Source organism: Protomyctophum parallelum (genome assembly GCF_964188405.1).
Source record: "Protomyctophum parallelum genome assembly, chromosome: 3".
Lineage (NCBI taxonomy): Eukaryota > Metazoa > Chordata > Actinopteri > Myctophiformes > Myctophidae > Protomyctophum > Protomyctophum parallelum.
In genome coordinates this window covers 2,984,475-3,056,563 of record NC_139698.1, presented here as the reverse complement: position 1 = coordinate 3,056,563, position 72,089 = coordinate 2,984,475, and the positions used below count along the sequence as shown (strand labels likewise).

Here is a 72,089-nt window from a genome sequence, read left to right as displayed (position 1 = left end):
CCCTGCAGGACGGTGACATCATGCTCATCAGACTGTCCAGCCCGGCCACGCTGACCAGCGCTGTGCGTCCGGCCGTCCTGCCCGCCCACTGCCCCCCCGACGGCGGCGTGATGTGTCAGATCTCTGGCTGGGGCAGCCTGAGACCCAGCAACGAGGGATGTGAGTATATCTCTAATGCAAAAGGCGGGGGTTGGCGAAAGGGCCTTTCTGTGTGGAGTTTGCATGTTCTCCCCGTGTCCCCTAGGGTAGGTACCCTGACATGTTCTCCCCGTGTCCCCTATAGGGTAGGTACCCTCACATGTTCTCCCCGTGTCCCCTAGGGTAGGTACCCTCACATGTTCTCCCCGTGTCCCCTAGGGTAGGTACCCTCACATGTTCTCCCCGTGTCCCCTAGGGTAGATACCCTCACATGTTCTCCCCGTGTCCCCTATAGGGTAGGTACCCTCACATGTTCTCCCCGTGTCCCCTATAGGGTAGGTACCCTCACATGTTCTCCCTGTGTCCCCTATAGGGTAGGTACCCTCACATGTTCTCCCCGTGTCCCCTATAGGGTAGGTACCCTCACATGTTCTCCCCGTGTCCCCTAGGGTAGGTACCCTCACATGTTCTCCCCGTGTCCCCTATAGGGTAGGTACCCTCACATGTTCTCCCTGTGTCCCCTAGGGTAGGTACCCTCACATGTTCTCCCCGTGTCCCCTAGGGTAGGTACCCTCACATGTTCTCCCCGTGTCCCCTAGGGTAGGTACCCTCACATGTTCTCCCCATGACGCTCACAAAAAACATGCAGTAATCCTGGTCTCTAAACTGCCTCCCCCTGGCCAGCCGGGGCGCCTGATGGAGGGGAAAGGAACTGGTTGGAATAACGTGCTCCTTCCACGCGCTACGTCCAACCAGGGAAACTCCCCCCTGTCAGGTGTAAAGGAGCAACTTGGACACTCAGGCATGAAGGAAGCATGAGTTCAAGTCCGTTGCTCTCCCCTTGTCCCCCATATATGGGGACTAGGTTGGTCTCCCCTTGTCCCCCATATATGGGGACTAGGTTGCTCTCCCCTTGTCCCCCATATATGGGGACTAGGTTGGTCTCCCCTTGTCCCCCATATATGGGGACTAGGTTGGTCTCCCCTTGTCCCCCATATATGGGGACTAGGTTGGTGGAGGGTGTGTAGAGCCCAGGATCACATTAGATGATTGACACAGGGGTGGGTTACAAAATCGTGGGATAAAAAATATATTAGAAACAAATTAATAAAATAAGAGTCTTTGTTTAATAGTGATAGTGCTCCGCAGTCTGTCAGTCGTACCGGACAGACAAAACGTGTTTCAGCGCGCAGGCCTTCGTCAGTGTCAACATTGGCAGTATAGCAACGAAAATTACATGGTTATATAATATAGACATTTTTGTTCAATTAGTCCCTTTTAATTGAACAAAAAAAGTCTATATATCCATGTCATTTCCGTTGCTATACTGCCAATGTTGACACTGACGAAGGCCTGCGCGCCGAAACGCGTTTTGTCTGTCTGGTATACGACTGCACTATCAGCACTATCACTATTATCAAGTGAAAAGGAAATGTCGGGGAATCACCATTAACGTCACCATTATCAAGCAGCGCAAACAAAAGGGGGAGAAAGGGGGACGGCGGTCGATTGAGCCGATTATCCCATTCTGACCGGGCACCCATTTTGGTGTTGGCATCATGTCGTGCTTTAGCTATTGAAAAATAGCAGACCTACAAGCTCGTAGCGCGCCACCGAGTGGCGCGATACGAGCTTGTAGGCCTGCTATTTTTGAAAAATCGAAGAACGACTGACATTTTTAGAATCTGATCTCAGGTCAGAATGGGTTTAATCAGACCAGTGTGTGTCCAGCGGAAACCTCGTATGAATCTGATCTCAGGTCAGAATGGGTTATAGTCAGACTGAGTAAGAGATATATGCCTAAAATCATATTTACAAAACGTTTCAAATGGAGAGAAAAAACAGAGATGATTTCAATCGAATATTTAGACAAAGTCATGCAAGGGGAACTTTCTCTGGACTCCATGGGCTGAGAAAATAAACGTTGAAATCTCAAATTCGGTCAGAACGGCTGCTCAGACTTCCTAGTGTTAACCCATTTTGGACTGAGGTAATTTTTCTGAATACCCCATGTTTCTATATCAGTTGGTGCTCAACCTTTTTCATGTCAAGGACCCCCAGAATTATCACTATTGGGCCACGGACCCCCATCTCAAAATATGTAGTTCCAGGGACCCCCCCTGAAGCCAATATTTTAGTTAAAATATTGAAATATATCTGAAATATATTTTCAAAGATTTGCACCACATTTTCACGATTTTTCAAAAATAGCAGACCTACAAGCTTGTAGATCTGCATAGTTTAAGTCCGTTTTGTTTTTGGCAGCACATTTTTATTTTAGTTTTAATCACATTTTAGTCACCTGGAATGTTCTAGTGTTTAGTCTCGTTTTAGTCGACTAAATATCGACTTAAATCTAGGTCTACAGTTGATTTAGTCAACTAAAATGTGTTTTGACATGGCCTTGATGTCGTTGTAATGGCAGATTTTACACTTTGGTTGCATGCTGAAAATAGCATAAAACTGGATCTCTTGTCCACTAGTCCCTCCCTAACATTTTAGACTATAGTGTTTATTTGTTGACGGAATTGTCAGTATATTTAGTCTTATAGTTTTAGTCATCATAGATTCATTTTATTTAGTGTTCGTCAGTGAAAAAGGGTAAAGTCGACTAACATGTTTCGTCCTGGTTTTAGTCGACTAAATCAACCCTGCTCTGTACCTGTTGTGTGGTGACACGTCTTCATTCTCTGAGTGCACACACACACACACACACACACACACACACACACACACACACACACACACACACACACACACACACACACACACACACACACACACACACACACACACACACACACACACACACACACACACACGATAAAATAGAATTAGAATAGAATAGAATTCAATCAAATCAAATCAAATCAAATCAAATTAAATCAAATCAAATCAAATCAAATCAAATCAAATCAAGCTGATTGAGCCCTGGGGCAACCGGCCTGACAGGTGTTTATGTGACATAATAAAGTTAACCCATTCTGAACCGGGAACCCCTTTTGGTGTTTCAAAGCATTATGTCATACTTTAGCTATTGAAAAACAGCAGATCTACAAGCTCATAGCGCGCCACCGAGTGGCGCGCTATGAGCTTGTAGGTCTGCTGTTTTTGAAAAATCGTGAAAATGTGGCTCAAATCTTTGAATATATATTATTCTTTCAGAGCGAACAAAAAAACTAAAAAAAGTGCTTCTGGGAGGTTCCCTAGAACAACATATCTTCAGATGGGGGTCCGCAGACAAATACATTATAAGTCTGGGGTTTCAGAATTCATAGGTATTTCAGAAAACTGTCATGATTTAGAAGACATTTTATACTTATTTGGGTCTAAATGAGTTAATATGCAGATGTGTGTTCCTGTCTGCGTATCGGCTCCGTCGGGTGGAATCCTCACGTGATTCTGTTTGATACGAAAGACTATAACTGTTCAGGAGAGGAGAAACCTGCTTTTTATATGTTTTACTTTTATCCAAAAATGAATTAACCCATTCTGAACGGGAACCCATTTTGGTGTTGGCATCATGTTATGCTTTAGCTATTGAAAAATAGCAGATCTACAAGCTCGTAGCGCGCCACCGAGTGGCGCGATACGAGCTTGGAGGTCTGCTATTTTTTTTTAAATCGAAGAACGACTGCCACAGAAACATAGCTTTTTCAGAAAACTGTCAGGATGTAGAAGACATTTTTAGAATCTGATCTCAGGTCAGAACAGACAGACTCTTCACATACTCTTCACACACAATCTCGGTGCCGCGCTATACGAGCTTGTAGAACTTGTTGAAAATCGTGAAAATGTGGCCCAAATCTTTGAATTAAGAAATATTACACGAGAGGGTGTTGTTTAACGTGATTATTGCCACGACAGTGACGCGGTAAGGGAACGAGACGAAGTCGCGTTCCGCAAGCATCACTGAAGTAGAACATTAATTAGTTTTACGGACAAACGTTATAATAATATGGAGATCAGAGGTTTTCTGCCTCAACAACAATGACATAACATAATATTATGTTCCTGCCTGTATATTACAGTATAATCATAATTGTATTTTCTTCCTTACACTGTTGATCTATATCTGTTTAATTTAATTTCCTTCCTATAATACTTACTTCCATCATGTGTAATTGTATTGTGTGTGTGTGTGTGTGTGTGTGTGTGCGTGTGTGAGCGTGCCTGCGTGCGTTGCGTGCGTTGTGTGTGTGCGTGCGTGCGTGCGTTGCGTGCGTGCGTTGCGTGCGTGCGTTGCGTGCGTTGTGTGTGTGTGCGTGCGTGTGTGTGCGTGCGTGCGTTGTGTGTGTGCGTGCGTGCGTGCGTGCGTTGCGTGCGTTGTGTGTGTGCGTGCCTGCGTGCGTTGCGTGCGTGCGTTGCGTGCGTGCGTTGCGTGCGTTGTGTGTGTGTGCGTGCGTGTGCGTGCGTGCGTTGCGTGCGTTGTGTGTGTGCGTGCGTGCGTGCGTTGCGTGCGTTGCGTGTGTGTGTGCGTTGCGTGCGTTGTGTGTGTGCGTGCGTGTGTGCGTGCGTTGCGTGCGTTGTGTGCGTGCGTGTGTGCGTTGCGTGCGTTGTGTGCGTGCGTTGTGTGTGTGCGTGCGTGCGTTGCGTGCGTGCGTGCGTGCGTGCGTGCGTCTAAACATGCAGCTCGGTACCCTGACGAGCTGCAGTGTCTGGAGGCTCCCCTGCTGAGCGACGACACCTGCTTCAACGCCTATCCCTGGCAGATCACTGAGAACATGCTCTGTGCCGGCTTCATGGAGGGGGGGAAGGACTCCTGTCAGGTATCCTGTCCTATCCTATCCTATCTATCCTCTCCTCTCCTCTCCTCTCCTCTCCTCTCCTCTCCTCTCCTCTCCTCTCCTCTCCTATCCTATCCTATCCTATTTACAATTTAGGCATTTAGCAGACGCTCTTAATCCAGAGCGATTTACATTAAGCAAGAACAAAAAAGCATGGGAATACATCACATAAGAACATTTATCAAGAAACATGCGTAAGCTAAGAAAGTAACAGTGGAATATCTATATAATGAAACTATACAAACTATACATCTATACTATACTATGCTATACATATGTACTATGACGTGCTATGACTACATACAATGCAATTATAGTGCCGTCTACATAACATGCTATAAGTCTGTATCAGATGCTATCTAAGTCTACAGAAATGCTATCTAAGGGGGTGGGGTAAGTGCTATGGGCCATGATGGAGTCTGAAGAGGTGGGTTTTCAGACTATGGCGGAATATTGGGAGTGATGCTGCAGTTCTGACTGCAATGGGAAGTCCACAGTTTAGGAGCCGTAAAGGGCGCCGCCATGTTGGCTCCATGGTGCTCCATGGAAGGAAAGAAACAGTTGAGACCAAGGAAGCTAAAGGAGGAAGTGTTGGCTGCATGTAGCCCGTTGCGCATCTTTCTGTCCTTTCATGGAGCCAACATGGAGCCAACATGGCGTCGCCCGTACAACGCCATGTTGTCTCCGCGTCCCGTCCTCTTTAGACAGTCCTTGCTATAACTATCATGCACCACGTCTCTGCGTGCGTGCGTGCATGTGTGCGTACGTGCATGTCTGCGTGTGTGTACGGTTGTAATGCACGTAACTCGAGAACCGTTCGCCCCACAGACTTCATATGTTCGACTCACACGCGTCCCCCCCCCCCCCCCCCCCCACAGGGAGTGCAGTGCCCGGTATCGCGTCGGTCGGACCCACGGTTCTCCAGGACCACCACAAAAGGCTCTGCTCAGGCTCTGCCAGTGCAGGGCCTAAATCAGCCTAAATCCCCTCACCCTGCCTCTGCCTCAGCCAATTGATTGCCACGGCAACCCCACAACCTGCACATTGATTAGCCTACTTAACCCCAGTCAGTCTGCCCTCTTCACACACAGTGAACGGGTATTATTAGGTTCCCAAGTTGCATCGTTCCAAGTAGGCCGATGGCTGACGGGCACGTTTACAGGTCTATATACTATAACTATAGGCTTGTACTTCGTTACAAGTAAAAGTACAGAATTGAAGTACAAAAGTATCGTCATCAAAATGTATTAAACGTACTATTAAAAAGTAAAAGTATTCATATTGCAGAATGTCTCATTTCACAAGTTCAAAATGTGTAGAAAATCTATTGAAAATAGCCGATCACACTCTCAATGCGTCGAGTTGTGATTGCGACGCATTGAGAGCATGTAGATCAGCTACTTTCAAATGGCCCGAAATGTATATATAGGGTTAATGTATGTTTTCTAATCAAAATCTAAATCGCCAAAGTAACTACTAGTAACTACAGTTTTCAAATAATTGTAGTGGAGTAAAAGTACAATTTTTCCCCTCCCCTCCCCTCCCCTCCCCTCCCCTCCCCTCCCCTCCCCTCCTCTCCTCTCCTCTCCTCTCCTCTCCTCTCCTCTCCCCCTCTCCTCTCCCCCCCTCCTCTCCCCTCCCCTCCCCTCCCCTCCTCCCCTCCCCTCCCCTCCCCTCCCCTCCCCTCCCCTCCCCTCCCCTCCCCTCCCCTCCCCTCCCCTCTCCTCTCCTCTCCTCTCCTCTCCTCTCCTCTCCTCTCCTCTCCAGGGGGACTCCGGTGGTCCCATGGTGTGTGAGGGGCAGCTCCAGGGGGTGGTCTCGTGGGGACACGGCTGTGCCCTGAGAAAGAAGCCTGGCGTCTACACCAAAGTCTGCAACTACGTGTCCTGGATCAGGAGCACCATGGAATCCTCCACACGCTAAAACAACTCAGGAGCACCATGGAATCCTCCACACGCTAAAACAACTCAGGAGCACCATGGAATCCTCCACACGCTAAAAACACACATGTAGTTCACCCACAAAAACAATACACACGCCCCTCAAGGTTCCACGCATCTGTAAAAAGGTTCCATTTTGTGTGTCCCTCTGAGTTTAATCCGGTGTCGTCTGGACAGCACATGTATGTGCAAAGCTAAACACACGTGTTGAAAATAAATGCACAGCGCTGATAAAGTTCAAGTGGATATTAAAGTCTGCCGAGCTTTGGCCTCAAAACGCTGACTACGTCTCCACGCTTTGTTTATTCTTAGACTCTTGGCGGACATTTTTACCGTAAACGCACAATTTTCCTTTTCCACTCTTTTTTTTCCTTCTTAAATTATACTTTTGAAGTGAAATTAGTCATAAAAGTTGCTGCTGTAGGGATTCAGTGTCCAGGGATTGGATAACAAGGATCCTGTGTGTTTTCACATACTGTAGATTTGATCCATGCTGGAACTATAAGTACATTTACTGTACTTTATAGTTCCATTCAGGATGGGAACCCCTTTTGGTGTTTTGACCCATTTTGGTGTTAGCATTATGTTATGCTTTAGCTGTTGAAAAATAGCAGATCTACAAGCTCGTAGCGCGCCACCGACAATTTACAATTTACAAAGTAAGCATTTAGCAGACGCTCTTAATCCAGAGCGACTAAGCAAGAACAAAAAGCATGGGAATACATCACAAAAAAAGCATTTATCATGAGACATGCGTAAGCTAAGAAAGTAACAGTGGAATATCTATATAATGAGACTATACATATAAACTATACATCTATACTACTATGCTATACATATGTACTATGGCGTGCTATGACTATATACAATGCAATTATAGTGCTGTCTACATAACATGCTATAAGTCTGTATCAGATGCTATCTAAGTCTACAGAAATGCTATCTAAGGGGGTAGGGTAAGTGCTATGGGCCATGATGGAGTCTGAAAAGGTGGGTTTTCAGACTACGGCGGAAGATTGGGAGTGATGCTGCAGTTCTGACTGCAATGGGAAGTGCATTCCACAGTTTTGGAGCCAGAAGGGAGAAGAGTTTGGGACGTGTGGAGCGTTGTTGTCCCGGCGTTTTTAGTGAGGGTACTTCCAGCTTCCCGAGTGGCGCGCTACGAGCTTGTAGGTCATGCTATTTTTGAAATATCGTAAAAATGTGGCGCAAATATTTGAATATACTGTATATTCTTTCACAGCGAACGTTTTTTAGCTCAAATATCTTGCTTCTTGGGGAGTAGGCCTAACCCTGGAACAATTATAACATGCCAAGTGGAGGATATACATATAATTCTGGGGATTCTCACGGCTGAGTCACGGATATAGAGAAACATGCGGTTTTTTCAGAAAACGGTCGTGATTTAGAAGACTTTTGTATAATCTGCTGTCAGGTCTATAAATTGTGCAATTTTGAGGTATTTGTACTTGAGTATTTCCAATTTCCAGTAGGACTATAGGCCTACTTTTACTCCACTACATTTAGACCTCGGATCCAAATATTATATATATTATATTATATTATATATATATATATATATATATATATATATATAATATAATATATATTTATTATATTATAATATATATATATATTACTCTATACATTTATTTGAAAACGTTAGTTACTTTGTAGATTTTTGATTATTGTTATCACAAAACATAACCACTTATTATTGTTATCACAAAACATAACCACTTATTATTGTTATCACAAAACATAAACACTTATTATTGTTATCACAAAACATAACCACTTATTATTGTTATCACAAAACATAACCACTTATTATTGTTATCACAAAACATAAACACTTATTATTGTTATCACAAAACATAACCACTTATTATTGTTATCACAAAACATAAAACCACTTATTATTGTTATCACAAAACATAACCACTTATTATTGTTATCACAAAACATAAACACTTATTATTGTTATCACAAAACATAACCACTTATTATTGTTATCACAAAACATAACCACTTATTATTGTTATCACAAAACATAAACACTTATTATTGTTATCACAAAACATAAACACTTATTATTGTTATCACAAAACATAAAACCACTTATTATTGTTATCACAAAACATAAACACTTATTATTGTTATCACAAAACATAACCACTTATTATTGTTATCACAAAACATAACCACTTATTATTGTTATCACAAAACATAACCACTTATTATTGTTATCACAAAACATAAACACTTATTATTGTTATCACAAAACATAAACACTTATTATTGTTATCACAAAACATAACCACTTATTATTGTTATCACAGAACATAACCACTTATTATTGTTATCACAAAACATAACCACTTATTATTGTTATCACAAAACATAAACACTTATTATTGTTATCACAAAACATAAACACTTATTATTGTTATCACAAAACATAACCACTTATTATTGTTATCACAAAACATAACCACTTATTATTGTTATCACAAAACATAACCACTTATAATTGTTATCACAAAACATAACCACTTATTATTGTTATCACAAAACATAACCACTTATTATTGTTATCACAAAACATAAACACTTATTATTGTTATCACAAAACATAAACACTTATTATTGTTATCACAAAACATAACCACTTATTATTGTTATCACAAAACATAAACACTTATTATTGTTATCACAAAACATAAACACTTATTATTGTTATCACAAAACATAAACACTTATTATTGTTATCACAAAACATAACCACTTATTATTGTTATCACAGAACATAAACACTTATTATTGTTATCACAAAACATAACCACTTATTATTGTTATCACAAAACATAAACACTTATTATTGTTATCACAAAACATAAACACTTATTATTGTTATCACAAAACATAACCACTTATTATTGTTATCACAAAACATAACCACTTATTATTGTTATCACAGAACATAAACACTTATTATTGTTATCACAAAACATAACCACTTATTATTGTTATCACAAAACATAAACACTTATTATTGTTATCACAAAACATAAACACTTATTATTGTTATCACAAAACATAACCACTTATTATTGTTATCACAAAACATAACCACTTATTATTGTTATCACAAAACATAACCACTTATTATTGTTATCACAAAACATAAACACTTATTATTGTTATCACAAAACATAACCACTTATTATTGTTATCACAAAACATAACCACTTATTATTGTTATCACAAAACATAACCACTTATTATTGTTATCACAAAACATAAACACTTATTATTGTTATCACAAAACATAAACACTTATTATTGTTATCACAAAACATAACCACTTATTATTGTTATCACAAAACATAAACACTTATTATTGTTATCACAAAACATAACCACTTATTATTGTTATCACAAAACATAACCACTTATTATTGTTATCACAAAACATAAACACTTATTATTGTTATCACAAAACATAAACACTTATTATTGTTATCACAAAACATAAACACTTATTATTGTTATCACAAAACATAAACACTTATTATTGTTATCACAAAACATAACCACTTATTATTGTTATCACAAAACATAACCACTTATTATTGTTATCACAAAACATAAACACTTATTATTGTTATCACAAAACATAAACACTTATTATTGTTATCACAAAACATAAACACTTATTATTGTTATCACAAAACATAACCACTTATTATTGTTATCACAAAACATAACCACTTATTATTGTTATCACAAAACATAAACACTTATTATTGTTATCACAAAACATAAACACTTATTATTGTTATCACAAAACATAAACACTTATTATTGTTATCACAAAACATAAACACTTATTATTGTTATCACAAAACATAACCACTTATTATTGTTATCACAAAACATAACCACTTATTATTGTTATCACAAAACATAAACACTTATTATTGTTATCACAAAACATAAACACTTATTATTGTTATCACAAAACATAACCACTTATTATTGTTATCACAAAACATAACCACTTATTATTGTTATCACAAAACATAAACACTTATTATTGTTATCACAAAACATAAACACTTATTATTGTTATCACAAAACATAAACACTTATTATTGTTATCACAAAACATAAACACTTATTATTGTTATCACAAAACATAACCACTTATTATTGTTATCACAAAACATAACCACTTATTATTGTTATCACAAAACATAACCACTTATTATTGTTATCACAAAACATAACCACTTATTATTGTTATCACAAAACATAACCACTTATTATTGTTATCACAAAACATAACCACTTATTATTGTTATCACAAAACATAAACACTTATTATTGTTATCACAAAACATAACCACTTATTATTGTTATCACAAAACATAAAACCACTTATTATTGTTATCACAAAACATAACCACTTATTATTGTTATCACAAAACATAAACACTTATTATTGTTATCACAAAACATAAACACTTATTATTGTTATCACAAAACATAAACACTTATTATTGTTATCACAAAACATAAACACTTATTATTGTTATCACAAAACATAAACACTTATTATTGTTATCACAAAACATAAAACCACTTATTATTGTTATCACAAAACATAAACACTTATTATTGTTATCACAAAACATAACCACTTATTATTGTTATCACAAAACATAACCACTTATTATTGTTATCACAAAACATAACCACTTATTATTGTTATCACAAAACATAAACACTTATTATTGTTATCACAAAACATAAACACTTATTATTGTTATCACAAAACATAAAACCACTTATTATTGTTATCACAAAACATAAACACTTATTATTGTTATCACAAAACATAAACACTTATTATTGTTATCACAAAACATAACCACTTATTATTGTTATCACAAAACATAAACACTTATTATTGTTATCACAAAACATAAACACTTATTATTGTTATCACAAAACATAAACACTTATTATTGTTATCACAAAACATAAACACTTATTATTGTTATCACAAAACATAAACACTTATTATTGTTATCACAAAACATAAACACTTATTATTGTTATCACAAAACATAAACACTTCAGGCCCTTTCGGCCATTAGAAAATAACAATAAATATACAAATGAAAAACTGCTCACAAAATATCATGATGTGACGGATTGTGAGCTTGTAGATCTGGTATTTTCTAAACATTATTATACATTTGAAAACTTGAAATGAGACATCCTGCACAACGAGCACTCTTACTTTTAGCAGCCTACTTTAACCCAGTCTGACCTGAGATCAGATTCATACGGGGTTTCCGCCGGACACACACTGGTCTGATGAACCCATTCTGACCTGAGATCAGATTCATACGGGGTTTCCGCCGGACACACACTAGTCTGATGAACACATTCTTACCTGAGATCAGATTCTAAAAATGTCAGTCGTTCTTCGATTTTTCAAAAAATAGCAGACCTACAAGCTCGTATCGCGCCACTCGGTGGCGCGATATGAGCTTGTAGATCTGCTATTTTTAAATAGCTAAAGCATAACATGATGCTGACACCAAAATGGGTGCCCGGTCAGAATGGGTTAAGTGCATTTCGATGCCAGTATACTTTTGTACGAAAGTATAAGTAAACGTTTGAATTCAGGACTTTGAATTGTCACATTTGCAGTAATTGATACTTTGACTTAAGTAAACACATTTATTTTATCTTGTTTCCACCATACTTGCTACTTTCCACCAATATATATATATATATATATATATATATATATATATATATATATATATATATATACACACACACACACACACACACACACACACACACACACACACACACACACACACACACACACACACACACACACACACACACACACACACTGAGGGAAACTTTCTCTAGTAATTCATGGATGGGATTATAATGGCTGCTATTATGTTACACTGTCAAAACGATGGAAACAGTGCCATCTCCTGATCAACCTGAGTAATTGCTTTATAGCAGGCGAGCAGACAAGTCAAGAGTTCATTCGATTTAACTCATACCTTATTATTACTCGATTACAATTTACAATTCAGGCATTTATCAGACGCTCTTAATCCAGAGCGATTTACATTAAAGGAGAATTCCATGCTAGAAGGCTTTCTTACCTTTCTTTGTAGTTGTTACGTCCCCACCAAAGAGGTCCAGGTGTTTTTTTGTGCAAAAACTCCTTATTGGCTATTTTCCCTACCATAAGCCCTCAATGAATTGCATTGCATTGAATGGGAATTGAATGGGGCTATGGGGTGTTGTGCTAGTTCGCTTATTTCCATCGAAAGAAGTAGTAAAGTGTGCCGCTTGGGATATTATTTACATTATGAAGAGAGGATATATACAAAGAAATTATCATGTTGAGCGATGGAAATAAGCGAATTAGCACAACACCCCATAGCCCCATTCAATTCCCATTCAATTCAATGCAATTCATTGAGGGCTTATGGTAAGGGGAAACAGCCAATAAGGAGCTTTTGCACAAAATAACACCTGGACCTCTTTGGCGGGGACGTAACAACTACAAAGAAAGGTAAGAAAGCCTTTTAGTATGGAATTCTCCTTTAAGTAAGAACAACAAAGCATGCCAATACATCACATACAAGTAGTTATCATGAAACATGCGTAAGCTAAGAACGTAACAGTGGAATATCTATATAACGAAACTATATGTATAAACTATAAATAATATACTATACTATACCATATACATACTGTACTATGACTACATACAATGCAATTATAGTGCTGTCTACATAACATGCTATAAGTCTGTATCAGATGCTATCTAAGTCTACAGAAATGCTATCTAAGGGGGTATAGGGTAAGTGCTACGGGCCATGATGGAGTCTGAAAAGGTGGGTTTTCAGACTACGAGATCAGGAGAGTAAAATGTCACTTGAGTTGTTACTGTACGTTACTCCTTAAAAAAGTAGTAATTAATAATTACATTACTTAATAATATAATAATATAACTTGATGCATTATGAAGCAGGATACATATTTATATGAATCTGATCTCAGGTCAGAATGGGTTAACAGCAGTGTCAAATGTACAAGATTCACAAGTGAAGGCGCACACACGTGCACACGCACGCACACACTATGGACTTTTTCAATTATCCATTATCCAACCGCATTCATTTCATTATATCATCCTAATAATCTGCATTTATCAGACGCTCTTAATCCAGAGCGATTTACATTAAAGGACCACTTCACCACTTTTCAACCTATCTTCATATAATAGGTCCTCACTAATAATCATGAAAAAAATGGCGCAATTTCTTTTCTACTCGGTCTGTGTCTCATAGGACTGCTGTGGGCAGTTTAGAAACCGTCTTCCAGTGACATCATCGATGGGGAATACAAGCTAATAGAAACTGGAGGCTTTCTAGTCCTGAAAAGTTGCAATGAGAAAATGGAAGCCATCGTTCTCACGATAATGAAAATCTAAACATTTTTGTAAAAGAATATTGTTTAAAAATAAATCTGCCTAATGATGATGATGCGGCCTGATGGAAAATGACATAATATTAAACTAATAGCCTATACTAATGCACGCACGCCGAGATTCTGTGCTTTTTAACCCATTCTGACCGGGCACCCATTTTGGTGTCAGCATCATGTTATGATTTAGCTATTTAAAAATAGCAGATCTACAAGCTCATATCGCGCCACCGAGTGGCGCGATATGAGCTTGTAGGTCTGCTATTTTTGAAAAATCGAAGAGCGACTGACATTTTTAGAATCTGATCTCAGGTCAGAATGGGTTCATCAGACCAGTGTGTGTCCGGCGGAAACCTCGTATGAATCTGATCTCAGGTCAGAATGGGTTAAAAGCTATCATAAGCCCATATCCTCACAATGAGAAGCCCATGATTCAAAGGGCAGATCCAGAATATAATGATGAATACAGTAACAGAGTCCGTCTCTAATGTGACCTCATGCTGCTCCGTGGTGACCAGAGCTGGGATCTGGGTCACTGCTCGGCCCGGCCCGGCATGGAGCTCCTTGTGGCTTGCAGGGCCTGGGTGTGGTGGGGGTGGACCCTGCATGGCCAGGGCCTGGGCGTGGTGCTGGCGGACCCTGGCCTGAACACATGAACACAGCGCTGCGGTCAGCCTGATTCCCTCCCTCAGAAGGTCCTCTGGAGGAGATGTCATGAGACTAAAACCAGACCAGTGACATCACATTTAATAAAACCACCAGTGGCAGCGCAGCCGCCGAGTGCTTCCAGAGAGCCTCGTCCAACCCAGACGTAACTGTAGTGTAGTGGGACGTACCCATAGAGTATATATGAATAGAGAAGACATCCGAGTTCTCCTCCCATCCACTTGCATTAAGTTGCTCAAAAGCGCATGAGGCGATTTCACTCCTCCTTCCTGGTAGGAACAGAGTGCATCCTGGGATGGATTGGCCTCAAACACATGAACGCGCTGGCCGTTGACTATCATTGTGCCGTTTGTGCACGTTCACGTATGAAACATTCGTTCACGTGTCATGGCCTCAAACACATGAACGTGCTTCAATGATAGTCAACGGACCAGCGCTGGCTCGAGCTGCAATACCTTCATTCGGCCACTATGTCCATTTGGCCTCAGGGTTTCCTCTGGGTGCCGTCTCTATCCATATATACTCTACGGATGTACCGTACCGCGAGAGTTGAGGTGTGAGACTATAGGAAGCAGGAAGTAGAAAGAAGGAGACCGGAGCTGTCAGATGGACTGAAACTAACCTTGTGATTAATATAAAGTAAACAACTGCATGAGAACTGTATCTTCATTGACCGACACTATACAGTAACAACTACTGTACAAATAACACCTGGACCTCTTTGGTATATGTTCACCTGAGGTGGCATCAGGCTAAAGGCAATGACAGAGTTACTATGGGGGGGGGGGGGGGGGGGTTATCAGGAAGCCGACCCGATACAGAGACCCTTAACCCATTCTGACCTGAGATCAGATTCTAAAAAATGTCTTCTACATCCTGACAGTTTTCCATTCTGACCCGAGATCAGATTCTAAAAATGTCTTCTACATCCTGACAGTTTTCCATTCTGACCCGAGATCAGATTCTAAAAAATGTCTTCTACGTCAGTCGCTCTTCGATTTTTCAAAAAATAGCAGACCTACAAGCTCGTAGCGTGCCACTCGGTGGCGCGCTATGAGCTTGTAGGTCTGCTATTTTTCAATAGCTAAAGCATAACGTGATGCGTGAACACCATAACAGGTTCCCGTTCACAATGGGTTAAGATAAGGGAACAAAGACACTGAATGCATATCGAGAACTTGACCTGGTTATTTGGTTTCCATTGATTACAGGTGTTGACAATTTAGAAATGGGGACTTGTCGACTGTTCAGATTTTGCAATGTTTAATGTGTTTGAAATGGTATTTTGGTTGGGTTCCCACAAGGACACTGAGCTGAGGACCTGAGAGTAAGTAGCCTTGCCGAGCCATGAGGCCCATAGGGCAGGAGCGGAGGAGCCTATCTCCTGTTTCTGTAGCCATGAGGCCCATAGGGCAGGAGCGGAGGAGCCTATCTCCTGTTTCTGTAGCCATGAGGCCCATAGGGCAGGAGCCTATCTCCTGTTTCTGTAGCCATGAGGCCCATAGGGCAGGAGCCTATCTCCTGTTTCTGTAGCCATGAGGCCCATAGGGGCAGGAGCCTATCTCCTGTTTCTGTAGCCATGAGGCCCATAGGGCAGGAGCCTATCTCCTGTTTCTGTAGCCACATGAGGCCCATAGGGCAGGAGCCTATCTCCTGTTTCTGTAGCCATGAGGCCCATAGGGCAGGAGCCTATCTCCTGTTTCTGTAGCCATGAGGCCCATAGGGGGCAGGAGCCTATCTCCTGTTTCTGTAGCCATGAGGCCCATAGGGGCAGGAGCCTATCTCCTGTTTCTGTAGCCATGAGGCCCATAGGGGCAGGAGCCTATCTCCTGTTTCTGTAGCCATGAGGCCCATAGGGCAGGAGCCTATCTCCTGTTTCTGTAGCCATGAGGCCCATAGGGCAGGAGCCTATCTCCTGTTTCTGTAGCCATGAGGCCCATAGGGCAGGAGCCTATCTCCTGTTTCTGTAGCCATGAGGCCCATAGGGGCAGGAGCCTAAAGTTCTCAACGGGCCCAAAAATTATGGCCCGGCCCGACCCTACCCTAACTGGGTGGGCCCGAGGCTCGGCCCTACCCTAAAAATTGCCATAATGTTAAGCCCGAAGCCCGACAAAAGCCCGACAGAAAAAAAAGAGAGAGAAAAAAAAGCAGCACTAAATGGCAGCGCAGCGGCGCCGTGTTTCAGTGTGAAAGTGAGAACGGAGATAAACGGATTTATCGAAATAAAGGATGTATGTAACTCACGTTAGAATAGGCTATTAATGTTCCATAACTTCCATTTCCAATCATTCTAATGGATTCCATACAGTGGTGGTGGTGACTGGTGAGTAAACACGAATAGCTGCTGCAGCTCCCTCCCTTAGTTTCCTCTGAAGTGAAGTTGCTTTACGTGTAGCTATAAGTTATATATCACTGGATCGTTTGGTGACGTTGATTAATAATTAGGTGAAACTCTCAGTGCAACATGACGAAAACCTGATGCTTCTTCAGCTGTGATAATCCGATTGATTTTATAAAATATTTAAGCATATGGCAACTTGGCAAGTTAACTGGTGGTTAGTAGCCTAGCTCGTTTGGTGCGCAAACCAAAGGGAAACCAGCGGTAGCAAGGCACACACGTCTCTCACCGTTCACTGTTCTCTAGTCTACTGCCTGCGCGCGGGGCAGGCTACAATGCTGCTCTGGCCTCGTACACACATGCTGGACTGACATGATCTGTTCTGTCTGTGTTTCATGGCCGACTCATTCTCAATGCTTTTCCAATGGAAGTCACGTGGTTTGACATGTGTGTACGAGGCCTCCGAGTCTGAAATGCCAGTGCGATGCGACCCCGTCTCCAGTCCTCCTCCTGTCACAAGTGAATCGCCTAGCGCAGCCCTCTTCATAATAAATACATACACGTATACACAATCACATTACACAAAAAACAGAATTGCTATTTTTATTATAATAACACTTAAAAAATAAAAAATAAAAAAATAACAAAATTGCGGAAAATCACAGAGCCCGAGGCTCGGCCCGGCCCGACTAATTAGCATATATTTTGGGCCCGGCCCGGCCCTAAAACGTCGGGTCGGGCTTGGTCGGGCCTGGTCGGGTTCGGGCAGAGTTTGAGAACTTTACAGGAGCCTATCTCCTGTTTCTGTAGCGTGAGGCAGCTTGATGTACAAGTACACCCCCTGGACATGACGCTAGTATGTCGCAGGATTTACCCCCAATCCAACCCTTGATGCTGAGTGTCAAGCAGGGAGGCACTGGGTCCCATTGTTACAGTCTTTGGTATGACCCGGCCGGGGATCGAACCCCGACCTCCCAGTCTCAGAGCGGACACTCTAACCACAAGGCCACTGAGCTGAGGACCTGAGTGTTTAAAAATGTGTAAACTGCCAGACTGGACTACTAGCCAGGGCACAGGCCATTCTTATTTTATTATAATAAATCTATTGATCTATTGAACACCCTTTACGTCTGTGTGTTGTTTCGAAAATATTGAACCAATGGAAAGTAGTAAAAAAGTGCTTTGGACAAAACCTCTTAACTCAATTGGACCGTCAAAATGTTTGATAAAGCAACTAGCTCTCCCCCTCTCATGGAAGTAATTGACAAATATATCAACTCACAACACCAACTTTGATGAGGCAGTAATTGCTTTGTTTAAAAAATATAAAAGGTTTTCTTAATTTCCTGAAAAAAAAAAACATATTTTTCATTTCCTGAAAAATGATCATTTTGGAGTTATGAGGTTTCCTCCCGACTTCATGGGTCTTTTCCAGGGGTGGGCAACTTTGACCATGGAGAGGGCCACTATATTTCCACACTCACTCCCTAGGGCCATATATTACTGTCGTAGCAAAAATAGCCGATCTACAAGCTCAAAACGCATCGCGCTGCGATGCGTTTTGAGCTTGTAGATCGGCTATTATTTTTGCTATCTTCAAATTGGAATCCTGAACATTTACATTTTCATGTAATTTCAAATGCCTTTAATTATATGTGTGTTGAAGCATTGAGCTACTCATTCAGACTGAAGTAATTAAAGCGGGTCATGTTTTGCATGTTGTGGAATTGTAAACAGCTGAAACCAATATTATAATCAGTATTCTGATATTAACCTGAGGGCCACATTAAGTGAATGTGGGGGCCTCATGTGGCCCCCGGGCCGCCAGTTGCCCACCCCTGGTCTATTCATATCTCTGGCCATACATTATAATTTGTACATAAACACGAGTCTGTTAATGGTTTCAGTTTTTACATTTCACTGGTGTTTACATTACGGGGTGGTCCGACGGTGACATTCCTCACAGCCCAGCCCGCGTCGTACACAATGTACTGAAACACAAAGAATCACTCCACCAAATAAACATTAAAACACAGTGATGACGCAGCCCCCCAACACAAAGAACCACTCCAGGAAATAAACATTAATACACACTGATGGAGGGGAAAGGAACTGGTTGGAATAACGTGTTCCTTCCACGCGCTACGTCCAACCAGGGAAACTCCCCCCTGTCAGGTGTAAAGGAGCAACTTGGACACTCAGGCATGAAGGAAGCATGAGTTCAAGTCCGTTGCTCTCCCCTTGTCCCCCATATATGGGGACTAGGTTGGTCTCCACTCTCCCCTTGTCCCCCATATATGGGGGACTAGGTTGGTCTCCCCTTGTCCCCCATATATGGGGACTAGGTTGGTCTCCCCTTGTCCCCCATATATGGGGACTAGGTTGGTCTCCCCTTGTCCCCCATATATGGGGACTAGGTTGGTCTCCCCTTGTCCCCCATATATGGGGACTATAGGTTGCTCTCCCCTTGTCCCCCATATATGGGGACTAGGTTGCTCTCCCCTTGTCCCCCATATATGGGGACTAGGTTGGTCTCCCCTTGTCCCCCATATATGGGGACTAGGTTGCTCTCCCCTTGTCCCCCATATATGGGGACGGGGTTGGTGGAGGGTGTGTAGAGCCCAGGATCACATTAGATGATTGACACAGGGGTGAAAAATGGGTTACAAAATCGTGGGATAAAAAATATATGTAAAAAATAAACTAAAAATGTTTTCACTGACGAAAACTACATGGAAACTAAATTAAAACTAAGCTAACGACGACCAAGAGTAAATATAATGACAATTCCGTCAACATTAAAAACTAGACTAAAATGTTAGGAAGGGACTAGTGGACAAGAGATCCAGTACAAGTCATTTTACACTTGTGAATATAGTAGATCTACAAGCTCACAACGCGTCGCGCTGCGACACGTTGTGAGCTTGTAGATCTACTATATTCAGCAAGTATAAAATCAGGCCTTTCGACGTCATCAAGGCCCGCCGACTAAATCGACTAAATCAACTGTAGATTTAGTCGACTAAAATCATATGATATTTAGTCGACTAAAACTAGACCAACACAAAAACCATTCCAGGTGACTAAAATGTGACTAAAACTAATTGAAAACTATGCCTAAAACAACTGCCAAAAACAACACTGCTCACAGCCTATAATATGACTGACCTAGGCCTATACACCTTCAAATGGATGTTGTACAACATAATATTACTGTATATAAGTCACATTTCTCGCACAATCACTACATCCAAAAGACCATTCAAGTATGAATGGACGCTTGGTGACAAATCGCTATGAGCCTGTACCGTCAACAGACCCCAAAAATAAAGTTCAGAGTATACAAACAATAATAATAATAATTATCCTACCCACACTGTGCTAATATATCAAGAGGTTCAAGTATTACAGTATTGCTCTCTCCCATCATAAGGTCTTCCCCGTTGCCGCCGGTAATTAATTAGCTATCTGTAGTTATCTTTTTTTACTAACTTCTGAAGTTACTATTATATTATCTTCAGAGTAAGAGCAACCGCTTCAAACTTTCTTTTCTTCCCACTTCAATTGTTCTACTAACTAAACAACCGCCACATAGTTCATAGTTCTTATAGCGGGGAAGGGACTTCTTCAGTGGTGTGCACAGATAGACACTAGGGGGTGCTAGAGCACCCCCTGCCCTTTTGGCAATGTGCTCTAAAAAAAGAAAAAAAGAAAAAACTTTTTTTCCCTAATTTGTAGTGTGTGGACCATGCGGTGACATTGATCAAATATTGATAAAAAACGCTTCTACTATATTATTTAGGCCCCCCCACAATCTAAAGCTATGTTTCTATGTCAGTGGTTCTTCGATTAAAAAATAAATAGCAGACCTACAAGCTCGTAGCGCGCCACTCGGTGGCGCGCTATGAGCTTGTAGATCTGCTATTTTTCAATAGCTAAAGCACCAAAATGCGCTGCACAAGGTGCCCTGTTTTACTTGAGCACCTGCCCCTCTAAATGTCTGTGCACGCCACTGGACTTCTTGACCTTCATCAGTTATTTATTGCACTTTACTGTGATTGTGATACTATAGCCTAAACTGTGAATACTCTAGCACTTTTTTATATTATATACCTTCTCTTATTGCAATTTGCACTTCTCTTGTGATACTCTTGTGACTTGTACTTTGCTGCTATACTGTGTATTGTCTTTTGTGTGTTGTCTGTCTGTTTTAAAAAGCGTTGATGTACTAATGCACTTTTGCCCAAGACAAATTTCCCCTCGTGGGACAATAAAGTATATCTCATCTCATCATCTCACTAAGTTGCAACTGTGAGGGGCACATACTGCACACGCTCAGGGGCTGCTGTAAAGAGAGTTAAGTGCATTTCTGTCTGGAGCTCTCTGCTCCGGAGCTGTTGCCCCCGCGACCCCACCACGGATAAGCGGTTGAAGATGGATGGATGGATGGATGGATGGAAACTGCCATGGCAAATTTTGCAAGAACAACAAGCCAGCTGACCAGAACAACAAGCCAGCTGACCAGAACAACAAGCCAGCTGACCAGAACAACAAGCCAGCTGACCAGAACAACAAGCCAGCTGACCAGAACAACAAGCCAGCTGACCAGAACAACAAGCCATCTGACCAGAACAACAAGCCAGCTGACCAGAACAACAAGCCAGCTGACCAGAACAACAAGCCAGCTGACCAGAACAACAAGCCAGCTGACCAGAACAACAAGCCATCTGACCAGAACAACAAGCCATCTGACCAGAACAACAAGCCAGCTGACCAGAACAACAAGCCATCTGACCAGAACAACAAGCCATCTGACCAGAACAACAAGCCATCTGACCAGAACAACAAGCCAGCTGACCAGAACAACAAGCCATCTGACCAGAACAACAAGCCAGCTGACCAGAACAACATGCCAGCTGACCAGAACAACAAGCCAGCTGACCAGAACAACAAGCCAGCTGACCAGAACAACAAGCCATCTGACCAGAACAACAAGCCAGCTGACCAGAACAACAAGCCAGCTGACCAGAACAACAGGCCAGCTGACCAGAACAACAAGCCAGCTGACCAGAACAACAAGCCAGCTGACCAGAACAACAGGCCAGCTGACCAGAACAACAAGCCAGCTGACCAGAACAGTGATGAAAGATGACCAGAGCAGTGATGAAAGATGTATAGAGATATATTTGTGTGTTTATTCATATCTGTATTTGTTTACAAAAGCATACTTTCTTTTTAGCACCTTATTTTTTTATTTTTTTTATTGTGTGTTGATATATTTTTATATATAGTGATATTATCATAGAGCCATATTCAGTTTATTTATTTTTCAGGTGGCGATATTATAGCCCCCTAAAAGACACACTTTTGCCCTAAACACAAACATCAGATTCTAAAAACGTCTTCTACATCCTGACAGTTTTCTGATAAAGCTATGTTTCTATGTCAGTCGTTCTTCGATTTTTCAAAAATAGTAGACCTACAAGCTCGTAGCGCGCCACTCGGTGGCGCGCTATGAGCTTGTAGATCTGCTATTTTTCAATAGCTAAAGCATAACATGATGCTGACACCAAAATGGGTTCCCGTTCAGAATGGGTTAAATTAATGGACAATTTAGAGTCTTCGTGTAAACACAAACATTGAAGACAAAGGTAAGGACGAAAAGTCAACAAATTAGACTAAAATGTTAAGAAGGGACTATAGTGGACAAGAGATCCAGGAGATCTGCGCTGGGAGAGCTTGTAGATCAGCTATTTCCAGCATGTGTATAAAATCAGTCCTTACAACGGCATCAAGGCCCGCCAAAACACATTTTTAGTCGACTAAATCAACTGTAGATCTAGTCGACTCGACATTTAGTCGACCAAAACTAGACTAACACTAAGACATGATTCCAGGTGACTAAAATGTATCTAAAACTAAATGAAAACTATCGAAGAGACTTCTTTGACTAAAACTACAATCAATTGCTGCCAAAAACAACACTGCACAATATTATGGCCAAACAGTTCCAAACAGTATACAAGCACTAAGAAGTGAACTTCAATTTAATAACATCATCACATTATTGCAGGCAGTGACAGAACAGTACTGTAGCCTACTGTACTGTACTGTACTGTACTGTAGCCTACCTGCAAGTTGTTTTGGGCAGCTGTAGATGAAGATGATGAAGATGATGATGATTTTACCGCAGTGAGCCAGCATGAGACTATACTGTACCTACTATGCCACGCAGGTCCATGTTTAACGTACTTCCATCAAAGTGTATACGTTGTTTAAGTGACAGATGAATGGTTTTCATGTTGTGAATATGTGTCTGAAAGCTAATTGTGTTGAATCCACCTGGGTTCTTGTTTAGGCCTTGTGCCGGGCACCACAACAACTCTGTCATGGCAGCTCGGCTACAACTGAAACGGACTTCCTCTTCCGCCTTCACAATAAGAGCTGAACATGTAATGATTATTCAACACTGAGAGAGAACATTATATTACTCCAGTTTTGGCTTCACTGCACTGGCTTCCGGTTGTTTTTGGGATTGATTTTAAAATAGGGCCGGGACTAATTGCGATTAATTTAGATTAATTAACTACAGAAAAATTAATCGCGATTAACTACAGATAAATTAATCGCACCTTTTTTTCCACCGCGGAACGTTTCTCACTGGGCGCTTTTCTATAGTACTGAAAACTGGAAATAATAAAAAGTCACCCCATTTTGTGTTGCCTAGAACTGGAGGTCTGACAAAAAACAGTAACAATATGAAGTAAGTACAGCTTTGTGATGTCACTGAGATGTACTTACTTACTGTTTTTTTCAGACCTCCAGTTCTAGGCAACACAGAACGGGGTGACTTTTTATTATTATTTCCACAACAGGTATATTAATGACAGTAAAATGTTGAAAATGAGTGGTATCCTGTAGTCACTATTTGTTGATTCACTGGGATACCAAAAAAACATAAAAAAAAAGGTTTCTCGCTGTTCTCGGGTTGAATATTGATATGCGATTAAAATGCGATTAATCTAGATTAATTAATCGCAAAGCCTCTGATTAATTAGATAAAAAAAATTAATCGAGTCCCAGCTCTATTTTAAAATGATTTTACTTGTCTATAAAGCTCTCAATGGTCTCGCACCTTCCTACCTACATGACTGCCTGCCTAAATATGTCCCAAACCGCCCCCTAAGGTCTTCCACTGCTGGCCTGCTCGCTTTGCCTAAAAAAAGTGGCAACTAAAAAATACGGGGAAGCAGCTTTTTGCTTCTACGGGCCGTCGGCATGGAACAAACTCCCTCTGTACCTTCGTCAGGCAGCCTCTGTAGACATTTTTAAAGCTCAGCTCAAGACCCACTTCTACACCCTTGCTTTTAATTGATCTTTAATTGTTTTGTTATTCATGTCCTCACTGTATTGCATTACTGCTATTATTTTTAATGTTTTATGCCTTGGTAAAATAAAATGGTAAATGGTGCATTTATATAGCGCCTTTATCCAAGGCATTTTACATAGATTGTGCATTACATTCACCCATTCACACACACATTCATACACCGATGGCGGAGGAAACCATGCAAGGCACCAACCTGGCAACCTGCACATCAGGAGCAATTAGAATACTCAAGCAAAGTACAAATACCTCAAAACTATACTTACAGTACAGTACTTAAGTAAAAGTAGGCCTACTCAGTTACTTTCCACCACTACAGTACAGTACAGGCGTACAGCTGGCCGGGGCTTTATAGGGGGAAAAGAAAGAAAATAAAAAAATAATGCATCATATTGATTGATTGATTGAAATATGTATTAACAGTTTGCAGAATTACAGTACATGTCAAGCACAAACTCAATACAAAGACTGTTAACTGTGAGTGGACGACCCAATTAAGCATTACACTTGTTTACAACAGGGTCCACATTGTTCAATTCATCAAAACATTTAGAGACGGACAAATAGACACTTCTATATATAGACAAAGAACAGATATTGTGTGATCATTGCTACAGATCTCTCTAGGGGACTCTCAGTGTTGGGGGCATGGTGGCACAGTTGGTAGTGCTGTCGCCTCACAGCTAGAAGGTCCTGGGTTCCATTCCCGCTCGGGGCGCTGTGGGTGCTGGCGGCGTGTTTTCCTCCCCTGCGTCATCAGTGTTCATACCCGAAGGCGGGGTTGGCGAAAGGGTCTTTCTGTGTGGAGTTTGCATGTTCTCCCCGTGTCCCCTAGGGTAGGTACCCTCACATGTTCTCCCTGTGTCCCCTAGGGTAGGTACCCTCAAGTCAACGCTATAGCTGTCACCACGGCTGTAGTTCACGCGCAGCGCCAGCAGAGGGCACTGCTCAACCTCTCTACACACGTACAGCTGGGATGTGATGGCGATGATTGATGACGCTTCTCTGATTCCTCACCATTCATCCATTCATTCATTCATTCATTCATCCATCCATCCATCCATCCATTCATCCATTCATGGATGGATGGATGGATGGATTCACCAGGGTTTACACTACATAAAATACAATCCTGATTTCCCTTCGCTTGGCGATGTCACTCCTATAACCCATTCTGACCTGAGATCAGATTCATACGAGGTTTCCACTGGACACACACTGGGTCTGATTAACCCATTCTGACCTGAGATCAGATTCATACGAGGTTTCCACTGGACACACACACACTGGTCTGATTAAATCAGACTATAGCCTACTGACAGTCACTCATACATATAGATAGTTAGTTTCAAAAGACAATTTTACTTGTAAAAAAATCACACCCATGTGAGGAGAGGGGCGCTCTCATCATCATCATACATCATTTCAATCTGGGCCAATCACAATTTGCGTCTTCACGTTTCTGCGCACATGCATTTTGCTCAACCAATCAATACATCGCTATGGGGTGATCAGCCAATCAATTCATCGCTATCGGGTGCTCAGCCAATCAATTCATCGCTATTATTCACACAGACAGACAAAGCTGGGCATAGAAGGATCGAGCGCCCCTCAAATTTGCAAATTTGCCAAAAACGAATGTATAGCCTATATTTAACGATGAATTAACATATTGTACGCTGTAAATCCCTGGAACATGTGACGCGTTTAAACCTAAACACCATGTGTGTAATAATAAAATGCCAAATGTTTATTAATGGTCATAAAATACAGTAGAACACGAGTTCACTCAAACACCTCACGAGAACAACTAGTGTTTGAATTCAATTCAAGTTCAAACACCTATATGACTGACTTTGATTGTAAAAACTAAACACGTTTATGTGTTTAAAAAGTGTTACAGGGATTAAACATGTTCTTCTGTTTATAATCTAAACACGGTGACACGTTTAAAAAGTGTTACAAATAAGTGTTTAAAACTGTTTATAACCTAAACGCTTGGGTTTAGTGTGTAGGCGAATGATTGATTGAAGTCTACTACTTTATATCATAATGGTAGTATAGTGTAACAGATCCACTATGTTCTATATCTCTGTTGTCCAAAATGTTCATTTTCAGGAAATGAAAAATATAACATTTTCAGGGAATTAAGAAAACCTTATATTTTTAAAAATAAAGCAATACAGCCTCATCAAAGTTGGTGTTTATATTGTCTTTATATTACTTCCATGAGAGAGGGGGAGAGGTGGTGGAGTTAGCTGCTTTATAGCAGACAGTTTGAGAGGGGGAGAGGTGGTGGAGTTAGCTGTTTTAGCAGACAGTTTGAGGGTCCAATGGAGTTTTACTACTTTCCATTGGTTCAATATTTTCTAAATAGACGTAAAGGGTGTTCAATAGCACTGATTTAGGGGGCAGCGGTGGCCGAACGGTTTGCGGAGCGGTCTTGATATCGGAAGGTCGCTATAGTTCTTATCCCCGGACCGGCACGTTAAAATTACCACCGCTGAAGTGCCCTAATTGGACAAGGCATTGAACCTCTACAATGAAATGTTCTATGAGCAGGGCCTGGCTGTAAACAAGTTCTTGAGCTTAGTCCAGTTACCCTGGGTAAACATAGTACCTTTCCTTTCCTTAGTCCAGTTACCCTGGGTAAACATAGTACCTTTCCTTTCCTTAGTCCAGTTACCCTGGGTAAACATAGTACCTTTCCTTTCCTTAGTCCAGTTACCCTGGGTAAACATAGTACCTTTCCTTTCCTTAGTCCAGTTACCCTGGGTAAACATAGTACCTTTCCTTAGTCCAGTTACCCTGGGTAAACATAGTACCTTTCCTTTCCTTAGTGCAGTTACCCTGGGTAAACATAGTACCTTTCCTTTCCTTAGTCCAGTTACCCTGGGTAAACATAGTACCTTTCCTTTCCTTAGTCCAGTTACCCTGGGTAAACATAGTACCTTTCCTTTCCTTAGTCCAGTTACCCTGGGTAAACATGGTACCTTTCCTTTCCTTAGTCCAGTTACCCTGGGTAAACATAGTACCTTTCCTTTCCTTAGTCCAGTTACCCTTGGTAAACATAGTACCTTTCCTTTCCTTAGTCCAGTTACCCTGGGTAAACATAGTACCTTTCCTTTCCTTTCATTTGATTTATGCCAAAATAAAAAATAAAAAACCTCAAACATTGAGTTATGAGGATCCCTCCCAATGTTATGTTTATTCTTTTGACACAATGGACGTCATCACAATCACATTGCACAATTATTGTACAGTTTGTAGATGCGTTGCTTATCCCATTTTAGGCCGGGAACCCCTTTTGGCGTTAGCATTACGCTATGCTTTAGCTATTGAAAAACAGCAGATCTACAAGCTCGTAGCGCGCCACCGAGTGGCGCGCTACGAGCTTGTAGGTCTGCTGTTTTTTGAAGAATCGAAAGAACCACTGACATATAGAAACGTATAGCTTTTTCAGAAAACTGTCATTTTCAAACAGACATTTTTAGAATCTGATCTCAGGTCAGAATGGGTTATACTACAGTGTATAAATAAGGAAGGACCAAGTTCCCCTTCTTGCCATCATTGAAGGCTGAATAATGGGGGCTTAAACAATTACCATGGTAATTATTACAAGCAAAACAAACATGGCTCTACTGTTACGTCGAGGACTGAGTGCGTCTGAGTTGAATCAATCAGTGAGTTTTGAGTCTGAGGAGAGACCAACGCCTATAGCAGGGGGCCTGACGCACTGCTGAGTCAACCCCCCTACACACACACACACACACACACACACACACACACACACACACACACACACACACACTTAGGAGCGTGTGTAAGTGATGTAGCAAGAGGCTGGTCCCAGACAGTATACCCCCACACACACACACACACACACACACACACACACACACACACACACACACACACACACGGACACCCACACACACACATACACACAGACACGTGTGATCCAACTTCGACCCAACCTCCATATAAAAGGCGATAGGTTGATGTCTGCTCCATTAAACACTGAGCATTAAGACACTACTAGACAGACACAAGGACTGCTCCGTATACCACACAGGCAACAGGCAGACAGGCAGGCAGGCAGGCAGGCAGGCAGGCAGGCAGGCAGGCAGGCAGGCAGGCAGGCAGGCAGGCAGGCAGGCAGGCAGGCAGGCAGGCAGGCAGGCAGGCAACAGGCAGGCAGGCAGGCAACAGGCAGACAGGCAACTGGCAGACAGGCAGGCAGGCAGGCAGGCAGGCAGGCAGGCAGGCAGGCAGGCAGGCAGGCAGGCAGGCAGGCAGGCAGAAGGACAGACAGACAGACAGAGGGACAGACATAAGGACATAAGGACATATTAAGGACTTAAGGATACTGGATGTTACACTAGTTGATGTCTCCACACTTCAGCATCACTTTCGGCAGCTTGACGTTATAGAGGTAGGAGAATCACACCTTCATTCTGGCATACTGTACTGCAGTTTACACCTGTGTTTATGTACATGTTTATGTTTATTTAGTTATGGCATACTACTGCAGTTTACACATGTGTTTATGTATGTTTATATGGTACATGTGTGTTTATTTAGTTATGGCATACTATACTGCAGTTTACACGTGTGTTTATATACATGTGTGTTTATTTAGTTATGGCATACTACTGCAGTTTACGCCTGTGTTTACGTATACATGTTTAATTGTTTATATGGTAACATGTGTGTGCCCGCACGTGTGCATGCAATTATATATATATATATAGATATGTATATGCATATAGGCTACTGTACAATACATGTTAAATACAAATATATACAGTCACATACTTCATAATTACACAGCATTCGTGTTAAAGTTTATTCTTAAAACCGTGACGTTTTAGATTTATTTGGCTATTCAGAGAATATCGTGCCGCTGTATGAGCTTGTAGATCTGCCATTTTTGATACATATATGTAGCAGAGTGATAAATATATATATATCTATATATATATATATATATATATATATATAGATATATACTGTAGATAGATATATGTAGCAGAGTGGCTCAGAGCCACTCTGCTACACATACTGTATATTTCTAAAGCAGACATTTTTGACACAAACTTTCTTCTGGAAGTCCAATATTTTGAGACGGGGGTCTCTGGAGCAAATATTTTGAGGTGGGGGTCCCTGGAACAACATATTTTGAGATGGGGGTCCCTGGAACAAAACATTTTGAGATGGGGGGTCCCTGGAACAAAACATTTTGAGATGGGGGGTCCCTGGAACAAAATATTTTGACAGTAACAGACAGTGACAAAATTTGACTGAGGGACTGCCATGTCAAATCATGTCATGTGAAAGCAGGGAATCATAGCTGCAAATTGACATATTGGTTGTTCAGTTTGACCCACCAGTTTTGGAGATATGGCTTATAGAGTATAATGTCTTGCAGAGAAACAGCGAGTTGAGAAAACAGGCTTGAAAGGTTCACTTCTGTGGTCTCTAACATTACACCTATAGCTACATGTTTAAGCATTTATTTCATATTTACATGTCTTCTGTGGTCTCTAACATTACACCTATAGCTACATGTTTAAGCATTTATGTCATATTTACATGTCTTCTGTGGTCTCTAACATTACACCTATAGCTACATGTTTAAGCATTTATTTCATATTTACATGTCTTCTGTGGTCTCTAACATTACACCTATAGCTACATGTTTAAGCATTTATTTCATATTTACATGTCTTCTGTGGTCTCTAACATTACACCTAGCTACATGTTTAAGCATTTATTTCATATTTACATGTCTTCTGTGGTCTCTAACATTACACCTATAGCTACATGTTTAAGCATTTATTTCATATTTACAGCTCTGATACTTATTTCAGACATGATCTAGTATGTGAAGAGTCTGCCTGTGCTATAAACTCATTTTGGAAGTTTTTCTCCTCTGGTGAAAATCTGGAATTTGCGCGATGGCAGTCTCTCAGTCAAATCTGGTCACTACTGTTGGTGTTAAATACACTTAAAGCTTTCACGACATAATTTTTAATTTAATTAAATTTTTCGTTTTTTTCTATTAAGTTGTATGACCTCAATTGCACCCAGAAAACCTGAACTTTGAACATCCAGTGGGTTTTCTGCTGTCTGGGGGGTTTTCTCTGTGTGTTCTGAAGTCTTTTGAGCTGCAATGAAAACAGGCAAAATCCCTCAAAACAGCTGGCAAATTATTATGTCATATAATATGGGATTAGTGGACTATATATCAGAGAGCCAGAAAGCCCCAGACCACAGAAAATCTACTGAATGTTAAAAGTTCAGGGTTTTTTTGGGGTGAGCAATTGAGCAGTAGAGCAGGTCGTCCAATGATCCGTGGGTCGGCGGTTCGAATCCCGGCTCCTCCTCCTCCTGTCCACATGTGGAAGTGTCCTTGGGCAAAGACACTGAACCCCACGTTGCCTCCAATGAGTCGGTGGTGTTTTTGGCAGCCAGTTTCTATTTTAGTTTTAGTCATAGTCTTTGGAATAGTGTTAATTTAGTTTTTGTCACATTTTAGTCACCCGGAATGTTTTAGTGTTTAGTCTAGTTTTAGTCGACTAAATGTCATAAGATTTTAGTCGACTAAATCTACAACGCGTCGCGCTGCGTCAGCTTGTAGATCTGTTATTTTCAGCATGCAAACAAGTGTGAAATGACTTATACTGGATCTCTTGTCCACTAGTCCCTTCCTAACATTTTAGCATAGTTTTTATTTGTCGACAAAATTGTCAGTATATTTAGTCTCAGTTTTAGTCATCGTAGCTTAGTTTTCATTTAGTTTCCATTTAGTTTTCGTCAGTGGAAAAAGGTAGTTGACGAACATTTTTCGTCTTAGTTTTAGTCGACGAAAACAACACTGCAGTGAGTCGGTCGGTGTGAGCATCACCACCGTTGGTGTGTGAATGTAGGGAAGTGAGGACGCTGGCGTCGACTGTTCGCCGCTTCACCTCCCAACGTATGAATGAATGAACCTTCACCTCCCAATGTATGAATGAATGGACCTTCACCTCCCAATGTATGAATGAATGAACCTTCACCTCCCAACGTATGAATGAATGAACCTTCACCTCCCAATGTATGAATGAATGGACCTTCACCTCCCAATGTATGAATGAATGAACCTTCACCTCCCAATGTATGAATGAATGGACCTTCACCTCCCAATGTATGAATGAATGGACCTTCACCTCCCAATGTATGAATGAATGAACCTTCACCTCCCAATGTATGAATGAATGAACCTTCACCTCCCAATGTATGAATGAATGAACCTTCACCTCCCAATGTATGAATGAATGAACCTTCACCTCCCAATGTATGAATGAATGAACCTTCACCTCCCAATGTATGAATGAATGAACCTTCACCTCCCAATGAATGAATGAATGAACCTTCACCTCCCAATGAATGAATGAATGAACCTTCACCTCCCAATGTATGAATAAATGAACCTTCACCTCCCAATGTATGAATGAATGGACCGTTTTGTGAAGCGCTTTGAGAGCACTTGGAACTTGGAACTTAAAACAGCAGCTAAAATCATCGGCACTACAGAATTACCCAGTCTCCATAACATCTACACCACTCGCTGTATGAAAAAAGCCCACAACATCATGGAAGACACCAGCCACCCCGCAAATACCCTGTTCAAACCACTCCCTTACAAAAAACGCTACCAGAGCATCAAATCTCGCACCACCCGTCTCAGTAACAGTTTCTACCCCCAGGCAGTCAGGCTGCTGAACAGCTGACCTTGAACTGTATTGCACTGTTTTGTCACTTCACTTGCACTTTTCTTTTCTTGTTTTTTGTCTTTTTCTTGCACTATAGATGTTTGTTTATGTCCTGTGTATGTAAGACTGAGAGTGAACACTATAGATGTTTGTTTATGTCCTGTGTATGTAAGACTGAGAGTGAACACTATAGATGTTGTTTATGTCCTGTGTATGTAAGACTGAGAGTGAACACTATAGATGTTTGTTTATGTCCTGTGTATGTAAGACTGAGAGTGAACACTATAGATGTTTGTTTATGTCCTGTGTATGTAAGACTGAGAGTGAACACTATAGATGTCTGTTTATGTCCTGTGTATGTAAGACTGAGAGTGAACACTATAGATGTTTGTTTATGTCCTGTGTATGTAAGACTGAGAGTGAACACTATAGATGTTTGTTTATGTCCTGTGTATGTAAGACTGAGAGTGTCTAACATCACTATAGATGTTGTTTATGTCCTGTGTATGTAAGACTGAGAGTGCTCTGAGCAAAATAATTGTCATTGTATGTATACTCTGTATCTATACACATGACAAATAAACCTGAACCTGAACCTGAACCTGAAAAGCGCTATAATAAAAATGTAATTCATTAAATGTAATTCATGATGTCTCCATGCAGACAGACAGCAGAGACACCTCCACAGTCAGTCAGTCAGACATCATGGAGCTGAAACCTCTCCTTTAAATGTAATTCATTGTGTCTCCATACATACAGACAGCAGAGACACCTCCACAGTCAGTCAGTCAGACATCATGGAGCTGAAACCTCTCCTGCGGAAGCTGGGCTCGGTGGTCCGGGCCTTCTTCACCTTCCTCTTCGCCCTGGTGGTCCTGGGGGTGATGGTGTGGGCCTACGTCATAGGTACGTAGGGGGTCTTTATTTATAACCCATTCTGACCTGAGATCAGATTCATAACGAGGTTTCCACATGGACACACACTGGTCTGATTATAACCCATTCTGACCTGAGATCAGATTTAAAAAAAATGTCAGTCATTCTTTCGATTTTTCAAAAATAGCAGACCTACAAGCTCGTAGCGCGCGCTATGAGCTTGTAGATCTGCTATTTTTCAATAGCTAAAGCATAACATGATGTTAACACGACAATCTCATGCAATCTCATGCTTTATATTGTTATATTATATTATTGTGACCAGGCGTTTCTCTTCACAGATGATGAGTATAAGGCTGTGAGCGATGCTAACTATATAAGCTATGATCACTACAACGTATTAAGACTAAATATATTGACAATTTTGTCAACAAATACAAACTAACTATAGTCTAAAATGTTAGGAGCGACCATAGTGGAGAAGAGATCCAGTAGAACTAAAAGCCAAGTGGTTTTATGTTTGGTTGCGTTCGCGTGCTCTGAAAATAGCCGATCTACAAGCTCACAACGTGTCGACACGTTGTTGAAAACTGTAGATTGAAAATTGTAGATCGGCTATTTTCAGCATGCAACCCAAGTGCCAACTCCCGTTGGACGGTATATTACGGCACAATCAAGGCCGGCCCCTTTTTAGTCGACAAAATCAACTGTCCATTTAGTCGACAAAGATCTGATGATATTTAGCCCATTCTGCGCGGGAACCCCTTTTGGTGTTAGCATCATGTCATGCTTTAGGTATTGAAAAATAGCAGATCTACAAGCTCGTAGCGCGCCACCGAGTGGCGCGCTACGAGCTTGTAGGTCTGCTATTTTTGAAAAATCTAAGAGCGACTGACATAGAAACGTAGCTTTTTCAGAAAGCTGTCAGGATGTAGAAGACATTTATATAATCTGATCTCAGGTCAGAATGGGTTATTAATACGCTTACGTCTTCTAGAGTCATTAGTCATATTATTATCATTATTATATTGCAGGCTTCCAGCTGGCCACCTCTCCGTACGGCATCGTGTCCTTCGGGGTGTACGGTCTCCTCCTGGGCCTCCACGTCCTCTTCCAGAGCATCTTCGCCTTCATCGAGCACCGTCGCATGAAGACCGTGAAGGAGCCCTGCACCTTCTCCAAGACCGTGGGCTTCACCATCTCAGCGTACCAGGAGGACCCCGCTTACCTCAGGTAAGACCTGTACCGACTCGGCCCCCAGCCTGGTACTGTAGTCAAAATAAGGCCCTTGAGGAAAATTAATTGGGGAATCCTGCCGTAAGGGATGGGTCTTAATGGGTCATTCATCCATTCATCCATTCCTCCACAGGGAGTGCCTGAACTCCATCCGGGCGCTGAAGTACCCTCCGGAGCTGCTGCGGGTGATCATGGTGGTGGACGGGAACACGGAGGAGGACCGCTACATGATGGAGATGTTCCGGGAGGTGTTCCAGGACCAGGACCCGGGATGCTACGTCTGGAGGAACAACTACCACGCCTGGGACCCGCTCAGCGCCGCCCAGGAGGCCGGCCTCAAAGGTCAGCATGCCGGTTATATATAGCCTCACTAGCCTGGGCAGCGGTGGCCGAACGGTTTGCGGAGCGGTCTTGATATCGGAAGGTCGCTATAGTTCGTATCCCCGGACCGGCACGTTAAAATTACCACCGCTGAAGTGCCCTTTGAGCAAGGCATTGAACCCCTACCATGAAATGTGCTATGAGCAGGGCCTGGCTGTAAACAAGTTCTTGAGCTTAGTCCAGTTACCCTGGGTAAACATAGTACCTTTCCTTTTGCCCATGCAGCCTGTGTGGGGACATAGCCTGGTCCATTCGTAGTTCCTTTCCCCTCAGTGCCAGCTCCCGGTGGCCAGGAGGACGGTGCTGGTATGGGCTATGTGCATGGGGACAGATGTACTCATTTGTAGTTCCTTTCCCCTCGGTGCCAGCTCCCGGGGGTCAGGAGGACGGTGCTGCTCGGTATAGTGCTTGGGGACAGATGTACTCATTTGTAGTTCCTTTCCCCTCTGTGCCAGCTCCCGGTGGTCAGGAGGACGGTGATGCTCGGTATGTGCTTGGGGACAGATGTACTCATTTGTAGTTCCTTTCCCCTCGGTGCCAGCTCCCGGGGGCCAGGAGGACGGTGATGCTCGGTATGTGCTTGGGGACAGATGTACTCATTTGTAGTTCCTTTCCCCTCAGTGCCAGCTCCCGGTGGCCAGGAGGACGGTGATGCTCGGTATGTGCTTGGGGACAGATGTACTCATTTGTAGTTCCTTTCCCCTCAGTGCCAGCTCCCGGGGGCCAGGAGGACGGTGATGCTCGGTATGTGCTTGGGGACAGATGTACTCATTTGTAGTTCCTTTCCCCTCAGTGCCAGCTCCCGGGGGCCAGGAGGACGGTGATGCTCGGTATGTGCTTGGGGACAGATGTACTCATTTGTAGTTCCTTTCCCCTCAGTGCCAGCTCCCGGGGGCCAGGAGGACGGTGATGCTCGGTATGTGCTTGGGGACAGATGTACTCATTTGTAGTTCCTTTCCCCTCAGTGCCAGCTCCCGGGGGCCAGGAGGACGGTGATGCTCGGTATGTGCTTGGGGAGGACCCCCAGCGTCGTGAGGTGGAGCAGCTGATTGGCTCCAGACAGTGTGTCTGCATCATGCAGAAGTGGGGCGGTAAGCGGGAGGTTATGTACACCGCCTTCAAAGCCCTGGGCGCCTCCGTCGACTACATCCAGGTACGGGGACAGACTTTACTTTTTCTAAACTATAAATGCATGTTTTCTGACCTTCTCTACGGATACCGGAGACCCCTGAACAAACACTCTATATAGCAATATATATATATATATAGAGCTATTTAACACGGTTACTGAACACACACTCTATATAGCAAATTATATATAATACTGTCACAATATAGAGCTATTTAACACTGTTACTGAACACACACTCTATGTAGCAAATTATATATAATACTGTCACAATATAGAGCTATTTAACACTGTTACTGAACACACACAGTTACTGAAGAAACACTATTGCAACGATGAGAATACAGAGAATACCTTTTAATCAAATAAACAGTACAGTACCTTTAAGAAAACATTTAAGGGAACGTTCACCACATGCTGTCCAGAGTCAGATCAAAGTGTTTTCCAAACAGAACAACTTGTGAATGAGTTTTATTCGTGAGGAGGAATGTTGTTTTCACTCCAACATCCTCATCATGGAGTCTTTATCTGCACACCATGTTTAATAACAGTGTCGGGACTCCCTTATTCTCTGTTCCTGGAGGACTTTTGGGGCGGGAATCCCTTTTGGTGTTTTAGCTATTGAAAAATAGCAGATCTACAAGCTCATATAGCTTGTAGGTCTGCGCCTATTTTTGAAAAATCGTGAAAATGTGCCTCAAATTTGGAATATATATTTTCAGAACAAACGGTTTTAACTCAAATCTTTGCTTCTGGGGAAGTCCCTGGAACAACATATCTTCAGATGAGGGTCTCGGAGACCAATTACAGATCATTTTTGGGGTCCTTGAGAGGAAATATTGAGTGATATAGGCCTAGAAACATAGGTATTTCAGAAAACTGTCAGGATTTTTAGAAGACATTTCTTTCAGGCTTAAATGGGTTAAAACAAACTATTTCAAAGAGCACGTCACCCATTCTGAAGCTAATATGGTTTCTGCCTCGGGTTTGAGTAAATGGTGCGCTGTGACTGGCCAGTCGCTGTGATTGACAACCTACACCTAAACCTAACCCTAACCTTAACCTCAGTAAAACTATACCTAAACCTAACCCTAACCCTTACCTTAACCTCAGTAAAACTATACCTAAACCTAACCCTAACCCTAACCCTTAACCTCAGTAAAACTATACCTAAACCTAACCCTAACCCTAACCCTTAACCTCAGTAAAACTATACCTAAACCTAACCCTTACCTTAACCTCAGTAAAACTATACCTAAACCTAACCCTAACCCTAACCTCAGTAAAACTATACCTAAACCAAACCCTAACCCTAACCTTAACCTCAGTAAAACTATACCTAAACCTAACACTAACCTTAACCTCAGTAAAACTATACCTAAACCTAACCCTAACTAAAGTTCTCAACGGGCCCAAAAATTATGGCCCGGCCCGACCCTACCCTAACTGGGTGGGCCCGAGGCTCGGCCCTACCCTAAAAATTGCCATAATGTTAAGCCCGAAGCCCAACAAAAGCCCGAAAGAAAAAAAAGAGAGAAAAAAAAGCAGCACTAAATGGCAGCGCAGCGGCGCCGTGTTTCAGTGTGAAAGTGAGAACGGAGATCAGCGGATTTATCGAAATAAAGGATGTATGTAACTCACGTTAGAATAGGCTATTAATGTTCCATAACTTCCATTTCCAATCATTCTAATGGATTCCATACAGTGGTGGTGGTGACTGGTGAGTAAACATGAATAGCTGCTGCAGCTCCCTCCCTTAGTTTCCTCTGAAGTGAAGTTGCTTTACGTGTAGCTATAAGTTATATATCACCATCATGGATCGTTTGGTGACGTTGATTAATAATTAGGTTTTATTCATCGCAGCCAGCTGGGTTAACGAGACTCTCAGTGCAACATGACGAAAACCTGACGCTTCTTCAGCTGTGATAATCCGATTGATTTGATAAAATATTTAAGCATATGGCAACTTGGCAAGTTAACTGGTGGTTAGTAGCTCGTTTGGTGCGCAAACCAGAGGGAAACCAGCGGTAGCAAGGCACGCAAGTCTCTCACCGTTCACTGTTCTCTAGTCTACTGCCTGCGCGCGGGGCAGGCTGCAATGCTGCTCTGGCCTCGTACACACATGCTGGACTGACATGATCTGTTCTGTCTGTGTTTCATGGCCGCCTTATTCTCAATGCTTTTCTAATGGAAGTCACGTGGTTTGACATGTGTGTACGAGGCCTCCGAGTCTGAAATGCCAGTGCGATGCGACCCCGTCTCCAGTCCTCCTCCTGTCACAAGTGAATCGCCTAGCGCAGCCCTCTTCATAATAAATGCATACACGTATACACAATCACATTACACAAATAACAGAATTGCTATTTTTATTATAATAACACTTAAAAAAGAAAAAAAAAAAAAAAGAACAAAATTGCGGAAAATCACAGAGCCCGAGGCTCGGCCCGGCCCGACTAATTAGCATATTATTTGGGCCCGGCCCGGCCCTAAAACGTCGGGTCGGGTCGGGCTTGGTCGGGCCTGGTCGGGTTCGGGCAGAGTTTGAGAACTTTAACCCTAACCTCAGTAAAACTATACCTAAACCTAACACTAACCTTAACCTCAGTAAAACTATACCTAAACCTAACCCTAACCTCAGTAAAACTATACCTAAACCTAAACCTCAGTAAAACTACACCTAAACCTAACCCTAACCTCAGTAAAACTATACCTAAACCTAAACCTCAGTAAAACTATACCTAAACCTAACCTCAGTAAACTATACCTAAACCTAACCTCAGTAAAACTAACGCAGTGGCTGGGGGGGCGTTTCCAAGAACCCGAATCCGCGGAAGAAACCCTTTTAGCCATTCTGAACCATGTTCTTCATATAATTGGTCCTCTCTCTCTCTCCCACCCCCCCCCCCCCCCACCCCCCAGGTGTGTGACTCGGACACCAAGCTGGACCCCATGGCCACCATGGAGCTGGTGAAGGTCCTGGAGAGCGACGCTGCGTTCGGGGCGGTGGGCGGAGACGTGATGATCCTGAACCTGAAGGAGAGCTACGTGAGCTTCATGAGCAGCCTGAGGTACTGGATGGCCTTCAACGTGGAGCGCTCCTGCCAGTCCTTCTTCAACTGTGTGTCCTGCATCAGCGGACCGCTGGGTGAGTGCCTGAGGAGCAGTGTTGTTTTCCTCGACTAAAAACTAAGACGAAAAATGTTCGTCGACTACCTTTTTCCACTGACGAAAACTAAATGGAAACTAAATGAAAACTAAGCTACGATGACTAAAACTAAGACTATATATACTGACAATTTCGTCAACAAATAAAAACTAGACTAAAATGTTAGGAAGGGACTAGTGGACAAGAGATCCAGTATAAGTCATTTTACACTTGGTTGTGAGCTTGTAGATCGGCTATTTTCAGCAAGTGTAAAAACAATAATTACGACGGCATCAAGGCCTGTCAAAACACATTTTAGTCGACTAAATCAACTGTAGATTTAGTCGACTAAAATCTCATGACATTTAGTCGACTAAAACTAGACTAACAATAAAACATTCCGGGTGACTAAAATGTGACTAAAACTAAATTTAAACTAAAGACAAATGACTAAAACTAAAATAGAAATTTGATGCCAAAACAACACTGGTTGAGGAGCACTTCCATGGTTGTGTTATCAGGTTCAGGGTCAGGTTCAGGTTTATTAGTATAAATGCAATGAAAATTATTTTGCTCAGAGCACTCTCAGTCTTACATACACAGGACATAAACAAACATCTATAGTGCAAGAAAAAGACAAAAAAAAACAGAAAAAAAGTGCAAGTGAAGTGACAAAACAGTGCAATACAGTTCAAGGTCAGCTGTTCAGCAGCCTGACTGCCTGGGGGTAGAAACTGTTACTGAGACGGGTGGTACGAGATTTGATGCTCTGGTAGCGTTTTTTGGAGGGGAGTAGTTTGAACAGGGTATTTGCGGGGTGGCTGGTGTCTTCCATGATGTTGTGGGCTTTTTTCATACAGCGAGTGGTGTAGATGCTATGCAGATTTTAGCTGCTTTATCTTATCTGGGTGAGTGAGGAGCACTTCCATGAGTCTGTTATCTTATCAGCGGACCCCTGGGTGCACGGATAATACCCCTAACCTCATATCAGTCTTATAACTGGCCACGTAAGTCCCCTAACCTCATATCAGTCTTAACCCATTCTGACCTGAGATCAGATTCTAAAAATGTCTATTACATCCTGACAGTTTCATTATTAACCCATTCTGACCTGAGATCAGATTTAAAAAATGTCTATTACATCCTGACAGTTTCATTATTAACTGGCCACGTAAGACCCCTAACCTCATATCAGTCTTAACCGGCCACGCAAGTCCCCTAACCTAATATCAGTCTTAACCGGCCACGTAAGTCCCCTAACCTCATATCAGTCTTATAACCAGCCACGTAAGTCCCCTAACCTCATATCAGTCTTATAACTGGCCACGTAAGTACCCTAACCTCATATCAGTCTTATAACCGGCCACGTAAGTCCCCTAACCTCATATCAGTCTTATAACCGGCCACGTAAGTCCCCTAACCTCATATCAGTCTTATAACCGGCCACGTAAGTCCCCTAACCTCCTATCAGTCTTAACCAGCCACGTAAGTCCCCTAACCTCAACCCTACAGAGTCTTTTTTTCTCTCTCTTTCAAATAAACATAGTGAAGTAAAAGTACAATATTTGGATCCGAGATGAGGAGAAGTAAAAGTACTGTAAATTATCATGTCGAGCACGAACACCTCAAAAAGTACAATGTACTTAAGTAGGCTACTGTACTTAAGTACACGTCCTTAAGTTACTGTACAAAACTGGCTTCAATGCGGATGGACTACTCTATAACTAATGTATGGACTACTGTATGGACTACTGTATGGACTACTGTATAACGCGGCGTCTCAACCTGCAGGGCTGTACAGAAACGACCTGCTGCAGCAGTTCCTGGAGTCCTGGTACAACCAGATGTTCCTGGGCACTCACTGCACCTTCGGCGACGACAGACACCTCACCAACCGCATGCTGAGCATGGGCTACGCCACCAAGTAGGTAGCATGGCTAGCATGGGGGCTACGCCACCAAGTAGGTAGCATGGCTAGCATGGGGGCTACGCCACCAAGTAGGTAGCATGGCTAGCATGGGGGCTACGCCACCAAGTAGGTAGCATAGCTAGCATGGGGGCTACGCTACCAAGTAGGTAGCATGGGGGCTACGCCACCAAGTAGGTAGCATGGGGGCTACACCACCAAGTAGCTAGCATGGGGGCTATGCTACCAAGTAGGTAGCATGGGGGCTACGCCACCAAGTAGGTAGCATGGGGGCTACACCACCAAGTAGCTAGCATGGGGGCTATGCTACCAAGTAGGTAGCATGGGGGCTATGCTACCAAGTAGGCAGCATGGGGGATACGCCACCAAGTAGGTAGCATGGGGGCTACGCCACCAAGTAGATATCATGGGGGCTACGCCACCAAGTAGCTAGCATGGGGGCTACGCTACCAAGTAGGTAGCATGGGGGCTACGCCACCAAGTAGGTAGCATGGGGGCTACGCCACCAAGTAGGTAGCATGGGGGCTAACTTGAGGTTTCAACTCTCCTCACACTGAGCTTAACTTAAGGTCTCGTCTCTCCTCTCAGACACAGAGCTTAACTTAAGGTCTCGTCTCTCCTCTCAGACACAGAGCTTAACTTAAGGTCTCATCTCTCCTCTCAGACACAGAGCTTAACTTAAGGTCTCATCTCTCCCCTCAGACACTGAGCTTAACTTAAGGTCTCATCTCTCCTCTCAGATACAGAGCTTAACTTAAGGTCTCATCTCTCCTCTCAGACACAGAGCTTAACTTAAGGTCTCATCTCTCCCCTCAGATACAGAGCTTAACTTAAGGTCTCGTCTCTCCTCTCAGACACAGAGCTTAACTTAAGGTCTCGTCTCTCCTCTCAGACACAGAGCTTAACTTAAGGTCTCGTCTCTCCTCTCAGACACAGAGCTTAACTTAAGGTCTCATCTCTCCCCTCAGACACAGAGCTTAACTTAAGGTCTCGTCTCTCCTCTCAGACACAGAGCTTAACTTAAGGTCTCGTCTCTCCTCTCAGACACAGAGCTTAACTTAAGGTCTCGTCTCTCCCCTCAGACACAGAGCTTAACTTAAGGTCTCATCTCTCCCCTCAGATACAGAGCTTAACTTAAGGTCTCGTCTCTCCTCTCAGATACAGAGCTTAACTTAAGGTCTCATCTCTCCCCTCAGATACAGAGCTTAACTTAAGGTCTCATCTCTCCCCTCAGATACAGAGCTTAACTTAAGGTCTCGTCTCTCCCCTCAGATACAGAGCTTAACTTAAGGTCTCGTCTCTCCCCTCAGATACAGAGCTTAACTTAAGGTCTCATCTCTCCTCTCAGATACAGAGCTTAACTTAAGGTCTCCCCTCTCTCCTCTCAGATACAGAGCTTAACTTAAGGTCTACCCTCTCCCCTCAGATACACGGCCCACGCCAAGTGCTACACAGAGACCCCGGGTGGCTTCCTGCGCTGGCTGAGCCAGCAGACGCGCTGGACCAAGTCCTACTTCCGCGAGTGGCTGTACAACGCCATGTGGTGGCACAAGCACCACCTGTGGATGACCTACGAGTCCATCGTCTCCGGGGTGTTCCCCTTCTTCGTCACCGCTACCATGGTACGTATAGGGGTTATAGCGTGAGGTCAGTCCGGCGCTCTCCCCAGGTCGGCAGGGGGAGTGTATACTGCGATTTCAAGCGCGGGAAAGGAAGCGAGATAGTGCGATTTTTCAAGCGTGGGGAAGTGAGATAGTGCGATTTCAAGCGCCCAGGATTAGATTAGATTGTTGACGATTGAATCAACGTCTTGTAAAAGACAAATCAATACCTCAACTTGTCCGGAATTCAATATTTCCTTGAGTTAAAGTACCGGCATTAAAATGTACTTATGAAGTACCAAGAGTAAAAGTACTAGTTATACTATAGTGTAAAATGTGTAAAGGTCTTTTGAAGGCATCGCATCGTGAGCTTATACATCGGCTATTTTCAAAATAGTTTAAATAGGACTGACGCTGGAGTGGTTGTATGTATATGTTTTGTAATAATAATTCTACAGTACAGTAACAAGTTGGACTAAAGTTGTCCAATAATTGAGTAGAAGTAATAGTATTGGAAATTAAAGTAAATTAAAATAACGTTAAAGTACCTTAAAACAGTCCTCGAGTAAATGTAATTAGCTACTTTCCACCACTGCTCATTATCACCAGTATGAGACATACTGGTGAGAAACGAGCTCCTCTAACAGGCATTCTGTGCGACATCCTATGGGTCCTTTAGCTCCTCTAACAGGCATTCTGTGGGACATCCTATGGGTCCTTTAGCCGTGCTGCATTCAGCTCCGTTGACGTCACGGGAGATTCATAAATCCCTTTAATTTTACAGCGTTTTTTTTGTAATAGTACAACATAAACATTACAGAGACTTTAGTCTCCTAAAGACTGTTCACAACCGCATTCCCACGCTGATGTGTTTTAAAACTTGTCATATGCACTGTTGTATTAGTTTAAATCTTTTAATTGTTATCTTTCTAATAAAGTTGTCCTTTTTCTTGTCCCCCCCTGGCCCTACACAAGTAAAGCGTCTTTGAGTGTTAAGAAAAGCGCTATATAAATCCTAGATATTATTATTATTATTATTATTATTATTATTATTATTTAGTTGTCACTGTAAAATGCCATTGGTCATGATATTTGCATATAAATACCCCCCACAGAGGCTGAAATTCACACAAATTAAAAATGTCTGGACTCTGTGCAATTTTGAACAATTTTGAACCTATGACTTTTGACCTTTAACCCTAATAAAAGTAAGTAAAATAACTGTAATATATGTTTTTATGCGATCATTAGAATGTCTAGAACATGTTTTATTCATTATTGTGAAAGATATCCCCCAAATGTAAATTATGAATTTATTATATTATTAAATAATTATGATATAATGTGCATAAAATCAAATCAAATTTTTTACATATTTTTTTAACCCAATTCCTAGTAGTACAAAGTAGTAGTAAGGTTGAAAATGAAAATTTTTGCAAGTAGAAATTAATCCGGGGTCTTAGAGGGTTAAAACAGTTCTCATATTCATCATCATTTCCAAACAGGTGCAGTTGTTCTGGACGGGCACGCTGTGGGACATCCTCTGGGTCCTTTAGTAGTAGAACAACATAAACATTAAACATCATTATTTCCAAACAGGTGCAGTTGTTCTGGACAGGCACGCTGTGGGACATCCTCTGGGTCCTGTGCTGCATCCAGCTCATCGGCCTGGTCAAGGCGGCCTACGCCTGCCTGCTGCGGCGCGACCTCCTCATGGTGTTCATGTCGCTCTACAGCGCCCTCTACATGACCTCGCTGCTGCCCGCCAAGTACTTCGCCATCCTCACCATGAACGTGAGCACCTGGGGCACGTCGGGCCGCCGCAAGATGGTGGGCAACTACATGCCGCTGCTGCCGCTGTCCGTGTGGGCGGGCGTGCTGCTGGGCGGCCTGGGCTACACGGCGTGGCGCGAGAGCCGCCAGGACTGGCACACGGACGCCAAGCGCGAGGAGACCAAGTTCCTGGTGTGCGGCTGCGTGGCCTACGTGCTCTACTGGACCGTGATGGTGGCGCTGTACTGCCTGTGGTTCCGACGCACCTGCCGGAGACGCCGCAGGACCTATAAGATCAACGTGTGAGAGGCGGGGCGGGCGGGCAGCGGGCGGCGGGCGGCGGGGGGGCGGAAAGCGAGCCTCGCCTCGCCACACCGCGCCGGAGCGGAGACAACAACAACAAAACAAAAAAGCACGAACACACTCGGTATACATTTTAATACAATTTTGCCGACGCCGGAGTGGTGCGCTGTACAGTGTACAGAATCTGGGGGTGTGTGTGTGGGTGTGTCTAACATAGGTACCCACCAGTACTGATGGGTGTAATTTTGAGATCAAGGAACAAACGTGTAGGATCCCACTGTACGGCTCAGGAAGACTCACGTGTTTATGACGAGAAGAGCCAGAGATCCTTTTTTACTGTATACGCGCTGAGGAAAGGCTTGTTCCTTCCGGTACCTTCTAAGAAACGACATCCAGAGTGGACCGCAGCAGAGCATGCTCCCTCATTCATACTCCAGTTTGAGGTGATTAGCTTAGCACTCACCACCGCGGTGATGCAGCTATCACCGCTATCACCGCTATCACCTCCGACACCACCACACCATCTCTCTGTTTGTTACTGTCTGACAATGCAGGGCTCTGACTGGGGCTCATTCACCACCCCGTTCACTGATTGGCCTAGAAGTTTGGGTGGGGGGTCTGGTGGAGGTCTGGTTGCGTGTGCACGGAACGAGCACGCGCACAACACATTCATGGGACCACCGCGCTCACGTAAATACGCTTTGCGTTGTTGTCGCGTTGCCGCGACTTCTCAGAGCAAAAACACTCACAGGTCTCGTTGAAAATGAACTATAGGCGCGTTTTAGCGCCCCCTAAAGGCCCTTTAGACCTGCCTGATGTTGTTATGTACTGATTCACCTGTAGTGTACTCATGTTATTAGATTATAATAACATCAGATTAATGTCAGAAAACTGTTCATCTGGAATCACTCTTTAAAAAGTACCAGAAGGACTTTCGGAGGGCTGGAATATTCCCGGTCCTGTCCACTAGGACTGCGTACCGGTCCGCTATACTGTACCGCGTACCGGTCCGCTATACTGTACCGCGTACCGGTCCGCTATACTGTACCGCGTACCGGTCCGCTATACTGTACCGCGTACCGGTCCGCTATACTGTACCGCGTACCGGTCCGCTATACTGTACCGCGTACCGGTCCGCTATACTGTACCGCGTACCGGTCCGCTATACTGTACGGTCGGCCACTCCTCTCGCGACATCGGCGTTCCACGACGTGCGTAGGAGACGCACTGTTTTCACACGGACACTATTTATCTTAGTTTACGTAATAAAAACTATGTATTTATTTCGCGATTCAGTTAACAACTTGCAAGAGGCTTTCTTGTACAGCTGCTAAACCGACGACAGTATGTTCTGCGATTAAGATCCATCGACGTCGATAACGTCGCCAAAACGGCGATATGGTGAACGGCGCCGTATGCCTGATTCTGCTTTGTTGAAATAAGCTCCGTATTCCCCTTCGTGATCGTTGAGATAGAGGCGGGGTTTGTTCGGCAAACAGTCACTCGACAAACTCTCGAGCAACGATCGGAAATACAGAGCTTTAACTTTGAAACAATACAGTCTCTGTTTTTAACAAAGTAAAAATACGCATCATCACCGACGGCACATTTAATGTCGTTATTGTAACTATAGGAAAATACAGTGACTATAGTAACTGCTCCTGAAAGCAGTTCATTCAACAGAGAGATTATTTTGCGATATGATTTTTTGTTTTTGAAAAACTTGACTTTCAGATGTCGTTACACTTTATAAAGAGGTCACCTTAGTACTGTACTGTACTGTACTGTACTGTACTGTACTGTACTGTACTGTACTGTACTGTACTGTACTGTACTGTACTGTACTGTACTGTACTGTACTGTACTGTACTGTTTCGTTATCATTGCACTGGAAAACGAACTGTTTGTGGCAGCACTGACGACACAGACCGCTCTCAGAGGAATGTTCCTGTTCAAACTTCATACAGTTTCTGTATGAACTTATACTGTTGATTGATGATGGAACAGTGGTGGGATATACAGTATCAACACACACACACACACACACGCACACGCAGTCACCCACACACACACACACACACACACACACACACACACACACACACACACACACACACACACACACACACACACACACACACACACACACACACACACACACGCACACGTGCACAAGTGCAATACTTTAGGGCCAGTATAGTGGCTCTCAGAGCAGTTTCATGTCGAGGACCCCAAAGATTTGGCCAGTACCGGGGACCCCCAGTCTGTGCAGGCTTTGTACCCGGGGACCCCCCGGGGACCCCCAGTCTGTGCAGGTTTGGTACCCGGGGACCCCCCGGGGACCCCCAGTCTGTGCAGGTTTGGTACCCGGGGACCCCCCGGGGACCCCCAGTCTGTGCAGGTTTGGTACCCGGGGGAGTCGGACCCCCAGTCTGTGCAGGTTTGGTACCCGGGGGAGTCGGACCCCCAGTCTGTGCAGGTTTGGTACCCGGGGAGTCGGACCCCCAGTCTGTGCAGGTTTGGTACCCGGGGAGTCGGACCCCCAGTCTGTGCAGGTTTGGTACCCGGGGAGTCGGACCCCCAGTCTGTGCAGGTTTGGTACCCGGGGGAGTCGGACCCCCAGTCTGTGCAGGTTTGGTACCCGGGGGAGTCGGACCCCCAGTCTGTGCAGGTTTGGTACCCGGGGAGTCGGACCCCCAGTCTGTGCAGGTTTGGTACCCGGGGGAGTCGGACCCCCAGTCTGTGCAGGTTTGGTACCCGGGGAGTCGGACCACCAGTCTGTGCAGGTTTTGTACCCGGGGAGTCGGACCCCCAGTCTGTGCAGGTTTGGTACCCGGGGGAGTCGGACCCCCAGTCTGTGCAGGTTTGGTACCCGGGGACCCCCCGGGGACCCCCATGAGAGAATATGTGTCAAAAAGAAGACGTTCTATGAGCTTATTTTATGCGACATCATGACTCGTTGAGCTTGTGTTTTTTCATTGATTGATTGAAATATTTATTATTTTTGCAGAATTACAGTACATTTCAAGCACAAACTCAATACAAAGACTGTTAACTGTGAGTGGACGACCCAATTAAAGGTTTTATGACATTCATTTTCATTTATTTTTCTTTTTCTTTTTTCTTTTAGGTTTTATGACCTCAATTAGGTGATGTGTATATTGTGTGTGCATAAAGTATGGCTCATAGGAAAATTAGCAATCTTTGCTGTCAGGTGGGAACCTTAATTGTATGTCAAATAACCACTTATTGTTGTTAATGAAATACAACTGTGTTTTCTGATGAACATTATTATTTATGTTATAGCGACTATCTCTGTTGTTTTTATTTTATACTTAATAAAAAAAAACACACAGATGTATGACTTAATACTTAATTGTGAACTTATGTATCATAGTTGTGAACTTGTATCATAGTTGTGAACTTATGTATCATGATTGTGAACCTGTATCATGATTGTGAACTTTACATCATGATTGCCAATGGAATGTTTTTTTATGTTATGTTATTTTTATAATTTATATGCCCATATACATAATATTATATTATATTGCCATCACAAAAAATGCTGGAAATGGTCTCAAAATGTGAATAAATTAATGGTTTTGGGATGTCGCTTTTCGAACGAACAAATAAAATATTTTCTGAGATTCAAATGCTCCGTTCATTTCACGACAAAACTAAAGAATTAAATCAGATTTATGTACAGTATGCACAGTATAGGCTATAGAGCGTCACAGTTTATGACGACGGCAGGCCCAGGAAATTAATCCCAATGCATTTTTCCTCATAGACATTTTTAAAACGTATTTATTTAACCCATTCTGAACGGGAACCCATTTTGGTGTCAGCAACATGTTATGCTTTAGCTATTGAAAAATAGCAGACCTACAAGCTCATAGCGCGCCACTCGGTGGCGCGCTATGAGCTTGTAGGTCTGCTATTTTTGAAAAATCGAAGAACGACTGACATTTTTTAGAATCTGATCTCGGGTCAGAATGGGTTCATCAGACCAGTGTGTGTCCAGTGGAAAACCTCGTATGAATCTGATCTCAGGTCAGAATGGGTTCATCAGACCAGTGTGTGTCCAGTGGAAAACCTCGTATGAATCTGATCTCAGGTCAGAATGGGTTCATCAGACCAGTGTGTGTCCAGTGGAAAACCTTGTATGAATCTGATCTCAGGTCAGAATGGGTTCATCAGACCAGTGTGTGTCCAGTGGAAAACCTCGTATGAATCTGATCTCAGGTCAGAATGGGTTCATCAGACCAGTGTGTGTCCAGTGAAAACCTCGTATGAATCTGATCTCAGGTCAGAATGGGTTAAAGACCTTTTTAAGCGTCGTATACAAAGCCAACTCGAGTCGTGACAAATCATGGCAACAAACACAATATTTTGGACCAAACAAAATAATTACAAAGAAGAAAAAACATTCTTTGTTCGGCCCAAAACATTGTGTTTGTCGTCATGATTTGTCACGACAAGAGTTGTCTTTGTCCGCGGCGTATAAACGTCTTTAAATAAATACTGTCTGAAAAGTCTATGAGGAAAATGAACAGGGATTTATTTTCCGGGTCTCTGGAGGAGACCTGGGTTGCACATGGGTTGTTACAGTCCCTCTGGTGTTGTGGTCTCTGGAGGAGACCTGGGTTGCACATGGTTTGTTACAGTCCCTCTGGTGTTGAGGTCTCTGGAGGAGACCTGGGCTGTTACAGTCCCTCTGGTGTTGAGGTCCCTGGAGGAGACCTGGGCTGTTACAGTCCCTCTGGTGTTGTGGTCTCTGGAGGAGACCTGGGTTGCACATGGGCTGTTACAGTCCCTCTGGTGTTGAGGTCTCTGGAGGAGACCTGGGCTGTTACAGTCCCTCTGGTGTTGTGGTCTCTGGAGGAGACCTGGGTTGCACATGGGCTGTTACAGTCCCTCTGGTGTTGTGGTCTCTGGAGGAGACCTGGGCTGCACATGGTTTGTTACAGTCCCTCTGGTGTTGTGGTCTCTGGAGGAGACCTGGGCTGCACATGGGTTGTTACAGTCCCTCTGGTGTTGAGGTCTCTGGAGGAGACCTGGGTTGCACATGGTTTGTTACAGTCCCTCTGGTGTTGAGGTCTCTGGAGGAGACCTGGGCTGTTACAGTCCCTCTGGTGTTGTGGTCTCTGGAGGAGACCTGGGTTGCACATGGGCTGTTACAGTCCCTCTGGTGTTGTGGTCTCTGGAGGAGACCTGGGCTGCACATGGGTTGTTACAGTCCCTCTGGTGTTGAGGTCTCTGGAGGAGACCTGGGCTGCACATGGGTTGTTACAGTCCCTCTGGTGTTGAGGTCCCTGGAGGAGACCTGGGCTGCACATGGTTTGTTACAGTCCCTCTGGTGTTGAGGTCCCTGGAGGAGACCTGGGTTGAACATAGTTTGTTACAGTCCCTCTGGTGTTGAGGTCCCTGGAGGAGACCTGGGCTGTTACAGTCCCTCTGGTGTTGAGGTCTCTGGAGGAGACCTGGGCTGTTACAGTCCCTCTGGTGTTGAGGTCCCTGGAGGAGACCTGGGCTGTTACAGTCCCTCTGGTGTTGTGGTCTCTGGAGGAGACCTGGGTTGCACATGGGCTGTTACAGTCCCTCTGGTGTTGAGGTCTCTGGAGGAGACCTGGGCTGTTACAGTCCCTCTGGTGTTGTGGTCTCTGGAGGAGACCTGGGTTGCACATGGGCTGTTACAGTCCCTCTGGTGTTGTGGTCTCTGGAGGAGACCTGGGCTGCACATGGTTTGTTACAGTCCCTCTGGTGTTGTGGTCTCTGGAGGAGACCTGGGTTGCACATGGTTTGTTACAGTCCCTCTGGTGCTGTGGTCTCTGGAGGAGACCTGGGCTGCACATGGGTTGTTACAGTCCCTCTGGTGTTGAGGTCTCTGGAGGAGACCTGGGCTCCACATGGGTTGTTACAGTCCCTCTGGTGTTGTGGTCTCTGGAGGAGACCTGGGCTGTTACAGTCCCTCTGGTGTTGTGGTCTCTGGAGGAGACCTGGGTTGCACATGGGTTGTTACAGTCCCTCTGGTGTTGAGGTCTCTGGAGGAGACCTGGGTTGCACATGGTTTGTTACAGTCCCTCTGGTGTTGAGGTCTCTGGAGGAGACCTGGGTTGCACATGGTTTGTTACAGTCCCTCTGGTGTTGTGGTCTCTGGAGGAGACCTGGGTTGTTACAGTCCCTCTGGTGTTGTGGTCCCTGGAGGAGACCTGGGCTGCACATGGGTTGTTACAGTCCCTCTGGTGCTGTGGTCTCTGGAGGAGACCTGGGCTCCACATGGGTTGTTACAGTCCCTCTGGTGTTGTGGTCTCTGGAGGAGACCTGGGCTGCACATGGGTTGTTACAGTCCCTCTGGTGTTGAGGTCTCTGGAGGAGACCTGGGTTGCACATGGTTTGTTACAGTCCCTCTGGTGTTGAGGTCTCTGGAGGAGACCTGGGCTGCACATGGGTTGTTACAGTCCCTCTGGTGTTGAGGTCCCTGGAGGAGACCTGGGCTGCACATGGGTTGTTACAGTCCCTCTGGTGTTGAGGTCTCTGGAGGAGACCTGGGTTGCACATGGTTTGTTACAGTCCCTCTGGTGTTGTGGTCTCTGGAGGAGACCTGGGCTGCACATAGTTTGTTACAGTCCCTCTGGTGTTGAGGTCTCTGGAGGAGACCTGGGCTGCACATGGGTTGTTACAGTCCCTCTGGTGTTGTGGTCTCTGGAGGAGACCTGGGCTGCACATGGGTTGTTACAGTCCCTCTGGTGTTGAGGTCCCTGGAGGAGACCTGGGTTGCACATAGTTTGTTACAGTCCCTCTGGTGTTGAGGTCTCTGGAGGAGACCTGGGCTGTTACAGTCCCTCTGGTGTTGAGGTCTCTGGAGGAGACCTGGGTTCCACATGGGTTGTTACAGTCCCTCTGGTGTTGTGGGTGTGTGGACTTTGTTTTATCATCTGTCCTAACGGTACCAACATCAATACAGCTTGGAACCAGTGTTGTTTTCGTCGACTAAAACTAAGACGAAAAACGTTCGTAGACTACCTTTTTTCACTGACTAAAACTAAATAAAAACCAAATAAAAACGAATCTATGATGACTAAAACTAAGACTAAATATACTGACAATTTCGTCAACAAATAAAAACTAGACTAAAATGTTAGGAAGGGACTAGTGGACAAGAGATCCAGTTTTATGCTGGGTTGCATGCTGAAAATAGCACATATACAATCTCACAACGAGATTGTATCTCTGCTATTTTCAGCATGCAACCAAAGTGTAAAATATGTCATTACAACGACATCAAGGCCTGTCAAAACACATTTTAGTCGACTAAATCAACTGTAGATTTAGTCGACTAAAATCGTATGACATTTAGTCGACTAAGACTAGACTAAACACTAGAACATTACCATCCAATATAGGGCCAATATAAGGCAAGAATTTCAACATTTCAACATGCTTTAAGTTTTAAGTAGCATGTTACATGTCAAACTGCTTCTGAATCCATTCCAAGCATTAGTTTTGCACAAAAAACACTCCTTGGGCTAAAAAAACGGCCGTTGCAATCATCACATTTTGGGGAATTTGGGCACATTTGGGCAAGTGGCTATATGGCTACCGTACTAGTGCATAAATATGTCCCCTATAAGATACCGTATGTGAGGAAGAGAACTTACAGACAAATTCAATATCCGTTCCTTTCCATTATATATTTAAATTAACTTTATACCTGAAATAACCACTTGAAGCCCAACATCCCGATATTCTGGGGTGTGTTTATGTGTGTGTGTGTGTGTGTGTGTGTGTGAGTGTGAGTGTGAGTGTGAGTGTGAGTGTGAGTGTGAGTGTGTGTGTGTGTGTGTGTGTGTGTGTGTGTGTGTGTGTGTGTGTGTGTGTGTGTGTGTGTGTGTTGGGGGGGTGGGGCATTCACAAAACACAACAGATCTACAAGCTCACAGCACGTCACAACGTGACTTCATGGTGCAGATTGAAAAAGAATGTCCAGTACAGTGAAACTCTGGTCTGAAGTATGGTTATAATAAACTCATACAGTATGCATGAATTACATTCCACATATTAATCAGACCAGTGTGTGTCCAGTGGAAACCTCGTATGAATCTGATCTCAGGTCAGAATGGGTTAATACAGACCAGTGTGTGTCCAGTGGAAACCTCGTATGAATCTGATCTCAGGTCAGAATGGGTTATCAAAGTGTTCCGAGGCACACCTGGACTGAACTCAGCCCACATCACGGGTCGGCATGCACCCACTCTGAGAAACACTGGACTGGACTCAGCCTACATCACGGGTCGGACTCGGCACCCACTCTGAGAAACACTGGACTGGACTCAGCCTACATCACGGGTCGGACTCGGCACCCACTCTGAGAAACACTGGACTGGACTCAGCCTACATCACGGGTCGGACTCGGCACCCACTCTGAGAAACACTGGACTGGACTCAGCCTACATCACGGGTCGGACTCGGCACCCACTCTGAGAAACACTGGACTGGACTCAGCCTACATCACGGGTCGGACTCGGCACCCACTCTGAGAAACACTGGACTGGACTCAGCCTACATCACGGGTCGGACTCGGCACCCACTCTGAGAAACACTGGACTGGACTCAGCCTACATCACGGGTCGGACTCGGCACCCACTCTGAGAAACACTGGACTGGACTCAGCCTACATCACGGGTCGGACTCGGCACCCACTCTGAGAAACACTGGACTGGACTCAGCCTACATCACGGGTCGGACTCGGCACCCACTCTGAGAAACACTGGACTGGACTCAGCCTACATCACGGGTCGGACTCGGCACCCACTCTGAGAAACACTGGACTGGACTCAGCCTACATCACGGGTCGGACTCAGCACCCACTCTGAGAAACACTGGACTGGACTCAGCCTACATCACGGGTCGGACTCGGCACCCACTCTGAGAAACAGTGTTTTTAGCATGTGATTATACTGGACTTGTAATTAGAGTTCTCAACGGGCCTGAAAATGAATTAAGGCCCGGGCCCTAACTGGGCCCTAACGAGGCCCGGCCCCTCTAACTGGGCCCTAACGAGGCCCGGCCCCTCTAACTGGGCCCTAACGAGGCCCGGCCCCTCTAACTGGGCCCTAACGAGGCCCGGCCCCTCTAACTGGGCCCTAACGAGGCCCGGCCCCTAACTGGGCCCTAACGAGGCCCGGCCCCTAACTGGGCCCTAACGAGGCCCGGCCCCTAACTGGGCCCTAACGAGGCCCGGCCCCTAACGAGGCCCGGCCCCTAACTGGGCCCTAACGAGGCCCGGCCCCTAACTGGGCCCTAACGAGGCCCGGCCCCTAACTGGGCCCTAACGAGGCCCGGCCCCTAACTGGGCCCTAACGAGGCCCGGCCCCTGGGCCCGGCCCCAGGGCCCGGCCCCTGGGCCCTAACTGATTGATTGATTGATTGATAGATTTTAGGCCCGACCTGTGATAACTTTGATATAGTCTTGTTGGGGAACCGTGTGTTCTGTGTTCTTCATGAGATATGAGCCAGGCTGGTTTTACCATGCGAGAGAGAGAGAGAGAGGGAGAGGGAGAGGGAGAGGGAGAGGGAGAGGGAGAGGGAGAGGGAGAGGGAGAGGGAGAGGGAGAGGGAGAGGGAGAGGGAGGGAGAGGGAGAGGGAGAGGGAGAGGGAGAGGGAGAGGGAGAGAGAGAGAGAGAGAGAGAGAGAGAGAGAGAGAGAGAGAGAGAGGGAGGGACATGGAAGATAAGGCAGGCTTGTAAACAAGTGTAATGTCGTCCACTCACAGTTAACAGTTTTTGTATTGAGTGCTTGAAATTGTAATTCTGCAAACTGTTCATCACTCAATCAATCAGTCAATCAATCAATGGCCCTGCCGTTGGGTGCGGCGGGTTGCATGGTTTGGTACGGTGGACGCCAGAGACGTCATGGCGTCTTGGATGCACGTTGTTCATTGTCACGCTAATAGCATGAGGCTCTGGTAGCACACGCATGTGCATGCCGGGCCGGTGACTCGCTGCTCTTACTGGTAGACATGAATACTCTTTTGTTTCTGATGTTTCTGATGGTTTAAAGGGATGGTAACACCCAGTCCCCTTCAGGTATGCGGCTCGGCGCACGCTTGGCTCAGGGAGGAAGGATTCCAAGGCACTTATTTGGATAATAACATGACATCCACTTATTTGGATATAATAACATCATAATCCTTTGAGATTCTAACGAATATAAAGTTGTGTTATACATAAAAATCCATTATTATTATTATCCTGTGTTTGTAAAACATAATAAAAATATATAAAACACATAAAACTTGTCGTAAAACAGTAGCCTATATGGAGACTGCAAAAGCTTCTGCCCGGGAGGCGCTGATAAGGTCTGTGTACATGCTGTGCTTTACTGTAGCCTACTGTACTGTACTGTACTGGCTGAGACACCAGGTTGAAGAATTATACACCATTCTTATCCAAAGGGAGATGAACGTCACATGCTAGTTCTCAAAGAAATGCTGCTGCATTTCATGCTGGACGGTGCACTGCAGTTATAATTCACAAACAAAGTGTTACTGTTGATAGATATTGTTTAGACACAATTCAGTGCTTTGCTTTATAATTCTAACTCTATAGTCTATAGTAACCATGGGGTTCCAAAACATGTTCAGCTCCCCAAAACAGACATTTAAGTAAGTAGCCATGCCAAGCCATGAGGCCCATAGGGGCAGGAGCCTATCTCCTGTTTCTGTAGCCGTGAGGTCCATAGGGGCAGGAGCATATCTCCTGTTTCTGTAGCCATGAGGCCCATAGGGGCAGGAGCCTATCCCCTGTTTCTGTAGCCATGAGGCCCATAGGGGCAGGAGCCTATCTCCTGTTTCTGTAGCCATGAGGCCCATAGGGGCAGGAGCCTATCTCCTGTTTCTGTAGCCGTGAGGTCCATAGGGGCAGGAGCCTATCTCCTGTTTCTGTAGCCGTGAGGTCCATAGGGGCAGGAGCCTATCTCCTGTTTCTGTAGCCGTGAGGCCCATAGGGGCAGGAGCCTATCTCCTGTTTCTGTAGCCGTGAGGTCCATAGGGGCAGGAGCCTATCTCCTGTTTCTGTAGCCATGAGGCCCATAGGGGCAGGAGCCTATCTCCTGTTTCTGTAGCCATGAGGCCCATAGGGGCAGGAGCCTATCTCCTGTTTCTGTAGCCATGAGGTCCATAGGGGCAGGAGCCTATCTCCTGTTTCTGTAGCCATGAGGCCCATAGGGGCAGGAGCCTATCTCCTGTTTCTGTAGCCATGAGGCCCATAGGGGCAGGAGCCTATCTCCTGTTTCTGTAGCCATGGGGCCCATAGGGCAGGAGCCTATCTCCTGTTTCTGTAGCGTGAGGCAGCTTGGTGTACAAGTACACCCCCTGGACATGACGCTAGTATGTCGCAGGGACTTACCCCCCAATCCAACCCTTTGATGCTGAGTGTCAAGCAGGGAGGCACTGGGTCCCATTTTTACAGTCTTTGGTATGACCCGGCCGGGGATCGAACCCCGACCTTTCAGTCTCAGGGCGGACAGTCTAACCACAAGGCCACTGAGATGGTAAAAAAAACAGACATTAAGGGCCCTATTTCTGTCAGTGCCTTACCCCGTATCCTTTAAACTTATATGACTGCAGGATATCTGAGAACAGACTTGTTCTGAATGTATAGCCAAAACTAAAAGTATAATCTTCACTGCTAGAAATGCTACTAAGGAGGTTATAGTCAGCTGTGCCTATATCACTTAAGGACTCAAATATTGAACAGGTTCATGATGGGGGGGGGGGGGGGGGGGGGCAGTGTTCATCTGCTGATGGCCCTCTGAACATGTTGGGTTTGTTCACAAACATTTTGTGTTTGTTTACAAACATTCAGGGATCTGTTTTCTAACACTTGCTATTTGTTTATAAATATTTCAGGTTTGTTTACAAACATGTTAGGTTTGTTTACAAACATTTCAGGTTTGTTTCCAAATTGTGTTTGTTTACAAACATTTGGGATTTGTTTACAAACAAATGGCCAAATAGGCCTAAACTTTTTGGAAGACGTTTGAGCATCCTGTTTGCTGCTGCACACTGACACTGCCGCGCTGCATGCTGGGAGATGCAGTTCTGCTGGGTGTCACACTCCATGGACAGCTAGCTAACATGATGGGAGAAACATACTGAGAATGCTGTTAAAATGGGCAGAGGAATAGCATGCATCAAAAGGTGTTCCTCGTCTTTCACCCCATGGCCTCTAGAGTGCTATACTGACACTAGATCTATAGATCCTCTAGTGACACTATAGACACTATAGTACTATCTCACCTTGATTATTGCTCTACGATTTGGTCGGGTGCAGACGACAAAAAACATCTGTCCAAGCTTCAAATAGCTCAGAATAACTAAAGCTGCATAAGGCTTGCCCTGCACTGTCCTGTGGGTGTGACTGTGACGCAGAGTACAGAGAGCCGCGGCAATCCTCCTTATTCAGTTCCCTCGGCTCGAAATGCACATTTTTCATACTTTAATTCATACTCGTTCGGTATCATTAAAGTGAAAGAATACCATCGTTATATTATAGCTATAAAACGTGTCGCTCAAATGTTTTAATTGGGGGTTCAAGTCGATGATTTCGGGTCGAAACGACCTTCAAATTTCCTCTCTCTCCGGAAAGGAATTTAATTTCCACCTGAACCAGCTAACCGACCGTGAGCCTCATTAAATGGTTTATCTGTGGGTAGATATATATATCATGTCTCTCCCCTCCACTGGCTCCACGCACCCTGCTCTGACTGCACACACACTTATCTGTGTGTTTAACCCATTCAGGCCTGACCTCGAAATTAAAAAAAAAAAAAAAAAATTATGTATTTTTTTTCTGAAAAACCTCATGTTTCTATATCAGTGGTTCTCAATATTTCACGTCAAGGACCCCCAAAAATATATGAAATTGGCCGCTGAGCCCCAACTGAAAATGTGTTGTTCCAGGGACCCCCCCTCCTCCTCCCAGAAGCAAAGATTTGAGTTAAAAACGTTCACTCTGAAAGAGTATATATTCAAAGCTTTGCACCACATGTTCATGATTTTTCTAAAATAGCAGACCTACAAGCTCGTATACAGTGTAGGTGCCGCGCTACAGTATGAGCTTGTACGTAGATCTTGCTATGTTTGAATGAAACACCAAAAACGGATTTGCATTTTGACCTGAGATCAGATTCTATAAAAATGTCTTGAACTACATCCTGACAGCTTTCTGTAAAAAGCTATGTTTACTATGTCAGTCGTTCTTCGATTTTTCAAAAAATAGCAGACCTACAAGCTCGTAGCACGCCACTTGGTGGCGCGCTACGAGCTTGTAGATCTGCTATTTTTCAATAGCTATAAAGCATAGCATAATGCTATAACACCAAAAAAACGGATTTCCGCCCAGAATGGGTTAATATTGTTTTGGCGGCCATGCCATCCATGACTGGCTTCCCGGAGGTGCCTTTGATTCGAGGCACCCTGTGAGGAGGTTACCTCCCCTTTCCGGACATGATACCAGCCGGCCCTTATCGCTCACTTATCAGCTAACACAGGAAGGCTATTCCAACCTTCCCTATAAGCCATTCTGACCTGAGATCATGAGGTCCTAAAAAAAGTCTTCGAAATCCTGACAGTTTTCTGAAAAAGCTATGTTTCTACACACTAAACCCACGCGTTTAGGTTATAAACAGTTTTAAACACATATTTGTAACACTTTTTAAACGTGTCACAGTGTTTAGATTATAAACAGAAGAACATGTTTAATCCCTGTAACACTTTTTAAACTTGTCACAGTGTTTAGATTATAAACAGAAGAACATGTTTAATCGCCTGTAACACTTTTTAAACACATAAACGTGTTTAGTTTTAACAATCAAAGTCAGTCATATTATAGGTGTTTATAATTTGAACACTAGGTTTTCTCGTGAGGTGTTTGAGTGAACTCGTGTTCTACTGTATTTTATGACCATTAATAAACATTTGGCATTTTATTATTACACACATGGTGTTTAGGTTTAAACGCGTCACATGTTCCAGGGATTTACAGTGTAGCGCGCCACTATGAGCTTGTAGATCTGCTATTTTTCAATAGCTAAAGCATAACATGATGCTAACACCAAAAGGGGTTCCCGTTCAGAAAGGGTTAAAATAAATAAAAAACACCCTGGGCAACACGCCAGGCCATCCTACTCTCTTCTCCCTCCTCTTGCTGCTCAGGAAGTAATAATAATAATAATAATAATAATAATAATACATTTTATTCATAAGGCGCCTTTCAGGGCACTCTCAAGGTCGCCGTACAGGTTAAAAACACAGTTAAAGGCCGAACAAAACACAGCTTGCAGCAGAAGACCCTAGAGGTCACACACAGTCATAATAAGCCTGCCTAAAACAGCTGGGTTTTGAGGTGAGTTTGGAAAGTCTCTGCTCTTTTAAGAGACATTACTGCAATTTGTATTAACAAGCGTGGGCGACACGCCCCTAGTCATGTTATAATTTGATATTTATTATTAGAATATTTTTCATTTTTTCATTATTATTATTAATATTATTTACAATTATTACATATCTTAATTTCTGTTATTTAACCCATTCTGAACGGGAACCCATTTTGGTGTTATAGCATCATGTTATGCTTTAGCTATTGAAAAATAGCAGATCTACAAGCTCATAGCGCGCCACCGAGTGGCGTGCTATGAGCTTGTAGGTCTGCTATTTTTGAAAAATCGAAGAACGACTGACAATTTTTAGAATCTGATCTCAGGTCAGAATGGGTTAATCAGACCAGTGTGTGTCCAGTGGAAACCTCGTATGAATCTGATCGCTCTTCGATTTTTCAAAAATAGCAGACCTACAAGCTCGTAGCGCACCACTCGGTGGCACGCTATGAGCTTGTAGATCTGCTATTTTTCAATAGCTAAACCATAACATGATGCGAACACCAAAATGGGTTCTCGCCCAGAATGGGTTAATATCAGAATACTGATATAGTATTGATTTCAGCTGGTACAATTCCAAACCCGCTTTGATTAGTTCATGACTAGTATTTCATGACTATAGTACTTAACCCATTCTGACCTGAGATCAGATTCTAAAAATGTCTTCTACATCCTGACAGTTTCCATTCTGACCTGAGATCAGATTCTATAAAAATGTCTTCTATGTCAGTCGCTCTTCGATTTTTCAAAAATAGCAGACCTACAAGCTATGAGCTTGTAGATCTGCTATTTTTCAATAGATAAAGCATAACGTAATGCTAACACCAAAAGGGGTTATCGCCCAAAATGGGTATTAAAATTATATTGTCTTTTTGTGTCCAATGTAGTTATGTTAACAGTTCATAAAGTTAACGTAACTATAACTAAATGCATTTGACATTAAATGAAAAGGTTACTTTTTTTTTCAGGATTCCAATTCAAAAAATTGCAAAACATTATTTAGGTTTTCAATTCAAATATAGCAAAAATAGCTGATCTACAAGCTCAAAACGTGTATTATTGCGACACGTTTTGAGCTTGTAGATCGGCTATTTTTGCTACGACAGTAATATGCACTGTGGTCCCCTCTGGAGTGAGTGTGGAACACACACGCACGTGCGCACACACACACACACACACACACACACACACACGCGCGCACACACACACACACACACGCACACGCACACGCACACGCACACGCACACGCACACACACAGGTCAGGTCAATTAGCCCTGTCCTGATGAAGCAAAGTGTTGAAAAGATGACATGTTGAATGATGATGTTTTGTTTGACCCCCACCCTGTGTCGAGAGGAACCACCATGTTTGTGTCTTTGTTTTGTTTGACCCCCACCCTGTGTCGAGAGGAACCACCATGTTTGTGTCTTTGTTTGACCCCCACCCTGTGTCGAGAGGAACCACCATGTTTGTGTCTTTGTCTTTGTTTGACCCCCACCCTGTGTCGAGAGGAACCACCATGTTTGTGTCTTTGTCTTGTTCATGTTGTTTGACCCCCACCCTGTGTCGAGAGGAACCACCATGTTTGTGTCTTTGCTTTGTTCATGTTGTTTGACCCCCACCCTGTGTCGAGAGGAACCACCATGTTTGTGTCTTTGTCTTGTTCATGTTGTTTGACCCCCACCCTGTGTCGAGAGGAACCACCATGTTTGTGTCTTTGTCTTGTTCATGTTGTTTGACCCCCACCCTGTGTCGAGAGGAACCACCATGTTTGTGTCTTTGCTTTGTTCATGTTCAAGTGTTTCTAATCTTACGTAACGTAGGAGTCTCCAGGCTAGTTAAACATAATATGTTTAATTATGTACAACACAGCAGACACCCAGAGTACAGAGTGATGCATTGCTTGCTTTGTCATTCTGACCTGCAGTGCAACAAATCATGTACAACCCAGATTCGGCACAAACAAGGGACTAAATTATTTTCGCTCCTATATGCCACCAAAATGTGGAACGCCCTACCAACAGTCATTAAGACATGTGAATCCCTTGACTCCTTCAAAACCGCTCTCAAAGGGCACCTACGGACGGCTGCAATTCGAAACTGGCCCCCGTAAAATCTGAATCCCCCCCACCCCACCCCCCCCCCCTTTCCCCTCACTGTACATGTATCTTTTCCCTTTTTGCTTCCTTTATGATGAATTCCTGTTCTGTTCTTTAACTACATAGAAGTGTCTATTTGTCCGTCTCTAAATGTTTTGATGAATTGAACATGGTGGACCCTCTTGTAAACAAGTGTAATGCTTAATTGGGTCGTCCACTCACAGTTAACAGTCTCTGTATTGAGTTTGTGCTTGAAATGTACTGTAATTCTGCAAACTGTTAATAAATATTTCAATCAATCAATCAAAAAACCTGATTTTAACTATACAAGGGCAGCCCAGGGGCCACATGTGGCCCTCAGGTTAACCCATTCTGGGGCCCAAGGGCAGCCCAGGGGCCACATGTGGCCCTCAGGTTAACCCATTCAGCCCAGGGGCCACATGTGGCCCTCAGGTTAACCCATTCTGGGCAGCCCAGGGGCCACATGTGGCCCTCAGGTTAACCCATTCAGCCCAGGGGCCACATGTGGCCCTCAGGTTAACCCATTCAGCCCAGGGGCCACATGTGGCCCTCAGGTTAACCCATTCAGCCCAGGGGCCACATGTGGCCCTCAGGTTAACCCATTCAGCCCAGGGGCCACATGTGGCCCTCAGGTTAACCCATTCAGCCCAGGGGCCACATGTGGCCCTCAGGTTAACCCATTCAGCCCAGGGGCCACATGTGGCCCTCAGGTTAACCCATTCTGGGCAGCCCAGGGGCCACATGTGGCCCTCAGGTTAACCCATTCAGCCCAGGGGCCACATGTGGCCCTCAGGTTAACCCATTCTGGGCAGCCCAGGGGCCACATGTGGCCCTCAGGTTAACCCATTCAGCCCAGGGGCCACATGTGGCCCTCAGGTTAACCCATTCTGGTCAGGAACCCCTTTTGGTGTTTGAAGCATTCTGTTATACTTTACGTACTGAAAAATATGCGAGCTTGTAGGTCTACTATTTTTGAAAAAAGATTCGTGGAATCGTGAAAATGTGGCACGAATATTTGAATATATATTCTGTCAGAGCGAACGTTTTTAACTCATATCTTTGAATATATATTCTGTCAGAGCAGAACGTTTTTAACTCAAATCTTTGAATATATATTCTTTCAGAGCGAACGTTTTTAACTCAAATCTTTGAATATATATTATTTCAGAGCGAACGTTTTTAACTCAAATCTTTGAATATATATTCTGTCAGAGCGAACGTTTTTAACTCAAATCTTTGAATATATATTCTTTCAGAGCAGAACGTTTTTAACTCAAATCTTTGAATATATATTCTTTCAGAGCGAACGTTTTTAACTCAAATCTTTGAATATATATTCTTTCAGAGCAGAACGTTTTTAACTCAAATCTTTGAATATATATTCTTTCAGAGCAGAACGTTTTTAACTCAAATCTTTGAATATATATTCTTTCAGAGCAGAACGTTTTTAACTCAAATCTTTGAATATATATTCTTTCAGAGCAGAACGTTTTTAACTCAAATCTTTGAATATATATTCTTTCAGAGCAGAACGTTTTAACTCAAATCTTTGAATATATATTCTTTCAGAGCAGAACGTTTTTAACTCAAATCTTTGAATATATATTCTTTCAGAGCAGAATGTTTTAAACTCATATCTGTGAATATATATTCTTTCAGAGCGAACGTTTTTAACTCATATCTTTGCTCCTGGGGGGGGGGGGGGGGGGTCCCTGGAACAACATATTTTTAGATGGGGTCGGTGGCCAAATCAGATATTGTTGGGGGTCCTTGATGTTTGACATACGAACAGGTTTTTTCAGAAAATTGTCATGATTTAGAACTTAGACATTCTGTTAATATCGGAATACTGATATATTATTGATTTCAGCTGTTATACAATTCCAAACGTGTTAAACGGTCTTATAGTCGACACAATGAACACTTTGTGTGAAGGCGCCCCCTTTGGGACACAACGTGTCATTATTACACATGCAGTATTGTGACGCTGCATGTGTACGCCGTGTACACTGCTCACATCACATGCAGTGTTGTGACGCTGCATGTGTACACTGTACTGTACGCTGCTCACATCACATGCAGTGTTGTGACGCTGCATGTGTACGCTGTACTGTACGCTGCTCACATCACACGCAGTGTTGTGATGCTGCATGTGTACACTGTGTACGCTGCTCACATCACATGCAGTGTTGTGACGCTGCACGTGTACGCTGTACTGTACGCTGCTCACATCACACGCAGTGTTGTGACGCTGCATGTGTACGCTGTACTGTACGCTGCTCACATCACACGCAGTGTTGTGACGCTGCATGTGTACACTGTGTACGCTGCTCACATCACATGCAGTGTTGTGACGCTGCATGTGTACGCTGTACTGTACGCTGCTCACATCACACGCAGTGTTGTGACGCTGCACGTGTACGCTGTACTGTACGCTGCTCACATCACACGCAGTGTTGTGACGCTGCATGTGTACGCTGTACTGTACGCTGCTCACATCACACGCAGTGTTGTGACGCTGCATGTGTACGCTGTACTGTACGCTGCTCACATCACACGCAGTGTTGTGACGCTGCATGTGTACGCTGTACTGTACGCTGCTCACATCACATGCAGTGTTGTGACGCTGCACATGTACGCTGTACTGTACACTGCTCACATCACAACCGTTATGTGACTGACTAGCGCTACGGTTAATGTCCACTCATTAATGTCCACTCATTAACTCCTGACATTTAAATCACAAGTGTTGAGCAAACTCTAACCTCTATAGTTACAGGACCCTTCCACGTGTACATACAGTATAAGGAGGACATGATGAAGCACTTCTATTATACTGTATTGTGTTGTGTTGTGAGAAGACTGATCGATGGGCATACAGTATACGTACGTACGAACGGCCCTGCCTTCTTCTCAAAGCACTCCTCCAACATTCTGATCCGAGGTGTGGATTTGAAATGGAAAAAAACTCCACTATACCGACGAATATATCTATAGGAAACACGCAAAGCACATGCCAAGGAAGATTACCGGTCAGCTCTAACGTACAGTAAGGTGACCAGATGTCCCTCTCTGCGTGGGACAGTCCCTCATTTCCAAGTCTTTTCAGGCGTGATCCCACAAATTGAGACCCTGTCTGTCCCACATTGTGACTGACAGACATCAGTGTTCACATTGAGACCCTGTCTGTCCCACATTGTGACTGACAGACATCAGTGTTCACATTGAGACCCTGTCTGTCCCACATTGTGACTGACAGACGTCAGTGTTCACATTGAGACCCTGTCTGTCCCACATCGTGACTGACAGACGTCAGTGTTCACATTGAGACCCTGTCTGTCCCACATTGTGACTGACAGGCATCAGTGTTCACATTGAGACCCTGTCTGTCCCACATTGTGACTGACAGACGTCAGTGTTCACATTGAGACCCTGTCTGTCCCACATCGTGACTGACAGACGTCAGTGTTCACATTGAGACCCTGTCTGTCCCACATTGTGACTGACAGGCATCAGTGTTCACATTGAGACCCTGTCTGTCCCACATTGTGACTGACAGACATCAGTGTTCACATTGAGACCCTGTCTGTCCCACATTGTGACTGACAGGCATCAGTGTTCACATTGAGACCCTGTCTGTCCCACATTGTGACTGACAGGCGTCAGTGTTCACATTGAGACCCTGTCTGTCCCACATTGTGACTGACAGACGTCAGTGTTCACATTGAGACCCTGTCTGTCCCACATTGTGACTGACAGGCATCAGTGTTCACATTGAGACCCTGTCTGTCCCACATTGTGACTGACAGACGTCAGTGTTCACATTGAGACCCTGTCTGTCCCACATTGTGACTGACAGGCATCAGTGTTCACATTGAGACCCTGTCTGTCCCACATTGTGACTGACAGGCGTCAGTGTTCACATTGAGACCCTGTCTGTCCCACATTGTGACTGACAGACAATTGCATTCTGTGTTCTGCGGTAAAGCTCTCTCATCGTCTCTTCCTGCAAGATGTGTTTCTAAGCCTGTTAAAATAGCATAATTTGTTTTTTAAACAAAATGTGGCCAAATGTATATATATATATATATATTTGACGGGAAAATGTTTGAGAATAACGACTGATAGAAACATAGGGGTTTTTCTGAAAACTGGTCATGATTTAGAAGACATTTGTGTATTTGTGTATAGTCTCTAAATGAAGAAATAAGAACAGCATTTGGCACACAAACACCCACCAGATGCAGGTAACAAGACTACTCGCCCCGTTTCTGTTTTCCTCCCAGAATGTCCCCCAGTGAGGGGTTGGTGGGAGAGGCTGGACAGTGAGGGGTTAATGGGAGAGGCTGGACAGTGAGGGGTTAATGGGAGAGGCTGGACAGTGAGGGGTTAATGGGAGATGCTGGACAGTGAGGGGTTAATGGGAGATGCTGGACAGTGAGGGGTTAATGGGAGAGGCTGGACAGTGAGGGGTTAATGGGAGAGGCTGGACAGTGAGGGGTTAATGGCAGAGGCTGGACAGTGAGGGGTTAATGGGAGAGGCTGGACAGTGAGGGGTTAATGGGAGAGGCTGGACAGTGAGGGGTTAATGGCAGAGGCTGGACAGTGAGGGGTTAATGGCAGAGGCTGGACAGTGAGGGGTTAATGGCAGAGGCTGGACAGTGAGGGGTTAATGGCAGAGGCTGGACAGTGAGGGGTTAATGGCAGAGGCTGGACAGTGAGGGGTTAATGGGAGATGCTGGACAGTGAGGGGTTAATGGGAGAGGCTGGACAGTGAGGGGTTAATGGGAGAGGCTGGACAGTGAGGGGTTAATGGGAGAGGCTGGACAGTGAGGGGTTAATGGCAGAGGCTGGACAGTGAGGGGTTAATGGCAGAGGCTGGACAGTGAGGGGTTAATGGGAGATGCTGGACAGTGAGGGGTTAATGGGAGAGGCTGGACAGTGAGGGGTTAATGGGAGAGGCTGGACAGTGAGGGGTTAATGGGAGAGGCTGGACAGTGAGGGGTTAATGGCAGAGGCTGGACAGTGAGGGGTTAATGGCAGAGGCTGGACAGTGAGGGGTTAATGGGAGAGGCTGGACAGTGAGGGGTTGGTGGGAGAGGCTGGACAGTGAGGGGTTAATGGGAGAGGCTGGACAGTGAGGGGTTGGTGGGAGAGGCTGGACAGTGAGGGGTTAATGGCAGAGGCTGGACAGTGAGGGGTTAATGGCAGAGGCTGGACAGTGAGGGGTTAATGGGAGAGGCTGGACAGTGAGGGGTTAATGGGAGAGGCTGGACAGTGAGGGGTTAATGGGAGAGGCTGGACAGTGAGGGGTTGGTGGGAGATGCTGGACAGTGAGGGGTTAATGGCAGAGGCTGGACAGTGAGGGGTTAATGGGAGAGGCTGGACAGTGAGGGGTTAATGGGAGAGGCTGGACAGTGAGGGGTTGGTGGGAGAGGCTGGACAGTGAGGGGTTAATGGCAGAGGCTGGACAGTGAGGGGTTAATGGCAGAGGCTGGACAGTGAGGGGTTAATGGCAGAGGCTGGACAGTGAGGGGTGGGAGAGGCTGGACAGCAGACGGCTGGACTTTGAATTTCTCTAACTATAAACTTTCATGACAGCAGAACAGCCTAAGTACAAATATAATTTATGAAAAGCTACTACAGTGAAGTCTGTTCACAGAAGTTGTTGTAGGCTATGTGGGGATTATCTGACGAGGTACCATTTGAGGGGGCAAAACCTTACATATAGTAAATAATACTAAATTGTTTATAGGTTCAATATAAGTCAAATAATATAGCCTTTCCACATGAGTATCTTTTTATATTTTTCCAAAAAGAATACAACCAGCCAATGAGCATATTACAAAGTTATCCCCCTCACTGGGGAAAATTCCGGGAGGAAAAACGGGCAAGCACCGGGGTGAGTTGTCCAGTATCCCCAGATGCATGTCAGCGGTCCGACCTCTGACCTCATCACACCAGCTGTGTGTGTCGGCAGTGGTGGAAAGTAAGTACTTTTACTGAAGTACTGAAGTACTGTACTGAAGTACAGTTTTCCGAAAAACGCGGCCGGTGTGCAACCACCGTTATGGGTCAGTAACTCAGAGAGTGTGTTTACAGATGGAACCAAATTTGGCTCCATTTGTATATACACTCTCAGAGTTAAATTTAACATTTATTTTACAATATAAATTGGGGGGTCCCAGAAATAGAAATGGGGATCTGTATAGCCCTAATGCATGTCAAACTGGGGGGTCCGCGGGCTAATAGCAGCTGCGGCAGCAGCAGCTCGCTTGGTCTTCAACCAGCCAAAATTCTCACATGTCTCCCCCCTGCTCCGCTCCCTCCACTGGCTCCCGGTCGCTGCCCGCACAGAATACAAAACTCTGATGCTGGCATTCAAAGCAACCAAAGGTATGGCTCCCCCATATCTTACAAGTATGATTGAACCCTACAAACCCTCCCGCGCACTCAGATCAGCCAACGCAGGGAAGCTGGAAGTACCCTCACTAAAAACGCCGGGACAACAACGCTCCAAAACACGTCCCAAACTCTTCTCCCTTCTGGCTCCAAAACTGTGGAATGCACTTCCCATTGCAGTCAGAACTGCAGCATCACTCCCAATCTTCCGCCGTAGCCTGAAAACCCACCTTTTCAGACTCCATCATGGCCCATAGCACTTAACCTACCCCCATTAGATAGCATTTCTGTAGACTTAGATAGCATCTGATACAGACTTATAGCATGTTATGTAGACAGCACTATAATTGTATTGTATGTAGTCATAGCACGTCATAGTACATATGTATAGCATAGTAGTATAGATGTATAGTTTATATGTACAGCTTCATTATATAGATATTCCACTGTTACTTTCTTAGCTTACGCATGTTTCATGATAAATGCTTTTATGTGATGTATTCCCATGCTTTTTTGTTCTTGCTTAATGTAAGTCGCTCTGGATTAAGAGCGTCTGCTAAATGCCTACATTGTAAATTGTCCTTGACATGAAAAAGTTTGGGAACCACTTATGCACCGTGCTCGACGGTATAAGCGTGCACCAAATACTTTCCCATCGGAGCTGGCATTATCCTCAGTGTGTCAGACTGGGTGTATTGTGAGGTTCACTTGGTTAGTTCCCATAGCTCACAGAATGCACATCCTCAGTGTGTCAGACTGGGTGTATTGTGAGGTTCACTTGGTTATAGTTCCCAGCTCACAGAATGCACATCCTCAGTGTGTCAGACTGGGTGTATTGTGAGGTTCACTAGGTTATAGTTCCCAGCTCACAGAATGCACATCCTCAGTGTGTCAGACTGGGTGTATTGTGTGGTTCACTTGGTTATAGTTCCCAGCTCACAGAATGCACATCCTCAGTGTGTCAGACTGGGTGTATTGTGTGGTTCACTTGGTTATAGTTCCCAGCTCACAGAATGCACATCCTCAGTGTGTCAGACTGGGTGTATTGTGAGGTTCACTTGGTTATAGTTCCCATGGCTCACAGAATGCACATCCTCAGTGTGTCAGACTGGGTGTATTGTGAGGTTCACTTGGTTATAGTTCCCATGGCTCACAGAATGCACATCCTCAGTGTGTCAGACTGGGTGTATTGTGGGGTTCACTTGGTTATAGTTCCCATGGCTCACAGAATGCACATCCTCAGTGTGTCAGACTGGGTGTATTGTGAGGTTCACTTGGTTATAGTTCCCAGCTCACAGAATGCACATCCTCAGTGTGTCAGACTGGGTGTATTGTGAGGTTCACTTGGTTATAGTTCCCATGGCTCACAGAATGCACATCCTCAGTGTGTCAGACTGGGTGTATTGTGAGGTTCACTTGGTTATAGTTCCCAGCTCACAGAATGCACATCCTCAGTGTGTCAGACTGGGTGTATTGTGAGGTTCACTAGGTTATAGTTCCCAGCTCACAGAATGCACATCCTCAGTGTGTCAGACTGGGTGTATTGTGAGGTTCACTTGGTTATAGTTCCCATGGCTCACAGAATGCACATCCTCAGTGTGTCAGACTGGGTGTATTGTGAGGTTCACTTGGTTATAGTTCCCAGCTCACAGAATGCACATCCTCAGTGTGTCAGACTGGGTGTATTGTGAGGTTCACTAGGTTATAGTTCCCAGCTCACAGAATGCACATCCTCAGTGTGTCAGACTGGGTGTATTGTGAGGTTCACTTGGTTATAGTTCCCAGCTCACAGAATGCACATCCTCAGTGTGTCAGACTGGGTGTATTGTGAGGTTCACTTGGTTATAGTTCCCATGGCTCACAGAATGCACATCCTCAGTGTGTCAGACTGGGTGTATTGTGAGGTTCACTAGGTTATAGTTCCCAGCTCACAGAATGCACATCCTCAGTGTGTCAGACTGGGTGTATTGTGAGGTTCACTTGGTTATAGTTCCCATAGCTCACAGAATGCACATCCTCAGTGTGTCAGACTGGGTGTATTGTGAGGTTCACTTGGTTATAGTTCCCAGCTCACAGAATGCACATCCTCAGTGTGTCAGACTGGGTGTATTGTGAGGTTCACTTGGTTATAGTTCCCATAGCTCACAGAATGCACATCCTCAGTGTGTCAGACTGGGTGTATTGTGAGGTTCACTAGGTTATAGTTCCCAGCTCACAGAATGCACATCCTCAGTGTGTCAGACTGGGTGTATTGTGAGGTTCACTTGGTTATAGTTCCCAGCTCACAGAATGCACATCCTCAGTGTGTCAGACTGGGTGTATTGTGAGGTTCACTTGGTTATAGTTCCCAGCTCACAGAATGCACATCCTCAGTGTGTCAGACTGGGTGTATTGTGAGGTTCACTTGGTTATAGTTCCCATAGCTCACAGAATGCACATCCTCAGTGTGTCAGACTGGGTGTATTGTGAGGTTCACTTGGTTATAGTTCCCATAGCTCACAGAATGCACATCCTCAGTGTGTCAGACTGGGTGTATTGTGAGGTTCACTAGGTTATAGTTCCCAGCTCACAGAATGCACATCCTCAGTGTGTCAGACTGGGTGTATTGTGAGGTTCACTTGGTTATAGTTCCCATGGCTCACAGAATGCACATCCTCAGTGTGTCAGACTGGGTGTATTGTGAGGTTCACTTGGTTATAGTTCCCAGCTCACAGAATGCACATCCTCAGTGTGTCAGACTGGGTGTATTGTGAGGTTCACTTGGTTATAGTTCCCAGCTCACAGAATGCACATCCTCAGTGTGTCAGACTGGGTGTATTGTGTGGTTCACTTGGTTATAATTCCCAGCTCACAGAATGCACATCCTCAGTGTGTCAGACTGGGTGTATTGTGTGGTTCACTTGGTTATAGTTCCCATAGCTCACAGAATGCACTTCCTCAGTGTGTCAGACTGGGTGTGTGTGTGTGTGGTTCACTTGGTTACTTCCCATAGCTCACAGAATGCACATCCTCAGTGTGTCAGACTGGGTGTATTGTGTGGTTCACTTGGTTATAGTTCCCATAGCTCACAGAATGCACATCCTCAGTGTGTCAGACTGGCTGTATTGTGAGGTTCACTTGGTTACTTCCCAGCTCACAGAATGCACATCCTCAGTGGTCTGATGTTCATGTGAGTCATAGCATGCGTCATAGCATTGATTACGTATATCTTGAGTTATTGGCTCACAACACGTGGCTATAGAGACACTTCCCAGAAACCGCTTCTTCTTATCTCCATATTTGACATTTTTCTTTCATCCCCCTCCCCCCCCCCCATCATAAATTAACACCCAGAAAAGGGTGCATTTGGTTTCGTTTTCCGCTCTCAAGAGATACATTTAATCTGCATTACTTCGTTTATACAAGAAGTCTACACGATTATAGTGAATGCAGAAGAATTGTTATTCTGATCAGCATTTTGGCTTTTTGGTGTTAGCATTACGTTATGCTTTAGCTATTTAAAAATAGCAGATCTACAAGCTCATAGAGCGCCACCGAGTGGCGCTCTATGAGCTTGTAGGTCTGCTATTTTTGAAAAATCGAAGAACGACTTGACATATAGAAACATAGCTTTTTCAGGATGTAGAAGACATTTTTTAGAATCTGATCTCAGGTCAGAATGGAAAACTGTCAGGATGTATAGAAGACATTTTTTAGAATCTAAATGTCATCAGATGGTGGTCCGTGGCTCAGATGGGTCTGAGAGATGTAATTTCCTGGGGTTTATTAGGACTATAGTAAATAATACAAAAATAAAACACCATAACATTTTGTAAAAAAAATACATATTTAGCCCCATGCTCGAATGCCCCCGCCCCCCTGTCAAAAAGAGCCAAAATCCCTAAAACGAAAGAAAGCAGCAAATGAAAAGAAAATTAACACTCATCTTTTAGTTTCTCTAATAACAACCTAAAACATGAACCTTGGTTGACAAAAACTAAAGTTGTCCTTTAAATGTCATCAGATGGTGGTTCCGTGGCTCTAATCAAATGCAGGCCTGCAGATTGAATGCAGATCAGCTGTGATTCACCATGTGGGTTTAGCTTTGATAACCAAATGACGTCTCTATGCAACATCTGTATACGCTCTGATCGCTCCTCTCTCTCTCTGAGTGTGAGGTCTCTCTTCCCCTCTCTCTCTCTCTCTCTCTCTCTCTCTCT

General features: G+C 44.0%; 2 protein-coding genes across 2 annotated transcripts in view; both read left to right on the top strand.

Annotated features, from left to right (window-relative positions):
* The window catches only part of LOC310856071 (trypsin-3-like), a gene marked incomplete at both ends in the record, with an annotated part of 12,429 nt that extends 5,581 nt beyond the window's left edge, over nucleotides 1-6,848 (top strand). Inside the window, 3 exons of the mRNA XM_083761288.1 lie at nucleotides 9-159; nucleotides 4,771-4,907; nucleotides 6,693-6,848. Of these exons, the coding sequence (XP_083617414.1) occupies nucleotides 9-159; nucleotides 4,771-4,907; nucleotides 6,693-6,848 (444 nt within the window). The remainder of the gene's footprint in view (nucleotides 1-8; nucleotides 160-4,770; nucleotides 4,908-6,692) is intronic.
* Nucleotides 6,849-33,352: 26,504 nt separating this feature from the next.
* On the top strand, nucleotides 33,353-64,165 carry has1 (hyaluronan synthase 1; the record flags this gene model as incomplete). The annotated part of the gene is made up of 11 exons (XM_083761287.1): nucleotides 33,353-33,461; nucleotides 34,466-34,664; nucleotides 34,801-35,009; nucleotides 36,020-36,201; nucleotides 39,097-39,322; nucleotides 41,114-41,246; nucleotides 42,676-42,871; nucleotides 44,450-44,925; nucleotides 45,897-46,141; nucleotides 47,137-47,794; nucleotides 63,466-64,165. The coding sequence occupies 11 exons, from the start codon at nucleotides 33,353-33,355 to the stop codon at nucleotides 64,163-64,165; spliced, it is 3,333 nt and encodes a 1,110-aa protein (XP_083617413.1).
* Nucleotides 64,166-72,089: the final 7,924 nt, after the last annotated feature.